Below are 72,089 nucleotides of genomic sequence, written 5' to 3' on the forward strand. Positions count from 1 at the left end.
TGGTTTCATCAAAGCTTCCAGGCCCTATTCTGTACTGCAATATAAGTTAAGATTTGCCCCCAAGGTCCTATATCACCATTGTTTAACATTTGTGTAGCTTAGTTTTGCTGTGGAGGTTCATAATAAGCTGTGATCTCCATGGGATACAATTAGGAAGCTGGTTCATTTTTAAAACAATTAAAAACCAGTTGAGACAGCCGATGAATACAAAAGATTTGCTTAACCAAGTAAAGCACTCACAGGGCAGCAATTGCTTTAAGATTTTTGTCCTTTCTGGTTAATATTCATGAGTGCTGATCCATAAAGTGTTTTCTTTGAAGGCTCAAAAAAATACTAATTAAATGCAAGTTGGGTATTGTATCTTCAGAAGCTGTTTTCTGACAGATTTCATTGTAAAGACGCTTACCCAGAGTGAATGTTCCAACGCCTACTCAATGTACTACTGAGCAATGCTTTCCCAGAAACTCAATTTCTGACTGCATTTCCCATGCTTACAAGCACAGCACCTTGGACAAATTCAACAAGGCCCATCTGGTTTCAGAAAAATGTTTGCTTGTTTTCAGCAGACATTTAATATCTATGAAGGGTTAGAATTTACAATCTTCCAGCTGACTATTTCCAATCTCCATCCAAATTAGATGTGAGATAATAAGCATATGATTGGTCTGTGTCCCCAGTTTCTAACTTAAACCTTCAAAAGTCATTGTGACTTCTGGGGTGAGCTGGGTCCTAGGATCATTCATTTGTTATAATAGTTGGTCTTAATCCTTTGTTCTTGACACAAAAGTTTTAAGATTCTTTGACTCTCTAGAGTGACAAGTACCTTGTCTGGATACTAGTGAATGACTGTTGTCTGAGAGCCCACAAAATATTCTCAGCTTGTTAGGTCATCACTGCAAAGACCAAGGAGTGATTATATGGTTGCCCCTTCTGCCCTATAGCAAGTTCCACAGGAAGTAGAGACAGCTGAAGATGAAAAAACTTATAGTCAATGATTTAACTACAAATGCCTCTATAAAAGACATTATAAATGAGACATCTAACACATGCCCTAAGATGGATTCAGGGAGCCACAAGGGATAAGCTGGGAGTGGCAGACTTTAATTGCATAGGGACAAAAGCTTCTGTTTAAGATCATTCTAGATCTCACCCTGTAAAACTGTCTTTTGTTCAGTCATTTGATTGATTTATAATATCCTTCATAACATGCCATTCAATATAAGTAAAGCCCTCCCTGAGTTCTGTGAGCTATTATAGCAAATTATTAAACAGAAATAGAGTCATATGAATCCTTACTTTGGAACCAAGTCAGACATATGTATCAATAACTCTGAAACTAGGTACTAGCAACTGGGTCTGGAGTGGGCACCAGGTATATGAAGCTAATCCTATAATGTCTGAAGTTTACACAAACTTTAAGAGGTTGGTGTCAGAATTCAATTACGTTATAGGACACTGAATTGGTGGGACAGAATGTTAGAGAACTGGTTGTTGGACAAAAGACCCACACATTCCATGCCATAAGTATTGTGAATAAACATTTTTTTTCATTGGTTAGATATGTAGAAACAAATGAAGAAAGGAAGGAAGGAAAAGAAAAAAGCTTAAATAAAAGCAAATGAAAACCATGAAGACTGGAAAGATCCAGAATGTTTAATACAGGTTGCCTGGTATCAAAAATAATTCTTCTTCCAGGGCAAAAGTGATTTTTCATTTGTGACTAAACACCAATATGGGGTTAGATGTTACAGCAGACGGTGTGGAATTTCTTAGATGAAGCGGGTGGCATGTAACAGAATTCTGATCAGAGTTCTGGGTGAGTAAGAAATTTATTTTAGGAAAATAAAATTGTTGGGCCCAAGCAAGATTTGAGGCAGCAATTCAGTAATTTCAAGGGTGTGTTGTAAAAAGAAATAGACTCCTCAGGTTTAAAATTTGGGGTCCTGGATGTCATTTAATCACCAGCCTAAGTTGGCAATATGATAATGTGCTGAGTAGGGACATTTTAAGAAAATGGGGAAGACAATAGAGATTACAAGGCAACAGAAAGAAGATGACAGATGGAGACCAAAGAAGCTAGGGTGTGGGAAATGTGATGAAAACTTAGACGAAATCTCAGCAAGGATTTTAGGGGGTTTTGGAGACACTCAAACTTTCACACAGAAAAAATTCTGCTTGAAGTGAGGAGAGGTGGGTATCAGCTACCACCTCCAAAATGCAACAGATTTACAGATGCTCTGATATCTGTAACTGCTTTTTTGATTCCATTAATTACTGTAGCATAGCAGGTAAAGTCTATATAAAAGGTGCTAGGAAGAGTGCCCACATTGCCATATTGGATGGACCTTCCTAACACATTTTGTGGTCTATATTTTCTAGTGTGCTGACAGCAGTCCCTTTCTAGCCTCCCAGCATATGTGGCACATGATCAATGCTATGGTTTCAGGTCTTGGAAACTTTGTGTTTGTCATACACTCAAGCCTGTTTGCCACCCATGTAGACCCTTATTTTTAGTCATCTAAAAGCTGAGACTGTGGGTAACTTTTGTTGGTACTTGTAGCTGACTTCAAGCATCTTGGGCAATTTTTTTTTGCAGTTTTCATCTGATAGCAGACTCTAACCATGAAAGCCTGCTTCCCAGAGACTAGAAGTTTGGGAGAACAGTCCAAATATGGCCCAAGGGAGTCAAGACGTTTATAGGCAAGAGGAAAGAACAAGAGTGGGGATCACATAGGGGGCAGGTACTGTCCTCTGAAGTCTGGGCCTCACAAATAAAATCACATGCAGCCTAGTCACAGAAGGCCACAGAGTTTTCTCTTGACTTCTCCACTTTATCTTGACTTTTCAATAGATATCTACTGTTTTTATTTTATTTTATTTTTAACAACCATCATGATTTGTCCTTTGGTATGAGGGTAAATAGGATTCCAGTGTAGTTTAAAGCTGGACTGCCCAAACTGTAGCTACTATTTACATGTAACTGCTAAGCACTTGAAATGCTGAGATGTGGAATTATATGAAACACAAATTACATTTAGAGGCCTCATACAAAATATAAATTTTTAAAAATTACATGAGTTATACTTTAAATTAAATATGCTAAAACAATAATGTCCTCATTTCTACCACAGACAGAATTCTGCCTAAAATAGGCAAGCTTGGATTCAGGCAGAGTATGGTCAAACTCTGCCAAGACAGGGTAAGCAAGTCCTCAATAGTTCCTGCCTCACAAATATGTCTGTCAGATATATTGGGCCAGAAAGCTGAAGATGATGCTCCAATATTATAGAGAACTTTGGGTTACTGTTCAGGCAGCAAACTGTCTCTGCCATCTCATTTGGGAAGCTGATAACCTGCACTCCCTGTATACTCAGGTAATCAATTTTATTCCTTCTCAAGTCTCTGATAAGGTTGAAGACCATATAGTTAATTTTATAATTAAGCTTAGTTGTTTAGGGATTAAGGTGTTTTTAGGTCTAGATAGATGTTTTAAGTTGATAATGACAAGATGTGATGGAGATTGATTTACATTCAGAATTTTAGACTCACCAAGATAGGAAAGATGTTTTCTTCAAGGCTGCCAAATACAAATAGCCAAAACACTATCTATCTATCTATCTATCTATCTATCTATCTATCTATCTATATATATATATATATATTCCCTATTTTTTTTTTCGAGACAGGGTTTCTCTGTGTAGCCTTAACAGTCCTGGATTCACTTTGTAGACCAGGCTGGCCTTGAACTCACAGGGATTCAATTGGCTCTGCCTCCCCTGATTGTTTCGTGGTTCTTCTTGCTATGGGTAGTTTATTGTGTATATTTGTAATAATATAAATCTATATATAAAAATATTAATAAAAACAATATACAGATAGGTTGTGTTAAATAAAATGCACAATTCAAACAAATATCTGTTCTTACATGAACACTGCACCTGACACTTGAGAATTACCCATTTATCTTGCTTGATCTTTCTTTTGGATAATACTGATCTAAAGTTTGAAAACCACTGTTATCACTATCAATTTTCTGAAACAGAATATTTTTCACAATAGTTTAACAAGATCTATCCTATTTCATTTCTAATAGCTTAAATTCTTTAACTCAATCTAAGATGACCTTGTCCCCTAATCAACTAAGCTTGGTTGTAAAACTATACTATCTTGTCTTCAATGCCCCTCAGAGACTTAAGAAGGAATAAAACTTAAATTCCTGAGTGAACCAGCAGTGTGGGTTAGCAGATTCCAAAATGTACAAATTGACTTAAGACGATTACCTGCCTGACCAGTCACCCCATACACTTTATAACGTTGGAGCCTCTTCTTCAAACGGGACGAATGCAGATGGCCAAGTCACTATGAGTGTAACATGTATAGAACTCATTATTCTCATGATTGTCACATGGTTCTCCCTGCTGTATGTAGTTTGTTTTATACACGTGTAATAAAATAAAAGTATAAAAAAAAACAATTTAAAAAGAACACGTTCTGGGTTTTTTGATGTACACCTCTTCCTTTCTTAATCTAATTAGCAAGTGGTCCTCCCTTCTCTTGCGAATATGTCATATTTGCTGTTTCTATGGTGCTGATCCTTGGATGTCAGAAGTATTTTCTAAATGTTCCAATCTCTTCTGACAACTCACTGGTGTTTCCAAATTCCAGAAAGCAATTGTACTTGTAGAAGTTGGAAGAAGGGGGTGCTGGTGTTTAATCTCCAATGATTATAGACTAAGAAGATGGAAGAGGAGAGAACAGGTCTTTCACTAAGATCTTAGCTTCTAAGTGCCATAGCCCACGTTCTCTCTTTTGTATTATCTATAAAACAGGATAGGGCATGTCATATCATGGCTATACCAGTAAATATGTGTGGCCAATGTCCTAATGGACCCTTGCAGTCTAGACAGAGGGAAGAACAGCTTTCGTCAAAGTGACGTAGATATAGCTATGAGGCTTAGACACGAGGTTTCCTTTAGGAAGGTGCTTGTGTCAGTGTCTTTCAGTGATATAGGAAACCACCACACGGACTTGTCTCTGTGACCTGAAGATAAGAGACCATACACTTTGAGCTGTAGAACCATAAGGTTATAAGCATGAAGTTCCACCAGGCTACTGAAGTGTTAAACATTTTAATGTCCTTTATATCATGACTTAAGCAACTTTGTTTTGCGTGACCTTCGTTTTATCTTACATATGATATGATTTTCTCTTACAGGACTGAAGAAGGATAAATGACCTCTGAATGAATCCTACTCTGTGTCCCACTGTCTACATCCTTTAAGGCAGATAGGCAACAACTCATTTTCTAGCCATTCTGAGAGATCACACTCTCTCCCCTTCTCCACTCTTACACTTTTCAGTTTCTTCTCTTATTTCCTATTCCCAACCCCCTTCAGGCAACACTAGGACAGAAAGAAGAATAACGATGTCCATATATAAAAGTAAATTTATAAAGTGTAAATAAATAAATAAATAAATAAATAAATAAATAAATAAATAAATAAGCAGCAAGTCGTTTTTCTCTCTCCAGGCAGCTTGCTGTCCTTCAGGACATTCCAGTACATAAATTCATTTCACTCCTCAAATAGTGCATTTTTAGCAACTTAACATTTAAGATTTCCCAGAATGGGCCGCTCAGCCACCAAATGCCCAGATGCTGTCACAGTTGCTTCAAGCACTTCAACAAGTTCTTGCATGAAAACACCATTTGATCTTTGAAGGCTCCTCATGGGGACAAGCAGTGCCTTCTGAAGGATCAGGAGTCCCTGCTTCTAGAACACTTAATCCTCCTTAGCAGGAAGAGGAGTGTCTACTTATAAATCCTTGTGGAGCCTCATACAGCAATGTGCTAAATTCAGCTGAGATGCATGAATGCTAGGATCATAAGGGGCTTGAGAATGGCTTATAGGGCTACAATTTCTATCCACGAAATATAAATTTAAAAAGTGAAGTTTTCTGCAAATTAATCAGTGAAATAATACAAGGCAAATGGGAGATTGGTTCCAGTCATACTTCTCAGAATCCCTGCAGATAACTTTGTACCTCCTTATGCATTGTCTGCATTCTGATGACTACACTGAAGAGAAATGTCACAGCAGTACATACTGTAATATATCCTGTAGTATTCATGTATACATATGTTTGTCTTGTGTGGGAAGTGTCAGTGTAATTGATATAAATCAATATAAGTTAGTAGATTTAAAATATAGAAATCAATTTGAAATAAGAAACAAAATAAAAAGGCAATTTCTTTCACCCCCTCCAAAAAAACCTATGTATTTTCCCCAAATATCTTGGTTTACCATTTCCCATGCATTTGTACTATTGGCAAAGGTGTCTTCTCTATGTCACAGTGCAAGACAAATTGCACTGTTAAGCACTTTTTCTCCACATATGACTGAATATTATGAGTTCTGGTTTCTACGACTATATTTTAGAATGAAAAGGTATGTAGTTATAAGATGCAGCTATGTCTCATGAGAAACCAATTGGGCATTAACAAAGAGAATTACACTTTATTTTAAGTTGTAAATGAAATCAACTCCTTCATATGTAGTAACATTTGGGCATGCAACCTAGCTACACAGCTCTGGATTTGGGCTGTTTGGGGTTGAAAACACGGCACCCTAGCCACCTGACTGTTCTCATGTTCTGGAATTCACTGAATACCCACAGTCCAAATTTCTGAACTGTGATCTCAGGGAGTTAATCCCCCATGGGGACACTCAGTTAACTTTCTGTTAGCTATGTTACAGGAAGCTGTCTCCCGGCCTGTTGCAAGTTGGTGGTGATTTTCTTCCTCATTCTCTTCAATTTTTTGTGCATTTCCTGCAACATTTCCCCCCCCCCACCCCACAGGTCAAACCCCTGTCCGTGTGGTTGAACAGCATCTGGTCAGCACATGTCTGACACAGGTGCTGTGAGGTAATCTGCCTTGTTGACCTCTACTAGGACTACTTTACTTGCTAGGTGTGCTAGGTAATTCCTGATGTTGAAAATTGTCTGGCCCTGTCATCACTTATGTTCTGCTCTTCCTTTAGTTAGTACAGAATAATAGAGGTTAGCTCCTGTTCAGACCCTCTGACAGGGCAGATTTACTTAATTATGGCCTGACAAGGCCTCAGAAGTGGCCACCACATCCAATATTTGCCTCCCAGCGTCGTACAGAACAGTCATTGGCAATGATTTTGTGCAGCTTTACAAAGCCAGGTGTCTTGAGTCAGGCATGGGGCAGTTTTCTGAAGGATATTATTTTCCCAATAATTTTTCCTTGGGATTAAGCAAAATATTGGGCTTCACGTGAGCCACATTCTTGCTTTGTTCTTTTTGTCCGCTCTGTTTTGCTTCTCTCTAAGAAGCTCAGCCCAAGATGTCCACAAATCCTTGCCTCCAGCTGTCATTTCTAAGTGGGATGTGTAACCAAATCCAAGGTTTACACAAAGTAGTCATTTTGGATCCTGCGTGAAAGAGACTTTTAGCATCTTGCTTCCTGGAAAAAACAAAGCAAACAACTGCCCAACCACCACCCTAACAACACAAGCACAGTATCTGGTCTATTTCAGAAGGCATTGTGGTTCCAATATTAGTTTATTTTCCTAACCTTTTTGATTATGTTAAACCCTCTCTGAGCTTCTCCCATTTTATCTATCCAACTCCAGTACTTACTTTTTCAAGCCTGTTAGCATAGTATATTCCTTTCTAACTCCGCTTAGCTTCCAAATATCTTCCTGGATCGAGGGTAAAAGACATTAGATGCCTTGCTTCACAACTACTAATTTAGTCAATAAAAGCTTTGAGGCTCAGAAGAGTGAGCTTTCTATTATCCAAAATGCTTTTCATTATGTAGCAGTCAGACAGAATGTTATTTTAAAGAATCAACACCATAGCGTAAAAATTTCTTCCATGTTGCACTGTTGAAGCAGTCTTATATTGAGAGGTAAGTGACCTCTTCCTGATTGATATTGAGAGACTTTCAGTCTCTCTGGAAGGGTCAGCATGAAATTAGGCCTTTTAATGGTAAATGCACGCTCAGTGTTGCATTCTGTCTGTACCACTGGAGAAATACCCTCCAGTGTAATACTGAGGTGGTCCTGAGCATGAAGTCCTGGGTGATGGCCTTCCTTCTGCTGAAAGTAGCTAGTTTTGTCTTCCTCTGTATTTCAAACAACATCTCCATTCTCTCTACCTTCAACTACAAAAGGGTAGCCTCAGATTTCCTCCTCATAGTCTATGGTTAGTCTAGCTTTCTTGTTTTTCACATTTCAGACTCTTCTTTTGAAATATGAAGTCTTAATAACGCTCCCTTAAGCCACAGTGTCTTATCATTCCAGAGTTTACCCCATGGACTCACTATAAGCACCATCCCCATGAGAAGTTACATTTGGTGGCTGCTTCGCTTCTTTTAGTTCATCAGCTGTTTGTCATTTTACTGCCTTCCTTACCTTGCCTGGCCTTATGAGACATGGTGTTCAAGTATAGCGATCATCACAGGCTAGGAACTGGGTGGCTCTTTTATTGATAATCTCATTGCAATACTGTTCTTTGTTTCTTTCCTCCCATTGAGCTATCCTAATCTTCAAATCCCTAAATCCTCTTCTCAGCTCCTTTTTGCAGGAGACTGACTATTGTTCAAGACAGTCAGCATCCACCAGTCCACTGTGAGTACCTAGGATTTCTTATTTCTCTTAGGTACATGAAGCCATTAAATATGTACCCTCACCCACTGTTCTCTTGATAGTAAAATGAGTTGTTCTTCTGAGTTTACAGAAAAAAACAACACATGTGACAACCAGAGGATCTCCTGTGATCCTCTGAGAACCTGGATCATGATTAGTATTCATGACATGGTATATAATTAATCTGCCTACTTCATGTCTAACTCTGTTTTTATATAATTCTGTATGTTGCATTATATATACGTAGACACCGACTTATACTGCTAGATTGTGAGTTACTTCAGGACAGAAATATTTTCTTAGCTGTTTTGTGTTCCTTATACCCGCAATTTTTGAAAGACAGTAAGTGTGAGTGTGGAAAATAAGGTAAAATGTATACCTTGGTGACTTGGGTTCGTTTTTAAGCATTCAAAATATTATTAGATAATTGGGTATCTAAGTAAGAAAACCAGCAACATGACAAGTCCAAGTGTACATCATGGCAAATGAATGAATTATGAGCTAGTTTTTCACTAACTATTTCAGATAAGTATTTTAGGTCAAAGTTAACTCAGATCGTTTGTAAATAACTTATTTCACAATTTCCACCCTAGAGAATGAATAATCTGAAACCCCGCATTTATTCCCATATTGCTTTTTATGTCAGTTGATGAAATTGTATATATCTAATTGTATACAGACTCAATTTCTTATCCTCAAATCTGCTTTATTGTCCCTCTGTTCCTTAGTTGAGTAGGTGGTTTCTCTTCTGGATTATGTGTCTTGTCTAGTCTTTTGTTTTTTTCCCCATGTGACTGTAAATCAAACAAGAGTATCATAACTATTTTGTTTGTTTGTATTTTGGATAAGTTCTCACTATGCAGACCAGGCTACCCTGGAACTTACAGGTATCTTCTCCTGAGTGCTAAAAGCTTGTGACCAAATGCCAAGCAAAACAGCTCTTACTTTCCTAATTTTTTTTTTTTTAATTTTCTTTCATTAGCATCTCCTAACAATGAATAGTGGTTTGAATAACAATGGCTCCAATAGGCTCATACATTTGAATGTTTGGTCATCCAGGAATGGTGCTTCTTCAGAGAATTAGAAGGTGTGGCTTTGTCAGAGAAAGTGTATCACTGGACCTGGGCATTGAGGCTCAAAAGCCCAAACCACGCTTAGTGTCTTTCTCTTCCTAATACTGTGGATCCCGATATAGAACTCTCTGCTGCTTCTCCACCAGCATGCCTGCCTTTGTGCTGCCATGCTTCCTGCCATGATAGCAATGGACCAAACCTGTAAAATAGTACACAAGCCCTGATTACATGCCTTATTTTGTGAGAGTTGCCAGGGTCATGGTGTCTCTTCACAGCAACAGAACACCAACTAAGACACCTTGGTAAAACATACAAACATTTGCGTGAGGGGATGTGACCTCCCCACAAATACAAAACCAGAATGTCAAGAAATAGAAGTACTTTACATGAAAATATAACAGACTCTTTCTAGATTTAATGAAATCTTTCTGGATTTCAATGAAATCTCAATTCAATCCAATGAAATCTGATTTTAAGATCTCACAAATCTCTTTAATAGTTGTTCTTCAAACATATGACTATTCTTATTAATGTTGAAGAATCCCATGGCAAAGTCCTACTTTACCTCAAGCTTTTAAACAATTCTTCAGAAGAAAATGTAGTGAGAATTTTTGGTTTCCTTAAAAACACAGAAATGTGTAGGTATTTTGATAGAGATTGCATTAAATCTGTAGATTGCTTTTGGTAAGATGGCACAGGAGAGCTTTCTATCTTCCGTGGATTAACAACCACAACATAAAATCAAGCACACTAAATTTGTTAGAAAAATGGGGAGCCTGAACCAATTGGCCGGGAGACAGCTTCCTTAACAGAACATGAATTATCAGGCTAGGCTCTAAGATTAACAATTAATAAATGGGACCTCGTGAAACTTAAAAGCTTCCGTAAGGCAAAGGACACTGTCAACAGAACAAAATGTCAGCCTACAGACTGGGAAAAGATCCTCACGCAACAAAGGGCTAATATCCAAAATATATAAAGAGCTCAAGAAATTACACACCACCAAGCCGAATAATCCAATTTAAAAATGGGGTACATTTTGATAGGGATTGCATTGAATCTGTAGATTGCTTTTGGTATGATGGCCATTTTTACTATGTTAATTCTCCCAATCCATGAGCAAGGAAGATCATTCCATCTTCTCAGGTCATCTTCAATCTCTTTCTTCAGAGTTTTGAAATTTTTTTCAAACAAGTCCTTCACTTGCTTAGTTAGAGTGACTCCTAGATATTTTATATTGCTTGTGGCTAATGTGAAGGGTGTGGCTTTTCTAATTTCTTCCTCTGCAAGCTTGTTATTTGTGTATAGGAAGGCTACAGACTTTTTGAGTTAATTTTGTATCCAGCTAATTTGCTGAAGGTGTTTATCAGCTGTAGGAGTTCTCTGGTGGAGTTTTCCAGATCTAGCCAATGGTCAGAACAGTCTCCACATTTGAGTGGAGAGTGGGATATGACTTTCTCACGTACTCTGGTGCCTCATATTTGACCATGTCCCCTGGAGGAGGAGACCTGGTGGCACTCAGAGGAAGGACAGCAGGTTACCGAGAAGAGACTTGATACCCTATGAGCATATACAGGGGGAGGTAATCCCCCTCAGGAACAGTCATAGGGGAGGGGAATAAGGAGAAAAGAGGAGGGAGGGAAGAATGGGAGGACACAAGGGATGGGATAACCATTGAGATGTAACAAGAATAAATTTAATAATAAAAAAAATTTTTTAAAAAATGGGATACAGAGTTAAACAGAGAATTCTCAGCAGAGGTATACTGAATGCCTGAAAAATACTTTTAAAAAATGCTCAGTGTTCTTAGGCATTAGGCAAGTACAAATCAAAACAACTCTGAGATTCCATGTTACACTTATCAGAATGGCTAAGATAAAAACTTCAAGTGACAGCACATGCTGACAAGAATTTGGAGAAAGGGGAAACTCCTCCATTGTTGGTTGGATTGAAAACTTACACAACCACTTTGTAAATCAATCTGTCGTTTTCTCAGAAAATTGGGAATAGAGCTACAAAAGACCCAGTTACATCATTCCTGCACACATACCTGAAAGATGCTCCACCATAAAACAAGGACATTTGCTCAATTGTGTTCACAGCAGCCTTATTTGTAATAGCCAGAATCTGGAAACAACCTAGATGTCTCTCAACTGAAGAATGGATAAAGAAACTGGTACATTTACACAATGGAATACTATTTAACTTTTAAAAACAAGGAAACCTGAACTTTTCAGGCAAAAGGATGGAACTAGAAAAGATCACCTAAGTGAGGTAAGACAGTCTCAGAAAGATACACATGGTATATACTCACAAGAGGACACTTACATAGGTGCTCTCTGAGAGACTCCACCCACTGGGGGATTGGGATAGATACTAATGAAACAAGACTCTGGGAAGAGCAATGAGAGTTGTATGAAGAGTGGGGCGATGGGAGGACCCAGAGGGGTCAGGAGCTCCACGTGAAGATCCTCAAGGCCTGTGAATTTGGACACAGGAAGTCTGGCACAAACTGATGCATCAACCAAGGAAAACACATGTAGAGAACTTAGGCCCCCTGTTCAGATGTAGCCAATGAACAGATAATTCTCCACTTGGGCAAGAGTGGGGGTGGAGACGGCTGCTGAACCTCTAACATGCTCTCCGGTGGTCAGGATTTGATCACCGCCCCTTGTCAGGATGGCCTTGCAGGCACACAAAGGAAGGAGATGTAGTCTATTCTGATGAGACCTGATATGTTGTGGCCAGACAGTGGGGGAAGAGCCCTGCCCCTCAGAGGTCTAGAGGAGGAGAATATATAGTCTCAAGAGATAAAGTGTACAGAGCACTGGAAGGAAAAATATCTTAGTTATTTGCTTCTATTATACAAACAAGAGAGAAAGATTAGTTTTTTAACTATATGATATCAGGCAATGTTCTTTGCACAAGTAACATGAAAAACGGAATTTATATTTTATTCTCTACACAAACATTCAGTGAAATGAATTATTTAGGCATGAATAATGAATTTATAAAATCACCTAGAAAAAAATCTATAAAATTATCCAGAAAAAAAATAAAGACTATTCTTTGAGATATTGACCTTTGTAATTTTTCCTTGGATTTGGTACACACACACAAAAAAAGAGAGAAATAATAAAACAAAGCAAGTGGTATTGCATTAGTCTAAAAGGAATATGTAGATCACAAGAAATAATAATAAAGAGCTTGCAGAATAAATTACATGCAAACCATAGCTCCAATAAAAGTTTGCATCCCCAAACACCCTCCCCCTAAAAAACCCAAAAATATCTTCTAGCAGAGAGAAGCAAGAATTAAAAGCAAATAAGGTGAATTTGGATAGGAAGGGGATTGGAAAGGATCATGTAGGAGCTATGGGAAAGGAAATTGTAATCAGAATATATTGTATGAAAGAGTCTAGAAGTAAAGGACAAAATCAATAAATAGACAATACTAAAAAACATAAGCAAGCATAGGACTGGGCAGTAGCAATACTAAAAGGAATCTAAGATTACTGTGAAAGTAATCATGGGAAAAAAATTAGAGCCACAGTAAGATAGCATGTACAAACCCTCCACTAAAATATCTGTTAATAATCATAATAATAACAGTTACAGTATTGCTGTGCTGGTTTTGGAGGTAAGAATGTTTGTATATTGAAAGAGCCTAAAATATGATAGTCACCAAGGACACCAGTCAGCAATTCATAAAGACAAAATTAAAGTAGGAAGATTACTTTATGTATCTTGGGCTGTATATTCAATAGAATTGAAATTGGGTTCTCAAAGAGACTGCTGCCATCTTATGTTGCTTACAGCATTCTTTTTTTTAATTTTTATTTATTTTTATTTTTTTATCTTTTTTTTATTAATTTATTCTTGTTACATCTCAATGTTTAACCCATCCCTTGTATCCTCCCATTCCTCCACCCCCCCCCCCATTTTCCCATTATTCCCCTCCCCTATGACTGTTCCTAAGGGGGATTACCTCCCCATATATATTCTTATAGGGTATCAAGTCTCTTCTTGGTTACCTGCTGTCCTTCCTCTGAGTGCCACCAGGTCTCCCCCTCCAGGGGACATGGTCAAATGTGAGGCACCATAGTACGTGAGAAAGTCATATCACACTCTCCACTCAACTGTGGAGAATATTCTGACCATTGGCTAGATCTGGGAAGGGGTTTAAAGTTTACCTCCTGTATTGTCCTTGGCTGGTGCCTTAGTTTGAGCGGGACCCCTGGGCCCAAATCAGCATTCTTAATGATATAAAAGAGACATAGAGGCAAATTAAATGTCTGATAGTGGATGAATGGAAAAGAAAACACAACATATGCACAGAGTAGAAATTGTTCATCTTTTGAAGAAGAAGCTTTGACATTCAAGAATTCTGTTTGAATATGAAGTGCATTGTGTTAAGAAGCTAGATATAGTAGTAGACCTACAAAGTAGCTCAGTGGTAGACCACTTCCCCAGCATGTGTGAAAATTGGAGTTCAATCTTCATCACTGTCAAGTAGTCATTGGCTCCTTGAATCTGAACAAATAATCATTGGCTTCTTGAAACAAAACAAACAAACAAACAAACAAACAAAAAAAACCAAAAAACAAAACAAAAAAAAGATTATCATTACTGAATTAGGAATTCTATGGTTTCTAGTAATATAGTGGCTTAGCAAGGTGAATGTTAAAGAGGACATTGCATACCATATAAGGTCTGATAGCTACTGAATGTGTTCTTTGGGAAAGTTTGTATGAAAAAAGTGGCTTAGCAAGGCAGGTGTGGAAGAGGACATACTACACTATATAAGGTCTGGCTAGCCACTGTGTTCTTTGAGAAGTCAGAGGGAACATAGTACTAACATTATAATAAGAAACATATTGGAGATGAAAACTTCAGAATCACTAAGAATCTCAGCAGTGTCTTTCAATGTAAGACCATATTAATGGCAGGTGCCTTATAGCAGCAGGGATGACTCCATCTGGACATGAGTAAAGGCACATGGTAACACAGATCACACAAAGGTGGTTACAACATTTACTGTGGGTGAAAGCCAGAGGCCTGACTAGTGAATAGTTACAGAGCTTGTAAATGGAACATGCATCTCTAGGGACATGATGGAGAGACAGTAAACAAAACAAAACTTGATGCCTGCACTCCAAACCTCAAAGTTTTGGTGTTGGTGACTTAGTTTACCTGGTAAAGTGCTTGTTTCATAAGGATGAAGACATGAGTGAAACTCCCAGAGCCCACCTTAGAATGCTAGGCATGGATGTATACATTTTCAATCCCGTAAATAGTGAGATGGGGATGGGGGATCTTTCCAGCTCACTAGACAGATGACTCTCCTCAGTGAGCCTCAGACCAATGAGAGACCCTGTCTCTAAAACCAAGGATGCTGTAGGATACACCTGAGGTTGACTTCTGACCATTGACCTCTGACCTCCACATGAATGTGCACATACATGCATGTACACTGGCGCATGGGCACACGCGCGCGCGCGCGCACACACACACACACACACACACACACACACACACACACACCATAGAGCTTCAATCTTAAAGCTGTCCCAATAAGAAGTTGTTTTTGCTGTTGTTCTTTGTTTGTGTTGTCATATTATCAAAGCAGAGCCAGTTTTCTTCATAAAGAAGAGCCCTACAAATTGTGGTAAGTGATTGCCTCAGTTTTTCTTCAAAGTTAACTTAGGCAAGCTTACATTCACAGAATGGAAAAGGGGGCATTTTGATGATGCTAGAACTTGGAAGCTGAGATAACATTAACATCTAAGGATGTAAATACCAAAGTGGCCTTGATGTTAGAATAGGGACGTCAAGGTGTTCAAACATTCAATGCTATCACAGGCTATACCTTCTTCTATACTATTTGCAAAACACTTCTCAACCCGCTGCGTGACCTTTCTCTCTGCCATATCAGAAAGAGAAATTATGATTCACTGTATTATTATATGAGGAACCTGAAAAAAGATTCATGCTCTAGTGTAAGAAAAGCTTTCCTATCATCAATGCAGGAGCACTAAGTCTAATGAAGGCATGATTATGTACAACTGGTGCTTAACTGTCTAACTGTCCTACTGTCTATAAACTAGACAGGGAAATGAGAGCCTCTACCTTGCTTGATTATCTATAATAGGCTAATAAAGGTGCCAACATTCTAATCAACATATGTAATCTATTAATGTATTATCAGAGAGGAATTAATGTTATATAAGCATTTGCTATTATCCTCAACATAAATATAACAGTTTGAATTCTTCGAAAAATAATATAGAGAAAAATTATCACATTAAATTTTGATGCTCTTAAATTCTGCTTCTTGTTACTATATTTTTATATGCTATATATTATGATGTTTTTTTTTTGTATTCTATAATAAGATGTACTATATTTTTGTGTGTTGTTTGACAGAAATTTCTACTAAGACCTTGTTCCTACATCCTCAATTATTTAAATTAATTAAAAGAACACCATATAGGTTAAAAAAAAAAAAAAAAAAAAAAAAACCTCCAAATTAACCAAAAATTTACCCCATAGATCACCTTTAGGAAAAGAGAAAAGAAAGTCTTGGTGTTTCTGCAGTAGGAAAAATTGAAGTAGTGGGGAACAGTTAGTTAAAGGAACCAACTATTGGTGAACAACAGTTCGTTAAAGGAACTAATTGTATGGAGGAGAAAAGAAATATTGATGCCCAGGCATAATTGTGGTGCAAAACTGAAAGGTCTTCTAGCTTAGGAGAACTTTATTTTCCTTCTGTTCTGCTCCTCCTCAGTCAACTGCAGTACTTTATCTAAAGTGAAGTTCAAGTTTTTCATTACAGATGACACCATGGTTTTTCATCTTTTTCAATCGATAGAGCATTTAAAAGTCAATAGATAAAGAAAAAAATCTAACCAAGAAATACAAACAGTTCTGTATTACCTAAAATAGCAAAATCAATCAATATCCAAGCAATGGTAAGTATGAACTGATTATTATCCTTAAATAATACTCGGGAATGCTTAATCATAAAGTTCCTTGAGCTTTAAGCAATGGCGTTTACATGATTGTCATGACAACATAGCTTAAAACTAAATATGCTTGACACAGAAAAAAACTTGGCCCAAGTTAACATGTGTGCTGTCCAATTATCTAAGCCTAGGCTAACTGCCAAGTGATTATCTATTGTATAATATTTGTAAAGCCTGACCTTCCATGGCCACCTTCCATTGCTCTCAAAGCAGATTCTAAAGAAACTTTTGATTTATTATAAGAACAAGTTTTACTTTTCTATAGCTAACAATATCTAACTACGTACTGTTATGTCAAAGTCCTAACTTTCTTTTCAAACAGTTTCTGCCTGGCTGCTAACAATAGTCAAAGCCAAAACTATCTCATTGTCTCAACCCTTAGTCCAGATGGCTTCTTTCAATATCTTCCGTGGGAAAAGTTTTCCAGTGTGTATTTCATTAGGGCTGGACTGAAAGTGAGAAATGGAGAAAAAGGCAGTTTTAGGAGAAAGAGCAGATTTAAAAGTAGATTTTAGGCAAAATTAGACCTGGACCGTAGACAATATTTAAGGATGGTGGTGATCAGCCAGAGATGTTCATAACTTTGTCAATAGCCCCAACAGCTCTTCTGGATGTCCAAAGATCTTGCTTAGCAGCCAGAGGTCTTTGGAACTTTGTTAAACAAAGCCTCTATGATGTGTCCTTATGTCTCTGACAAATCTAGACTGATTTCATACTGTATGATCTGCTAGAAGTTTATTAGTGTTTTCAATGGAGTAAAATCTAAAGTAATTTTAATGACGGTCCTTTCTTTAAGCCACTCTATTACTGACCCTCCTTCCTCACTTGCTGCTGTTGAAAATATTTTTGATATATATTCTGATCACCATTTCCTATTCCCCACCTTCTCTCAAATCCTCATTTCCCCACTCACACAACCCCACACCCTATTTTCTTGCTTGCTTTAGGAAAAAAAAAACAGGTAAATTAAAACAGACAAGAATTATAAAAGACAAAGGAAAATTACAATAATTATATACACATGGACACTCGGACACACAGAGAAACATCATTAGTGAGCCTCTTAAAACCTGACACATGGGTCTGGATGTTTTTCATGCCCTACACAATATTGAAACAGTGTCAGAAGAGGCCTCAAAAACCTCTTGCAGAATAGACTATATTTGTAGAATAGATCAAGAAATCCCTTCCCAAACTGTAATGACCCTTTACAAATGCAAGGCATAACAAATTTATGGCTTTTTTTTTTCTTTTCTTTAACTCACATACATCAAAAGGGTTAAATGACTGTTCAGAATCAGACTAACTCAGTAGTATCTATAATAACAAGTGGCAATCTTAGTTGTTCTTTAATTAAGACTCTTGTAGTGTAAGGAGTGTTGGGGAATTAATTTGGCAGCCTAAATTAATGTGCATTACTTTAACAATTACCTCCAATTTATTTTAGAGACGCTAAGCAAGTATTGATTCATTTCTCCAGTCTCCTATGAGTAATCTCATTCAAAGTAAACAGCATAAATTATTCATCTCATTTTGCATGGAAACTAACTTCATGCTGAATGGCAGATGTCAAAGTGCATTAAAGGTGATGATCTGAATCAATTCTCTGTGTTAGTTATCGTCAGAGAACTATTACATCCTAGTGTTATAAAGAAACTGCAGAATCATCCAACCCAATCTAGACAGAAACATAAGGAGAAAAGGACAGTTCGGTAATCATGAAAGCTTGGCTTTTAGCACTTTTCAAAATTTTTATATTAACTAGTGTTTTTAAACATTCAACAATTATATCTATTGATATGTAGGAATCACCCAGTATAATCTTGGAAAAGCTGTGGATAAGGTCTAAACCTCACTATACCCCTTGAAGAGAGAATGTGGAACTGTTTCCTCCATTGGTAATGTCCTGAAATCTGATGTGAATGTGATGATCCTTTATTATAATCCTCCATAAAAACTCCTAAGTAGTCCTAATGTTTAAGGAACAGCTTATTGGGTAGAAAATCTTCCTTTGGCCCTGCTCTTTTTTTCCCTGACTTTTGGAAAAAGCATTGAACTGGCTTCTTGCTTTGTCTGCTGCTGACAAGAAGTCAGATGCCAGCCTAATTTCTTTCCTTTGAAAACAACATTTTGATTCTGCCTAGAAACCCAGAGGGATTTTTGTTTTTTACTTTTAAAGTTCAATAATTTTTCTGAAAAACATCTCACAGTTGAGTGTTCTGGGTTGATTTAAAAAGAAAATAAAGGACAGACAACTCAATATATAGATCTAAATTAAAAAATAACTTTTGTGGAACTTTTTCTTGAATTGAAGTATTAAGTATTAGATTCCTTTCACTGGCATGTTTTTATTAGAGGACAGAGTCGGGGGTACCTCCACATTTTGCATGTTGTACTGTAGCGTCAGTTCAAAAATGAGTAAAATATTTAGCTGAAAACAGTTCTTACTTAGAAGCATTCTATTGTATATTATGCAATATTTGTTATTTAAACATAGCATTATTTTAAAATAGTAAAGACATCTGGATATTGAATATGTCTTATAGACTGTAGTTTGGTGAATGTGTACACTTTATCTCCAATAAGACTAACAGATAAATACTATCCTTATAAAGAGCTTAAAGATTGATTGCCTTACTTTCAAGTAACCTCATGCACCTAATAATTTTATTTCCTTTCAACTCACTTGTATGAAACTGTGCCCTTATCATTATGTATCACTCCTCTTTGCCAACAATTGTAATATAAAACCCCATTATGAACCATTAAAGCATAATTAAAATCAGTACAAAATATTTTTGTATGTTATGTACTTAAAGACTATTTAAAGAAAGAATAGCTAATGAAAATTTAAAATAACATGAGTCAAATTGTTAATCTTCCCAAACTAGATAAACTAATCTTTATAACATATATTTTAGAATAATTACGCATACTTTTTATATTTTTGACGCCATATGATATAGAATAATTGAGTGATACGTTGAAAAACTGAGATTCTAGGAACCTTGGGTTGGGTGGTGAATTACATTACCCTGCACATGAGGGCTGAAGCAGAACAAACCAACTGAGAAAGACACTGGAGCTTGGTAGCCTTGATCTGTGACCAGAAGGTTCAGCAAGCTGTATTGCGTTTTAGAAAAATATCTCACTGGAAAGGGTACCCATATTTAAAGATTGAAAGGGAAGAAAGATTTATCAGGTAAATGAAGACAAAAACCTAATGGGCATAGCTTTTAGAATTTCTGATTAAGCAGACTTCCAATTAAAATTAGTCAGAAGACATAAATAAGGCCATTCATATTCATAAATGATATGTTTTACTAATTAGTATTAAATATTAAGACAATAAATGGGGGCTGGAGAGGTATCTCAGTAATTAAGAGTACTTGATACTCACCGAAAGGACTTGGGTTAAGTTCTTAGCACCCATGTCAGATGGCTTTCAACCATCCATAACTGTAAATCTAAGAATCCTATGTCCCTTCCTTACTTCCACAGGCATTAGGAAGGAATGTGTGTGAATGTGCATATATACACTGAAAAATGAAAAGAAATCAATCTTAGAGAAGAACATAAACAACTATAAATGTCAAATGCTGTGGCTCACAATTTCACAAAACAGATATTAATATACAAAAAGTCACATAGGTACTGACACAAATACAAATATAAATTACTTTTAATGTTTTTTCTTATCATATGACAATGGAATAAGACTAGAATGAGTAGAAAGATAAATTACAGCTAAATCTTAAGTTCAGGGATGGAGAAATGGCTCCGCAGTTCAGAACACTTGCTGTTCCTAGAGGGAATCAGGCTTTGGTTTCCAGCACTGGCACAGTGGCTCACAACCATCTGTAAGCCTATTTCCAGGGGATCTAACACCACGGCTGTCCCCTGTGGGCACTTCACACACACAGTGTGTGAAAAGACAAGCAAGAAAAATATTCATAGACATAAAAAATAAATAAATAAATCTTTTAAAAAAGGAAGACCCAGAATGGCATGGACTTTCCTGCTAAATTCTATGGCCAGTAAAAGGAACAGCTATCATGAAGAATGGTGTGTGTGTGTGTGTGTGTGTGTGTGTGTGTGTGTGTGTGAGAGAGAGAGAGAGAGAGAGAGAGAGAGAGAGAGAGAGAGAGAGAGAGAGAGAGAGAGAGAGACAGACAGACAGACAGACAGAGACAGAGACAGAGACAGAGACAGAGACAGACAGAGACAGAAACAGACACAGAAACAGAAACAGAGACAGAAACATAGAAGGTGCTACAGGTCAGTTTTCCCAAGGAACAAAAGTTTTCAACAAATATTTGCTGATCAAATTGAAACATACATTGTAATAAATAGGAAAAAAACAAGAATATTTCCACTGAAATATTGAGCAAGCATGACCACTCTACTCCCTTATTCAAGTATTGTTTGATATCTTAGTAAAAATGGTAAAACACTAAATAAATAAATAAATAAGACACAAAGAAGAAAAAAGAGTAAAATTATTCCTACTTGCAGAGAGTGTCATCATTTTCTTAAAATACCTGTGCTCTCTGCTAGAAAACTATTAGATCTGATAAAGTAGTTTTAGCAAAGTAACAGGACAGAAATATCAACATCTAAAAATCAATATTTATATGTATCAGAAATTACCTTGCCAAGAAAGAAATCAGGGAAACGGTCCATTCCCAGTTAGAATAAAAAACCTCTAGAGATAGTTATCCAAAGTGATGAAACATGTCTTCAATGAAAACTCTGGTGCTTAGGAAAGACTCTAGACATGGAAGATAATGAAAAGACCTGTCATGCTCGTGGGTGAACAGAACCAGCATTACAATCAGTGCTATATTACAAAAAGTGATTTACAGATTCCATATAATTCCTCCCAAAATAATTTATTGAGATATGATTGATGCCTCTCAAAATATCTTATTGATAGATCCCTGATCAATTGGTTTGTGTGCACATTTGTGACCCTGGCACACCATGGATTATACATGGGGAGATCAGATTGTCTTCTACCACACATCCAGATGATAATCTCAGGTCACCAGTGTTGGCAGAGAGCACTGATTCCTACTGAGAAATGCCACTAGTCCACAATCACACAGTGCGAAAGAAAATCCCTAAAATGATGGAAAAACTGCAAATATCTTAAAGTAACGAGGAATAGAAAATGTAATGCTAGAAGTGTGGCACTACCTGATCTCAAATTATACCAGAGTCCTAGTAAGAAAAATAATATAATACTATCACTAATGTTAACATAAAAACCAATGAAATGGAGTAGACAACCCAGACATAAACCTACAGCTCCAGCCCTAAAACTTTTTTCCAAAAAAGAAAAAAAAAAAATCTCTACACTAGAGAAAAGGAGTTCCATGAACACATGATGCTGGGAAACTGAGTATCCCCATGTAGAAGGGTTAAGCTGGATTCATATGTCCCAACTTACAAGTTCATCCCAGGCTAAGACAGTGGCTCAATGAGTAAAGTATTTTTTTTTTATAACAGTATAAGGACCTGAATTTGGACTGACAACCATGACATCAAAGCAGAGTGTAGAGGCCTAGGGCATAATTACAGCATGGGGACAGGAGAGAAAGGCAAAGTCCCAGGACTTGTTGGACAGTTAGTCTAGCTAAAGCAATCCACTTTAGGTTCAGTGGAGGACTCTGTTTTAAATATAAGATAGAATGTTAAAGAGGAAGGGGCCTGACATAGACTTCCGGATTCCACATGTAAAGTCACAGGAAAGTTCATCTACACATACACACACACACACACACACACACATGCGCACATGCGTGCGTGCGCACGTGCACACGCACACACACATGCGCACACATACAACACAAACCCACAAACATATTCATAGAAAATAGCAGATCACAAACAGTCCGCTCGGTTACGACTCCTGACAAGTCGACCTATATGTCATTTGTCTACCTAGCTTGCACAGTGTCCAGGCAAGTGCTTCAAGTCCTGGCCACTTGACCCACATTCCTCCCTTCCACCCAGACCCCATGCTCACACTTCTGCAGTTCCCAGAGCTCCTAGCACCGATAGGAAAACAGTTACTATACCATCAACCCCAGGCCTTACACTCTTACTCATCCACCTCTAAATGGAAAAAGCCTACTGCAAAAACAGAAAGAACATGAAGATCCAAACAATATGTCTCCCCCCAAAAGTACCCATTTCATAACAGTAGATCCCTATGGGAATGACCTCAAAGTACCTTCAAGTCAGGAGTTCTAAAGAATGACACGTTTATACTCAAACAACTCAAAGAAGACAAAACAAACAGATAAATGAAGAAGGGAGTCACTATAAGATATGAAAATGGAATTCAGCAAACACTAGAATAATTGAAGAAAAGCCAAACTAAACATTTCTGAAAATATAAAACTCAACAAACCACATTTTTTAAAAAGGTGCCAAATATCGCTAACAGAATGGATTGTATAGAAAATAGAGACTCAAGGTTGGATGACGAAATAGACGAAGTGGATCATTCAACAAAAGTTGATGAGAAACTCAACATATATACATCAACGTGAAGTGATAGAGCTCTGGGACACTATGAAAATACCTAAACTTTGGATTATGGGCCTAAGAACTAGGAGAAGAATTCAAACCACTGAGTGTGTTTTCAATAAATTAGAGAAGAAAATTTGCCATACCAAGGAAAAGAGATGTCTATCCTGGCTATAAGAAGCCTACAGATCACCAAATACACAGAGCTATAGCAGAAACTCCCAAGAGCGTACTACAGTTAAAAATTAAAAACAGAATAAACAAAGGGTTTTGAAAATTGCAGTAGAAAAATATAAAGCCACTTATAAAGGGAGTTTTTGATGTATGTGGTTTGAGAGACATGTTTAAAGCCAGAAGACTCTACAGAGACAGATTCTATGCTCTGAAAGACTGCAAACACCTACTCAGAAAACGTGTCTACTAAACTTGAAGAGAAATAAGGACACTCATGATAAAAAGAGATTAAAGGGATTTATAACAATTAAGCCAACTTTACGAAGGATATTGGAAGGAATATAAGAATCTGAAAAAAATGAACCCAGACACCCTGGAGTCACAATAGCAGAACAGTTATCAAAATGGTCTAGCAAAATAATACAGAAAACTCCCAACAAAATGTCAGGAATTAATACACATGTTTAGATAAAATCTCTGAATATTAGTGGTCTCAATTCCCCAATTAGGAAAAACAGACTAATAGATTAGATCAGAAAGCAGGACCCACCTTTTTTCTGCTTCCAAGGAACACATTGTACTATTAATGAGAAACAGAGTCTTAGTTTAAGAAGAAAGAAAAGATATTACAAACAAATTTATCCAGAAAATAAGCAGATGTAGCTTTTCTAATATTTGACAAAATACACTGTAAACCGAAACTAATTGGGAAGGACAATTTATGTTCATTTAAAAAAGGAGAATATTACAACTCTAAACACTTATTCACTATTCACATAGGCAAACAACTTCAGAAAATAAATACTATTTGATCCCCAGCACAGTGATAGTGGGTGACTTCAGTGTTCTGCCTTTGTCCGTAACTGGTTATACAAACAATAACTGAATACAGGAAATCTGGAGTTAAACACCATCACAAATGAAATAGAAACACTGAAGATTATACGTTCTTCCTAGAATCCCACAGGAATTTTTATAAACTTAACTACATATTAAGACATAAAATAAGTCTCAGTAAGAAAATATTAAAATAACCATCTGTATTCTATATGATCATAACACAATATAACTAGATATCAACAAACATAAAAGATATAAAGTATAATTAAACCCATAGAGATTAATTTGCACATTATTAAATGATACTTGGGTCTCAGAAGAAAATATCAAGAAAATATTAAAAATTCTATAAATTGAAGGAAAATAAAAAATATAACACATCCAAGTGTACAGGAAACACAGAAGGCAGCACTACTACTTGGCACTGATATCAAAGGTTCTGAGAGATCTCAAATTAATACCTAATGATACACTTGAAAGCTTTGGAAAAATAAGAAGACACAGCAATTGAAAACTGTAGATAGGAAGAGATTTTAAAAATAACTAAAATGAAGGCTGAAGTTAATTAAATAACAAAGCAACAATATAAGTAATCAATAAATTAAGAGACTGCCTGACCAATGGAATCGATCTGAAGACCCAGAATTAAGCCCAAAAACCTATGGGCACCTGATTTTTGACAAAGAACCTAAAATCATACAATGGAAATAAAAAGGTACTGTCAACAAATATTGCTGATAGGACAGGATGTCTACCTGTAGGAAATACAAAAATATCCATATTAATTACCCTGCATAAAACTCAAGTCCTGCTGGGTGTGGTGGCACACGCTTTTAATCCCAGCACTCGGGAGGCAGAGGCAAGTGGATTGCTGTGAGTTCAAGACCAGCTTGGTCTACAAAGCGAGTTCAGGATAGCCAAAGCTACACAGGCAGACCATGTCTCAAAAAAAAAAAAAAAAAAAGAAAAAGAAAAAAAAAAAAGAAATCAAGTCCTGTGGGTCAAAGACCTCAAGATAATAGCAGATACACTAAATCTATTACAAGAAAAATGGGGAAGAGCCTTGATATCATTAGCCCAAGAGACAATTTACTAAATAGAATACCAGCAGCTCAGATTCTAAGATCAGCAACTAATAAGTGTGGCCTCTTGAAACTGAAAAGCTTCTATAAGGCAAAGGATATTGTCAATAGAAGGAAGTGGCAGTCCACAGACTGGGAAGAGATCTTCACAAACCCTATATACTACAAAGGGCTAATATCCAAAATATATAAAGAACTCAAAAAATTAAACACCACCAATTCAAAAAATCCAATTTAAAAATGGTATACGTAGTCAAACAGAGAATTCTCAACAGAGGAAGCTCCAATGGCCAAGAACCACTTAAAAATGCTCAATGTCATTATCCATCAGGGAAATGCAAATCAAAACAAAGCTAAGAGTCTATGCTAAACCTGTCAGAATGGCTAAGATCAAAACTTAAATGGCAGCATATGCTGCCAATGATACGTGGAAAAAGAAACACTCCTCCATTGCTGATGAAAGTGCAAACTTGTACAACAACTATGGAAATCAATCTGGAGGTTTCTCAGAAAACTGGGAATAGCTCTATTTCAAGACCAAGCTATGCCACTCCTGGGCATATGTTTGAAAGATGCTTCACCATACAACAAGGACATTTGCTCAACTATGTTCATAGCAGCCTTGTTTGTAATAACCAAAATCTAGAAATAACCCAGATGTCCCTCAACCAAAGAATGAATAAAGAAACTGGGGTACATTTACACAATGGATTACTACTCATCTATTAAAGCCAAAGAAATCATGGAATTTGCAGTCAAATGGATGAAACTAGAAAAGATCATCCTGAGTGAAGTAACCCAGACTCAGAAAGACATACATGATATGTAGACACTTATAGGCAGCATTTAGTTATTTAGTTCAAGATAAACATATTACAATGCACAAACCCAAAGAAGATAACTAACAAGGAGGACCCAGGGGAGGGTGCTTAAATCTCACACAGAAGGGGGAATAGAATAGATATCAGTAGTGGTTGAAGAGAGGGAAGGAGGTAGGAGGAGAAAAGAGAGAAATGAAGGTGGAGATCAGACATGGGGACCGTAGGTTCAGGAGGACAGAAGACCCGTAGAGTAAAGAGAAACTGTAGTTGGGGCCACTTCTGTGACAAGCTGAAGACCTAAGTCAGGGTAGGCTTCTGGAATAGTATGAGGGAGACTCTAGCTAAGAATTATAGCACCAGAGTCCACGGAGACTGAAGTGGACACCTTCTAACCAGACAAGACTTCTAAAGTGGAGAGGGGCACACCAGCCCACCCACGAAATCTTTGATCCAACATTTCCCCTGCCTACAAGATATGTAGATTAAAAAAAAGCAGATAGAGCAGAGATTGCATGAATGTCTAACAATGCATGGCCCAACTCAAGACCCACCCATATGGAAGATAGCCAACCCCTGACACTATTAATGATATTCTTTACTTGCAGACAAAAGCTTCACCCAGCAGCAATTCAAAACAGATGCTGAGACTCACAGTCAAACATTGGGCCATATATAAGGAGTCTGGTGGGAAAGTGAGGGGAAGTAGAAAAGGACCTGAAGGTGACAGGAGCTCTACGAGAAGACCAACAGAGCCAACTAACCAGGGCCCAGAGGGGCTTGTGGAGACTCAAGGACCATTCATGGACTTGACCTAGGCCTCCTGCTCAGATGTAGCCAATGGGCATCTCAGGCTTCATGTAGGTCCTCTAGTAAGGAGAGTGGGGGCTATCTCTGCCACTGACCCTGCTGGCTGCATTTTAATCACTTCCCCTTGACTGGACCACATTGCCAGGTCACAGGGGAAGAGGATGTGCTCAGTCCTGATGTGACTTGATGAAGTAGGGTAGGTGTGTAGGGGCCCTCCCATTTTCTGAAAAATAGGGGAGCAGAGAAGGGGAAGAGAGACTAAGAGGACAGGAGGGAAGGGACTACAACCAGGATGTAAAGTGAATAAGTAAATATATTAATAATTTTTACAATGGGGTACAGAGAATTCTCAACATAGGAATATAAAATGGCTGAGAAGTAACTAAAGATATGTTCAGAATCTTTAGTCATCAGGGAAATACAAATCAAAATGACTCTGAGATTCCATCTTACACCTCTCAGAATGGCTATGATCAAAAACTCAAATGACAGCACATGCCGGCAAGGAATTGTACAAAGTGTAACACTGCTCCATTGTTCGTAGAAGTTCAAACTTTGTACAACCACTGTGGAAGTCAAACTTGTGGTTTCTCTGACAATTGGGAATAGCTCTACCTGAAGACCAAGCTATACTAATTCTGAGTATGTACACAAAAGATGCTCTACCATACAGCGAGGACCTATGCTCAGCTATGTTTATAATAGCTTTATTCATAATACCCAGAATCTGGAAACAACTTAGATGTCCCTCAGCTGAAGAATGGATGAAGAATTGTGGTACATTTACATAATGGAATACTACTCAGCTATGAAATTTGCAGGCAAATAGATGAAATAAAAAACATTCTGAATGAGGTATCCAGAGCTAGAAAGACACACATGGTATGCACTGACTAATAAACAGATTGCAGCTATATTGTACATGATAATAATACTATAAGAAAGAAAGAAAGAAAGAAAGAAAGAAAGAAAGAAAGAAAGAAAGAAAGAAAGAAAGAAAAGTAACAAGGACGATTACCAAAGGGTAATCTTACTCAGAAAGGAAAATAAAATAGGCCAGGGAACTGGTTGAAAAGAGGAAATGTGGTAGGAGAGGGAGTTCAGAGAGAAATGAGGGTGGAGATCAGACCTGGGGAGAGCAGGGGAGGGGGCATGGGGAAAGATGGAGGGAGGGCGGGACCATGAAGAGAAGAAGGGTCTACAATTTGCATATAAAGTGAATAAATAAATTTTAAAAATTAGTTCTATGAAAAGATAAAGGAAATTGGCAAAACCTCAGTTCAATTACCAAGAATAAATTTAGAGAAGATCCAAATTAATAAAACCAGAAGCAAAAACGCAAACACTAAAATAGGTAACAAAGTTCAGAAAGTCATAAGAACATCCTTTAAAACATATATTACACAAAAATCAAACATCTAAGAAAATGAAGGGAGTCCTAAATGCACACAAAACACCACTTTTTAATCAAATTAAATAAATAATTTAAACAGATCTGTAACCAGCAATGATACTGAAGGAATAATATAAAAAAATTTCTCAACTACAAAAAGTCCAAGACTAGATAGATTATTGAGGAAATCAACCAAAGAAAAGTTAGCACCAGTATTATCCAAATCATTTCATGAACTAGGGAAAGAAGCCTCTTAAACTCACTTTCTGAAGCCAATATTACCTTGTCAAAACCAGAGAAAGATAATTTTTTTTAAGTTACAGAATGATTTCCCTCATAGGCATTAATGTATAAGTTCTCAATAAAATACTGGCAAACAGAACTAAAGTTCATATAAAAAGTAATCATTTATGCTGATCAAGTTGGTTTCATTCAGAGATTCAGAGATGGTTTGACCTAGTTACATTAGTATATGCCATCTATCATAAATGTAAACTGAAAGACGGCAGTCACATGATTTAATCATTAGAGGCAGAAAAAACACTTTTACAAAAATCAACTTCCCTTCATAATAAAAGTCGTGGAGATAATAGGAATCAAGGGCACATACTTCAACATAATAAAGCTCCACATTATAAACCTGTAGCCAAAACAATGCTAAATGGAGAAAAACTCAGAGCTACCACTAAGAGTAAGAACAAGGCAAAGATGTTGACTCTTTCCATTCCTATTCAATATGATGCTTGATGTCTTAGCAAGTGTAATAAAATATGACAAGGAAATAAGAGTTGGGAAGATGGCTCAGAGGCTGAGTGCTTGCCTCTCTCTTGATGAGGGCTCATGTTTGGTTCCTAGCACACTCATGGTTGCTTGAAACTGCCTGTAACTTCAGTTCTTGAGGTCCAACACCCTATTCTAGCTTGACTTGGCATCCTACAGACCTATGGAAACTGCTACATCTAAGGCTCATGAAACTTCATGAGAAATTGGCCATAAAAATTCGAAAAGCCTGAGGACCAGGGCTCTGCTGATAGATGGTGTCCTTGAGTTGAATCTTAACAAAATGGTCACCTAAATAATGACAATCAAGCTGATGTCCCAGTGTGTATGGGAAAATCTTTTTTTTTTAATTTTTAAATATTAATTGATTATAATTTATTCAAATTACATCCTGATTGTTATTACCTCACTTGTGTCTTTCTTTTCCCATCTTTCCTCCATCTTCTGCCCTATTCCCTTACCCTAGACCACTGACAGAAGGAACCTTTTCCCCATCGTATGACCACAGCCTATGAGACTTCATCTGGATAGCCTGCTTCCCCTTTTGTGTGCCACTGGGCCTCCCTACCAAGGGGAAGTGATTAAATTGGGGGCAACAGAGTTCATGTCAGAGGCAGTCACTGCTCTCCCCACAACCATGAAGAATGAGCTGTCCATTGGCTAGATCTGAACAGGGCATCTAGGTTTACTGCGACGGTTTGTGCAGAACACTGCCCACCCCCCGCCTTGCCCTAGTCCAGGTCCACCAGCCTTGATGGTCCTCTTGTAGGGCTCCTGAACCTTCTGCAATTCTTCCGTTCTCTCATTCTTCCATATCATCTTCAGTGTTCCATCCAGAGTCCAGCAGTGAGTCTCAGCATGTGTTCTGATCCCCTGCTGTGTGGAGTCTCTAAGAGGACATCAATGTTGGGCTAATCTCCATGTCTTGCATACATGTCTTTCTGGGTCTGAGTTACTTCACACAGGATGATCATTTCTAGTTCCATCCATTTGCCTGCAAATTTCAAGATTTCCTTGTTTTTAATAGCTGAGTAGTATTCCACTGTGTAAATGTACCAGACTTTCATTATCCATTCTTTGGTTGAGGGGCATCTTATCTCATCTCCAGATGAAGACTTGTAGGCTGAAAGAAGAAGAATCATAGGGTATCAAGTCTCTTCTTGATACAGGGGGAGGTAATCCTCCTCAGGAACAGTCAGAGGGGAGGGGAATAAGGGGAAAATGGGAGGGAGGGAAGAATGGGAGGATACAAGGGATGGGATAACCATTGAGATGTAACAAGAATAAATTAATAAAAAATTTTAAAAAAAGAAGGAGAATCATTATTTCCCAGGAATGAGATCGCTGATAGGATATCCAATACCAAGTAGTCAATTCCAAATAAAAATACATTTAAGCAACATTAAAATCACTAGAAATTATACATACATATATATAGTAACACATATCTACATATATATATGTATATGTACATATACATATATATATGTAACAATAATAAAAAAGGAGAGGGGGAAACATGCATGAGTTGGAGGGAGAAAAACCATAGAGTATAAATTATATAAATACCACACTCAAATGTGATAATCTTAATAATAAAAATAAATATTTTTTTTTCTTTTTTTTTTTTTATTAATTTATTCTTGTTACATCTCAATGTTTATCCCATCCCTTGTATCCTCCCATTCCCCCCCCCCCATTTACCCATTATTCCCCTCCCCTATGACTGTTCCTGAGGGGGATTATGTCCCCCTATATATTCTCATAGGGTATCAAGTCTCTTCTTGGCTACTTGCTGTCCTTCCTCTGAGTGCCACCAGGTCTCCCCCTCCAGGGGACATGGTCAAATGTGAGGCACCAGAGTACGTGAGAAAGTCGTATCACACTCTCCACTCAACTGTGGAGAATATTCTGACCATTGGCTAGATCTGGGAAGGGGTTTAAAGTTTACCTCCTGTATTGTCCTTGGCTGGTGCCTTAGTTTGAGCGGGACCCCTGGGCCCAAATCTGCCTATCATATTGTTCTACTTGTAGATTTCTAGGACCCTCTGGATCCTTTTATTTTGCTGTTCTCCCATGCGTCTCTCATTTAGAGTCCCAATAGGATGCCTTCCCCTCTGTCCCAGTTTCCTGGTAAGTGAATGCTTTCGTGGGACATGCCCCTTGGGCTAGTATGCAGATATAAGTGAGTATATACTATTTGATTCTTTCTGCTTCTGGGTTAACTCACTCATTATGATCATTTCTAGCTCAATCCATTTATCCACAAATTTCGGGAATTCCTTGTTTTTAATAGCTGAGTAATATTCCATAGTGTATATGTACCACAGTTTCTTTATAAAAATAAATATTAAAAATAAAATTATATAAAAATTTAAATAAAATTATAGTAAAATGTAAATAACTACTGAATATTTCACTCTTTTTGCAAATATGTCTCAAAAATTGTTTATTGATACCTATTAGATCCTTATTGCATTCAATTTGCACATTAAAATTTTACTTTCACATATATGGTCATAAGAATATTTCTTTTGGTTGTCTTGGAGATTAATAATGTATGCAGAGTGATGCATCATTTAAATATATGTATGCTTACTTACCTTTTATGCTCCTGTACTTCAGTTGGGATGAATTTCAAAAGTAAGCTGCTATAGCAAACATGAGTCTCTGTGTCAAAACTCTCAGAAGTAATGGGATATTACTTCAAAGCTGTGAAATGCAGAAGCAGCCTAGTGAGAAGGCCCCAGTCTCGAGGGTTGTTTGCATTAATGTTTCTTTTTACAAAGTTAAAACGAAACCTTGCAGAGGAGACTGTGAACACCAAGAAATGGCACTTATATTATGCATCAAGTCAGGATGAATCAACCAAGCCGTGCTGAAGTCATGCTGTGAAAGTCACCTGACCTTTCACAGACCTTCTCTGAGCTCCACTGAGTAAAGCCACTTCAGGGGCTGACAGCATACTGCTTCCAACATTAACGCTATGTGCTTATTTGTTTTAACTACAGCTATTTAAGAAGAGCACCACTATTTCTTTGTCCCTACAGTCAACATATCTCTTCTCTAACAAAGGTATAATATAATAGCAGTTGTAGGTGGCTACCGTTACTCTTCCTTTCTTAAGAAAACAATGTATTGGCCCTGGTTTTGTTTAAAAGAAGTTTGGGTGGTTGTTTCAAACTATGACATCTTCATATCTGTTTTGATGAAATTCTGCAAAACCTTAAACATTTTCAAGCATTTACGAAACAGTGGTTTGGGATTATAGAGTTTACTATGACAGTAAGAGCAGTCTCCTGTCCTTTCTGCCTCTGGTTTCTGGTTCAGCAATGAGGCTTTGCCTGGTAAATAACACCTAAACTTCACTTTGAAAAATGTATGGTGCTAAAGTAACTTAGATCCTGATTATGACACAGCATCTGCAAACACTCAGCCACGAGGAAGTGTGGGGTTTACTTGGCGAGCAAAAGGGAGTTTCTAATGGAGGATAAATAGAGCTATGACATTAATAAACCAGGAGAGGTTGTGATGGAGCTGATCTGGCACAATCTTCCCTAAATGCAGTCCTTATTGGAAAGGGACACCACTGAGTGACAGTTCTTCATAACTGACTCATACAAATCCCAATGCGCTTAATGAATGCCTACACTAAGGACATAGAAAACAGAATGATAGCCAGGACAGAGAGTGTATGAATAATGGCGTTATTATGTAAGAATTTCTAGAAGTAACTACAAGTGTTAGATAAGAGGTTTATACCAGGAATTGGACACACAGTTCAAGATAATTGGAGATATATTCAGCTAGTTGTTGCTACGTAGGGATGGTAAGCATTATGAGGCAATAAGCAGTTGCCAAGATAAGATGAAGCACACAAGATATTTACTATGGAAATTATTCATGAGAAAAGCAAGCTTATGACAGGTCTGTCACTATCATATTTGAAGAGGAAGATGGAATGTGTGAGAAATGTCTCACTGTAGCACAGTCCAAAGAATGATTCTTGAAGATGAAAGCCACTCATCAGAGGAGTCATGTGCTCCAAAGAATCAGTTTGCAGTAGAATTCCCACTACCCTCAGTCACCAGCTTCAGTGATCCTTGGGGAGTGAAGGTTTTGCTTGAGATGTGGTGGTGTCTTAAGGAAAACTTTAGACAAGCATATTAGATGCCACAGAGATGATCAATTGGGTAAAACATAAAATAGATTAGTACATTTAAGATGCTATAGCATACTGATGATTTCTGAAATAATAAGTTAAGCAGAGAAATGTAGCTATGGTATGTCATGAACTTCCTTAAAGGAATATATGTGAAATAACAATGACAAGAATACTAACTGTAACCACAGACAGAATGCTGCTTTAAAAAGGGCAAGCTTGGATGCAGGCAGAGTTGAAGGCCAAACTCTGCCAAGACAGGGTAAGCAAGCCCTCAATAGTTCCTGCCTCACAAATATGTCAGTCAGATATATTGGCCCAGAAGGCTGAAGAAGATGCTTCAACATAATAGAGAGCTTTGAGTGACTATTCAGATAGAAAAGTGTCTCTGTCATCTCAATTGGAAACCTACTAACCTGCACTCCCAGCATACTCAGGAAATCAAGTTTATTCCTTTTCAAGTCTTTGATGGAATTGAAGGCCAGGTAGCTTAGTTATACAATGAAGCTTAGTTGTTTAGGAGATAAGATGTTTTTAGGTCTAGATAGATGTTTTAAGTTTATAATGACAAGATGTGATGGAGACTGGTTTACATTCAGAATTTTAGACAAACCAAGATAGGAAAGATGTTTTCTTCAAGGCTGTCAAATACAAATAGCCAAAAAGCTAAGAATGTAACATTTATACAATTCCTAATTGTGTCATTGTTCTTGTTGCTATACGTAGTTTATTGTATATACATGAATTAATATAAATATGTATGTAAAAAATAAAATGTTTAATTAAAAAAAAGAATACTAACTTTAAAGGCACCAGAGAAAATTATAAAGTCATTATTAGGACACAAGGAGTCTTCTGAATACATGTTGAGAAAGAAAAAGAAATCAGTAAAGGAGATATTAATAATGGAGAAAGTTCTAGAAGAGACATTTGGACCTAAAACAAGAGTGGTTGAGTGTAGTGGGTGCAGATCAGTGTTAATATGCATAATGATGAAGTATGGAGGAGGACATTTGAATAAATTAATCACCTACAGCATTAATGTTTGGATATAAAAGCAAGAGCTGAGTGGGAGTGTTAAAACATAAATTTGTTACCTCGGCAAAGGGAAAATATCTAAGCAGAGATTAAAGGAGTGCCAACAGTACTAGGGACTGAATCAAGGTTGGAGATGAGCTGTGTGTAATACATCCAAGCATTACAGTTATGTAACTTTTTCTCCAGCAGTGTTTGGCAGCTTAGTGGTTTCTGCTGAGCAGGCAGATGGTTGGATTATTTGTAAAGTAGGAACTGGAACTTGGATTAGCTGGAAGTAGAGGAGTTAAGGTATTGAAGGGTCCAGGCAGGAATTCATTGAATTGGTCATCTAAGCAAAGTGGACAGAAAAGAAGTGGGGCTACTAATTAGGGAGATGAAAGTAAAATCAATGAATGAAACAAGGATTGATACATTTTGTGCTTGAAGTTAAGGTGTGTGAATGTGTTTTTGAGGATAAATCATGAAGAAACATTAACTATAGCCTAATGGCAGTATCTATACACTAGGCTGAATGAAACCATGGACTCTGTTATTAGTTTACTTTAGGTCAAGGTTTATGTCAATGATTTATATAAATATACATTTATTAAAATGAAATATATTGAAAGAACAAATATTAATAATAAAATTTTAGATTGGAAATGAAACAAAACCAAAACAAAAGAAAGAAAGAAAGAAACAAACAAAAAACCCTGTTCTTCCCTGATCTCCTTTCTCAGAGTAAATGACACTGTCTTTCCTTGATGTCCAATCCAATATTGGTAATAGAGATAAGTGTCATAAACAATAACCTACCATCAGGTTGTGGAGAGAAGCCAGTATCCTCAGTAATAATCTGTGGTGTTTGAGGATGTTCGTTCAGTGAGTCAACAAGATGTAATCATTCACAGAATAGGAGACTTTATTTGGTAACATAAGATAAATATCTTGTTGGGGCATTGTTTCCCCATTATATGAGCGCTCTATTTAAATTCCTTTTTTAAATGTATGTATTTTAAGAAGCTTCTACAATAGTTGGATTCAATATAGGTTTTCTTCTCTTCTCCCCATTTATTTATTTATTTATTTACTCATTAATTCATTCACATTATAGCCTGATTCCAGTCCTCTTCCCTGCCCCCTGTCCCCTTCTCCTCTTTATCAGAGTAGGAGAGGCCCCAAGGGGTATCACCCCCTTCTGGCACCTCAAGTTGCAGCAGGGCTAATGGCATCCCCTCTTGCTGAGGCTAGACAAGGTAGTCCAGCTAGGGAAAAGGAATCCAAAGGCAGGCAACAGGGTCAGGGACAGCTTCAACTCCCATTGTTAGGAGACCCATATGATGACCAAGCTGTACATCGGCTATATATGTGTAGGGATCTGTGTCCATCCCATGCATGCTTTTTGGTTTGTGGTTCGGTTTCTGTGAGCCCCAGGGACCCAGATTGGTTTACTCTGCAGGGCTTCTTGCGGTGCCTTTGACCCCTCCAGCTCAATCAGTCTTTCTTCCAATCTCCCACAAAACATCCAGAGCTTAACCTATTGTTTGGCTGTGCGTCTTTCTATCACTTTCCATCAACTGCTGGATGAAGTGGCTTAGAAGATAGCTATGCTAGGCTCCTGTCTCCAAGCTTAGCAGAGTATCATTAAGAGTGTCTGGGTTTGGCTCTCTCCAATAGGGTGGATCTCAAGTTGGACCAGTCATGGGTTTGCCATTTCCTCAATATCTGCTTCATCTTTATCGCTAAACTTCTTGTAGGCAAAACACATTTTGCCTCAAGGGTTTTGTGAGTGGGTTGGTGTTTGTCTCACTCCACTGAAAGTCCCACCTGGCTTCAGTCACCATATTCCTTACTGCTAGAAGTCTCAGCTAGAGTCACCCGCCATGGACTCTCTGGAGAGTCCCAGAGATGACCTCCCCCCCCCACTGACTTAAGTTCTCTTTCCAGCTCTTACCCCCACACATGATCCCCTCTCCCACCCAGTTTCCTCCCTCCATCTGCTTCAGATGTCTATTCTATTTTCCCTTCTGGGTGAGATTCACACGTCTTCCCTTAGGCCCTCATTGTTACTTAGCTTCTTTGGGTCTGTGAATTCTAGCTTGGTTTTCCTATTCCTTATGGCTAATATCCATTTATAAGTGAATACATACCACATGTGTCTTTTTAGGTCTCGGCTACATCACTCAGGATGATCTAGTTCCATCCACGTGCTTGCAGATTTCAAGATTTCTTTGCTTTTAGTAGCTGAGTAGTATTTCATTGTGTAAACGTATCACAGTCTCTTTATTCATGGGTTGAGGGACATCTAGGTTGTTTCTAGTTTCTGGTTGTTAGAATAAATGTGCTATGAACATAGCTGAGCAAATTTCCATGTGGTTTGGTGAACCATATTTTGGATATGTGACCAAGAGTGGTATAGCTTGGTCTTGAGGTAGAACTAGTCCCAATTTTCAGAGAAAGCCCCAGATTGATTTCCAAACTGGTTGTACAAATTTGTGCTCCCACAAGCAACAGAGAGGTGTTCCCGTGCTCCATATGGTCTTTCCAATGGCTTTTGGGGTTAGTTATACCTCCTCATATTCCCTCTTTTACTTTACTTTCCCAATCCCATGCCCATTAGCTTCCCCTTTCTCTTTTAGTACTATATTCTGTTTCCCATTCCTTGGAAGGCCCACTCTTCTCTCCTGCTCTCTTAGTTGGCATGTAACCTCCACGGTTTTTCTGATTGAACCATACATACCAAAACCTTATTAGAAGCCATGTAATATTTGTCTTTTCATGTCCATGTTACATCGCAGAGGATGATTGCTTCTATTTCTAAGAACGAATAAATTGTTAAAGGAGACTATAAGAGCAAGAAAGTTATTGATCCATTAGTTACTTTTAAAACATCAACATTCAGTTATATGGTAGAGGAAGAAAATACAGATATGGATTTTCTGTGTACCCAATTAAATCCTTATCAAATGCAGGTTTATGATATCCTAGGCTAGGAGTTCACATAAATATAGAGTACAGGAATGACATTGCTGTAATCTCTGTGTAGTCTTAATCACATCTTCAAAACATATAATGAAATACTAATTATTTAAAGTAGTTTCTGACCCAAAAAGCCTCTTTCTGACAATATCACAATTGGTTTCATTTCAAGCAATTATTTCCCCAAAGGTATAATCCTGGTAATTACTGCCACACCGTCAGGGCCAACACAACTATGGCTATGCATACCTACCACTCTTTTTTTCCTTCTCACATTGCTTATTTTTGACAGCCATTTACTCTATAATCATTCAAAGTAACAAAATAGTATTGTGCTCCATGGAAAAATCAGTCCATTAATTATTTATATATGAATAATAGAATGTTGGCTATAAAAATATTATTTGACTAATTCAAAGGGTTGGCATTTTGATTTATTTAAAAATCTATGTGCATTGTGCATGTATATGTGTGTACATGTGGAGGTAGCATCAGGTTGTAATATCTTTCCTTGATTTTTCTAAACGTTAAAATATTTTTTGAGTCTCAGCATCTGTTCAAACCATTGCTGAGTGGAGCCTCTCATACAACTCTGATAAGCTCCTTTCTGCAAGCATAACAAAATATCATTAATAGTGTCAGGGATTAGTTCTTTTCCATGGGGTGGGTCTTGGGTTGGGCAAGCCTTTGGTAGGATATTCCCTCAATCTCTGCTCTATCTGTTTTATTTTTATCACTGTACATGTTGTGGTCAGGATAAGTTTTGCATCAAAGTTTTTGTGCATGGGTTCATGCTCTCCTCCCTCCACTGTGAGGGTTGTCTAGTTAGAGGGTGTCCTTTTCAGTCATCACGGCCCCTGCTATTAGGAGTCTCAGCTTTAGTCTCCCTCATATTCTCCCAGAGGCCTATTCAGACTTAGGTCTCTAGCTTGTCACAAAGATGCCCCAACCAACATATTCTCTTTTCTCTGCAGGCCTTCTGTCCTCCAGCCCTTGACTCTCCCCAGGTCTGATCTCCACCCTTATTTCTCTCTGTGTTTCCTCTCCTACCTTGCTCCCTCTCTTCAACCACTACTGCTGCCTATTCTATTTCCCCTTCTGAGTGAGATTTGAGCAACTTCCCTTTATTCCTTTTTGTTACTTATCTTCTTTGAGTCTGTGTATTGTATTATGTTTATCCTGTGCGAAATGGCTAAAATCTGCTTATAATTGAGTACATACCATGTGTGTCTTTCTGGGTCTGGGTTACCTCACTCAGAATGATCTTTTCTACTTCCTTCCATTTGCCTGCAAATTTCATAATTTCTTGTTTTTAAGAGTTGAGTAGTATTTCATCATATAAATGTACCACAATTACTTTATCCATTCTTTAGTTGAGGGACATATAGGTTGTTTCCAGATCCTGGCTATTACAAATAAAGCTGCTATGAACACAGTTGAGCAAATGCCCTTGCTGTATGGTAGAGCATCTTTTGGGCATATGCCCAGGAGTGGTATAGCTGGGTCTTGAGGTAGAACTATTCCCAGTTTCTGAGAAAGTGCCAGAATGATTTCCAAAGTGGTTGTACAAGTTGGACAAAGCATAGCATCTAGGGAGCAGTGGGGGGGGCGGGGGAGATAAAAGGACCTAGAGATGAAAACAGCTCCATAAGAAGACCAACAGAGCAAAGTAACCAGGTTCCAGAGGGGACTGTGTGGTCTGAAGCACCAACCAAGGACTAAGCATGAACTGGACTCAGTTCCTCTACATAGATGTAACCAACAGGAAGCTCAAGCTTTATGTGGGTTCACTAGGAATGAGGGCAGGAGCTGTATCTGACATAGACTCTGTTGCCTGCTCTTTTGTCACTTCCCCCTGATGGGACTGCCTTGCCAGGCCACAGGGGAAGGAGATGAACTCAGTACTGACGTGACTTGATGAGCTAAGGTGGGTGGGTAAGGGAGCTCCTTTCTTCTGAGGAAGAGGGGAGGGGAGATAGGAAAAGGAGGATGGGAGTGGGAAGAGAGCAGGAAGGATGCTGTGATTGGGATGTAAATTGAATAAATACATTAATCAATAAAAAGTTTTTGAGAAAAAGTCTTTTTACTGAATCTTTGTTGGTTTGTCTAGGCTAGGTGTCAGTGAGCTTCAATGACCTTGTCATTCTCTTCCTTCATAACTCTGTGTATGAGGTGCTACAGAGGTATGGAAGACATGCCTGACTTTCTATGTAAGTCCTAAGGATTTGAACTTGGGTTTTTGACTAGTATAATGCTCGATTTACTGACTGAACTGTGTCTCCAGTCTCTAAATATCACCATGTTTATGATTTCCACTTTAATACTAACAAGAAAAAGTAATATGAGAGTTTAATAATTATCTTAAGTCAGAATTAAACCAATTTACTTTTCAGATTATTTGTCACATTCATGTTTACAACTGGTTAGTTTCTTGTCAATGTAAAGCAAAACTATATTAAAAATATAGCATTTAAATAAATTCAATCCCCCAAAATGTCAGAACCTTTTTAGTCTCCTCATAAGCCACATTGTTTAAAATTTTGCCATGGTTTGAAATCTTACATTTTTTCACATTCCTCAAAAAGATAATAAAACATGTATAATTTGATTTTGGTGGCTGTTAGGAAATAACAGTCAATCAAAGACACTTTGATACATTATCAAGTCAAGATACAATCAAACCTAGAACTACTTCAAATGCTATTTTAAGCAGTAAGTAAACCTGTATACTAGTATCAGTAAATGATTAGGTTTAATTTCTTAAATTATATCTAGAGGAAAAGAAAATGATCAATATTTTAAGCTCATTAAAACTTGCTCATACATCCCTTTAAAATTTAATGAAATATCAACATTAGTAAGATAAGTCAGATGGCTAAAAAGGTTGTTTAGAAAAACTACATCATCATTTACAACATAAATATACAGGGATATGTATTATTTTTCTTCTCTAAGAAAGTCAAGATATGATTGGCAGTTCTTTTTTTTTTTAATCAGAACAAAATCTTTCAGAACTAGAAATGAATGCTGCTTTCCACACGCAAACTCTCCTCAGCATAAAAGTATCCATGGAAACCCTTTCGGGTCTGAAGTCTAATATGCATATACAAGGTTATTTTCTTTTACATTTCATTCCAACAAAAACGTGAAGAGAATGAAAAGCATTAAACTGGTAAAGGCATCGGAGACATTTGAAGCTTTACATAAGAGCTTTAGACACAAAGCCATTATATTTTAGCAGTTTTTATTTGGTGCAAGACCAAATGATTGCATTGAATATGTTCATTAATTGTCATAACAAGAATTATTAAATGTTCTATTGTATCCATGTGAATAATTATATTATCTTGTTTAGATGTCATAGAGGTGCACATGTAGGATAATTAATATTATATATATATATATATATATATATATATATATATTCCAACAAAATAGCTATTATTTAAAAAATCAAGTTTTCTTTTAAAGTTTCCTAAAAAGTGAATTATCTCTGGATAAAGAATGAAACAAAAGTCAAAAGTTACAATACTTAAGAACTCTAGTCAAGTCACAGGCACCATGACAGTTAATATTCACTGTAAACTTAACTACACCTCAAGTCACCATGAAAATCCAATTTTCCATTTCCAGAAAGGTTTAACTGAGGTAGACCCATTGCAAATGGGGTTCATCATCCCGTAGGTTGAGGTTGAGTTTCAGTGCTATACGCAAAGTTGAAAACCAGTTAAACATGGGCATAGAGCCCTCGGTCTCTCTCTGTCTGTCTCTGTCTCTTTTCTCTCCTTCCTGACTTCCTGAGCACTGTGGTCAGTTGATTTTCTTTCCTGCTGTCATGTCTCTTTTAAAAGAAGGGACTGTAGCCTCTTGATCTGCACACTAAAATAAGCCAAAAACTGGCTTCCTGTTTGATGTTGATCATAACAACAAGAGTGACTGATATAGACAATTGGTACCAATGAGTTAAGCTGTTGTTGCAGTACACCTGACTTTGTGCCTCATCGTTTGGAGTAGGTTTTCAGTAGGAACATGGAAATATTTGAAGTTGTAGGCTTTTAACAGGATATATATATATACACACATATATACACACATACATATATATATGCTTGGAAAGTCATCTGAAGAAGTTTCAGAGAAGATCAAGTACTCTTCTGGGAACAGGGTTAGAGGATATTCAATGCATATTCTTGCAAAGAATATGTCTTCATTTGCCATGTCCTAAGGACATCTGTGGAGCTGAATTCAAAACATAGGGGTCAGTTTTAATTGGTAGATGAAAGCTGATGACAGTACAGCTTTCAGGCTATGCTGTGGTTACTGCTGGTTGTACTTATCCAGGTTTGTATTGAGATGAAACAGCAAGTAGAGCAGAAATACATTTAAAATATGGCATTTAGTGGAAAGGGAAATCTGTTTAAAGTTATTGACAAGGTGCTTGAAGGGATCAAACCTAATCAAACCTATTAAATAGAAACATAGTGTTCTGAACTGGAGAACAGAAAGCATTCCTCAATGGAAGGGCAAGGACCTATCCACAGGAGGTTCCTATCTGCAGGAGTCTCTAACTTGTGAAAACACAAGTGCATATGTAAAGAGAGCCACAACTTAGAATGCTGCTGAAGGCACACAGAAGCAAGTGTGTCTGTAATCAAAAAGGATCAGACATCATGAAGTAGAAGCATAACTTGGCAGTACCATCCATAGCCTGATACTGGCTATAAAGGCATAAAAGATACAAGATCAAAAGGGTCAAAGAAGGTAGTACCAAAGTTTAAGTGACCTTTAGGGACAGTCGATGTGTGTCAGGGTCAGAGTTCCTGCAAGGAGGCCCGAGGACCTTGCAAAAAATTAAGTGAGCTGATTTTGTAATAGGGACCTCAAAATATTGTAGATGCCAGGACTGTGAAGTGACAGTCAAGAAAAGATGGATGGATGGTTTGGAACCACCCCATAAGAGAGACTGTATGTCCTACAGGCAACAGAGCTATGAGAATGAGAGTATTCAATCCTTTTAGAGTTCAGATTATTCCATGAGTCTGGACTCCTGTCTTCCCCTCCCACTCATTGCAGGAGTGTGAGTATTATAGAATTCATGAAAGCATCTGGAGTTTTACATAGGTTCCAAGAACTGTATTCAGGGTGTCAACTTTGCACAGGAAACACATCTATCCACTGAGTCAAGTCTTGATCCATATAATTTTTTTGCTTATTATTTTTTGCAGGATTGGGGACTTATAGTTAAAAGGTGCTTGAATCACAGAAGAGATTTTAAATTTTAGACTTTTAAAAAATTCTGGAACTCTCTCTCTCTCTCTCTCTCTCTCTCTCTCTCTCTCTCTCTGTGTGTGTGTGTGTGTGTGTGTGTGTGTGTGTGTGTGTGTGTTTGTAGTGGTCTAAATGCATTCTGCATTAGGATGTGAAAATGCATCTTTAGGGACTTGGGATGCATAGTTATGATTTAAAGCAACGTTTTGGTTGTCAAGTTGAAAACAGGTAGATATATGGTATTTTTTAAAAGTCAAATTGACTGGATTTAGAATCACCATGGTAACACAATTTTCAGAAAGGTTTAACTAAGGACAGAAGACTCACTGTTCTTCCTTTAAATTGCTTGTAACTCAGTCATATCTGAAAGAAAAATAACTAAAACACCCATGGAATATATCAAAATTTTTCTGTTGATTGTAAATTTATAGAACAGGAAAACTGATATGCAATAAAAAGACACTCAAATAGAAACGATCCAATGGTATGTGCTTAGTCTGCATTAGTTGCTTTTGTTCTTGACTCAAAGGCAAGAAAAAAAAAAACCTGGGAAAGCTTTAGAAAGAAGAGGCCAAGGCTTTAGGTGTGCACTGGCTGGGGCTGAGGGTAGGCAAAGCCAGAGGCTGACTAACTACAAATGTGGTTTCCTATGAGAATGGTTAGTGAAGCAAACTTAGCTTTTCTCAGAAGCTCCCAGTTTGGAAGCAGGGCAGGGGTGGAGGCAGAAATCAAAGAAGCTATAATTATTCAGGTCCTGACCACTAGGGCCTGACTGATGCAGTGCCTGTGGCTTGGCTTCCTTGACTCTGCCCATGATTGTCATGGGACATCTAATTTTATACATGGTCTTAAGCTATCTATTTGCATATCTGGCCTCTCAGAATTAAAGGGTAGTGAGTGACTTTACATGTCATCTATACAAGTTGAGCCCTACAGCAGATTCAAAAGAAAAAACTCAAATAAATAGAATGAGACCTGGAAAATGAATAATAACAAGAAAAATAGCAACAGACAATATTAAAGAAATGCATGGAGTATAGTTTTCAAGTGAGGATAGAGGTGAGGTGGACAAAAGAAGATCGCATTTAGGTATTTCTTTTCTCTGTCTTTCTTTGTAATGGATGAGTTTCCCTCTGAATCCATTGATTTATCACAGCTCTTCACTGTGTTGAGAAATAGTCAACTAGGTACTAACTGGATGACTTTATAGATAAAAACATCTTTATTCAATGGCATGTGGGCAAGGGAAGAAATCTATTCAACATGGAGCATCCAGTCATCCTTTGCTATCCAGTGCATAGGAGCTGCCCCCAGTCCCAAGGATAATGGCACAGGCCCTGCGCTCTGGCTCATTCTCTGTTCCTGGGACCATCTGTACTGTGCTGACAGCTGAGAATTTGTATACTGTAATATATCTCTTGCATATTTTTTTTAAAACAAAACAGTGTCATGAAGATTTATTGATTTTCCTCTTGCATATCAAGAATCCCAAAACTATAAGTGACTGGTGGGATAGAAAACTGAATGTCCAAAAAGAGGGTTCCTGAGCTAAATTTCACAGTGTTGTCCTGGAGCTCCGGCTCCTCTCTGAATCTATCAACTCCAAAAGAGATGAAGAAGTAACCGCGTGTGCTCACTCAGTCTCATCTCTCATGGGGAAATAGTCTGTTCATTTTACTTTATATTCAAAGCAGCCTTCACCATTTCATTGGTGAAATTCTGTTCTGTTTCATAACTACTAAGATTAGATATGCTGTTAAAAATTAAGGGACCCCCATTAGTAATAAAATAGAGCAATGCATTAACAATTCACAGTGCGATGTTTTCCACCATAACTTACTAAGCATTGGCTAAAGAATTTCTTACCTTATAAAATATGAATAGTATCACAGTTCTTGGTGCAAGAGACTGTTTTAACTTATAACCTTACAATGTACAGAGGAAAAGGATTTAAATGCATAAGTCTGTCATGTATCACAACCGGCTTGCATTATAAATCTTAATGAAGCTCTGTGTGTGCATATAACCTTGTGTGCGTGCATGAATATTTATTCTAACTAGTAGAAAGTTTGCAACTGGCCTGATACACAGAAAGCACTGAGTATTGCTTGTTCATCAGTCTTCATTCCAAACCTTACCTTATGACTGAGTTTGTATTAGCTTTTCTGGGTTATATGTTGTAAACTCTATTATACTAAGTTCTGTATTTCATTGAACTTTAAAAAAGAGAAGGCTGTTTCAAACACTCATTTATTAGATTACATCACAGTAAGATGAAACTCCTTCAAGTTATATTCATCTCCTTGCTGGGAGGTGGCTACCCGCCTACCACTGATCCTTTAGCTAAGAGAGCCAATAGAATGTGAAAAGATTTTCACGCAAGTTATGCATATGACATAACAACTCCTTATGCACAAGGGGATGGGGTGGTTCCTCCAGCATAGATTTTTCTAGTCAACCTGATTCCAAGTATTCTTTGCTTTTACCCATTCTCCTGTTATGCTTACTAAAAAGAACTTTGCAATATAGTACTTATGGGCAGAAGATACAAGATCATGATAGAAAAATTGATGAAGCAGTGTGTGCTCTATACTTATTATAGATACATAACCCATAGATATAAGCATTTAATGCTAGATCCGTCAGTGACTGGTTGCATGTTATTATTGAGATTTTGAAGCTTGTTCTTCAGCTGTAAAGTAGGCAAAACAATTCTTGCATCTTGGTTGTTTTCTAAGAAGTCAGTAGCTTGGTAAAAGCAATGAGTAAAGACTGATATAAATATATAAGACAGAATATGTAAGAGATGCTGTTATTCATTTACTCCTTATTATAGAAAAGCACACTTCCTCAAGGGTCTCATGTGTGTGTACAACATACCACTCTACAGATGACTGTAGGGTGTCATGTATGCATGGATTTTGGGCTGTGAATAAACTTCAGTGAGTAGGTGAGTTCATGTTGGCAGAACTTCACAAATAATGAGAATTGATTTACTGTATTTATAAATACATTGATACTATTATGACAAACAAAGCTCCCTTTTACTTTTGAATATCCATGAAAATTGTCACCAACCAGAGACTGTTATACGAAATGTTTAGGCATGCACAGCAGCATGCTGCTTTATGCCGGGCTGCTGGTTAGGGTATGAGTCTCAGCTGAGTTGTGAAAGCTTCCAGCTTCATGGAACACAATCAATAAAATTTCCCTGGGCTCATGTTTAAAATGGCTCCACGGTGTTTTAAACGCTCAGTTGACTCTTTCTTGAAATTCTAAACAGTTTTTGAAGATTGTGACCTATATATACTCATTTTGAAGTGAGTCTTGCAAAACAGCTAGCCATTTCTGCCAATGACTGGTCCCTTTTTATTCTCAATAGAGATTAGGAAGACCTTGAAGATCAGAGTATCAGGAAAAGATGGTTCTGAGGCTTGAAAAAAGTGATAGAATGCCCAAGCAAGAGGGAGTGGAGGCCGCTGCTAATTTGCATATGCACACAGCTGATTGGAATGTGCAGAGCCAATGTTTTGAGAACTAAATTACAGGTCTCTGCCTAGGTCTGAAATTGGCTGCTCGGCAATACTCTTGAGATGTCAACAGGAATAACCATGGGAAGAGTTTGAACACTAAACTGGTTTCAGAATTACAATCAACAAATAGCAGGTCAGACCTTGAAGCTTGAACCTAACCAAGTCCATCACTTGTGAAGACAAAACAGTTTAGTGTTATATAGAACAGTTTCAGACAGTCTCTCACTCCCGTACGTTCAAAGTGCTCTTAGGCAAATTATGTAAACACTGAAAAACTTTTCATCAACATTCAATGAAATCCACAAGAACTACTATGTATTTTAGGACTTTGGTATTATAAAACACTAAGCCATTCAATGACACATTTCAAATGTCATCAAGGACTATATACATTCTGGTCAGATGTATTATTTTCCTCAGTTAAGTTTTTTGCTTTTCAAATTGTTATTCTCTGGGAAGTTGGGTACAACTTTCTTAATATTTTTGTCTCAAAGTCTTCACTGTCCAGCCCAAGTCAAATAGGCATGTATGGCCATTTAATAAATACAGAGCTCCTTTATTGTCTTCCATCTGCCCAAGCTTCTTGCTGCAGATGCACACTTCGCTGACATCATCAGTGACGTCATCCTATAATGGCTGTGCTGTAACATCACTGGTGCCACTTCTCTTTTGGCAAACATACTTGTTCCTCTCTCCTGATGTGGTTTTTGTTTTTTTTTTTTTTTTAGCTTTTTCTCCTTTGTTGTCCACTGTTTCACTATTTCCAGCTTATATTTAGTGGCCCAGCTTTTATTGCTATAATTAGGTATGAAACATATATTTTTCTGCTGGGCTTGAAATGCCCATTTGGTTTCAGTATCCATTGAGAGTCACTTCTGGGGGCCGGGGAGGTTTGCATACTTCAGTGTGTGAAACAAAAATCCTTGTTCTCCTGTAGAACACATCTACTTTTATTGGCCTCATCCTGAACATGAGGGTTTTTAATGTGTCATACTTTAATTCATAAGTTGTGTTTTTAAGCTGAGGCAGCAGTGTGACACTGATATAAGAGAAGATGTCATAAACTACAGAGTTTTGTTGATAATGAAAAAAATAATAGTTCTTATAAAAAATCTAGCCTTGTTGAAAGATGTTATTAAACTCAAACTGTCCTTATGATTAAATATTTTTTTAAATCTTTTACCTTCTTCATGTGGGTAAATAGAATACAGAGATAAAATACAGAAGTAACAACTCCCTGATACCGATTTGATTCTCCAGTTTTCCTTTGCAGATAATTACAATAACCACTAGAAACACGTTATCTCACTTACACAGGAATTCTTTCTGCTCTGTTAACTAATATTATTTCTATTATAGGGATTACATCTTGACAAACATGTGAATAAAATATGTATTTATAAGGATTTGCTTTGTAAAATATATATATATATATATTTTTAGGAAATAGTTATAAAAAGATGTTTCTGTCATAGAAATGTGACAGCTAGAAAAAGTGTGACATTTATAAAACACTTATCACCTGTAAGACTTTTGAATGTTGCTGGTGGCAGTATATATTGTTTGGCTAAACATAAAGACTTCAACTATTATCCACATAATGAATTAGAGTTATTGCAATTAATATGGACAAGTATTTAAACTGTTCTTACATACTTTAACATTCCATGCCATGAACAGGTAAATTTTTACCAAAAATAGAAATCTGCTCAGTTTTAGAGACATTATTTAAAGAGAGATTTTTGTTAAACCAAGTTATATGAAGGAGTTAAATGTAAAATTTCAAATGAAGAGAAAAGAGTAGTAGTGATTGATGCAAAATTCAATGTTATTCTTTTTAAGTGTTAATATTTTAAAGATAGTCCTAGAGTCCCAGATTTCTCAGTTCAAAGAGCTTGTTGTGATGACAACAGCATTTGTTTGTACACAAAAAGCATGTGAGGTTTTCTTTTACCCAAGACTACAGAGAAGAAAGAGAAATAAGGGATATTAAAGGGGATCAGAATGAAACAGATAAACTTTAAACTTCTGACTCAAAATTGAAGTGGCCAAGTTTTCAACCAGGAACAAACTAGGACCTAACAGGGAAAAGAGTTAAGTTAATTGAGGGAGAGCTGGATTTGTACACAAGAGCAAGCAGGGCATTTGTATACTTCTCTGTGAAGTTCTCAAATAGCCTGCATGTGCAATGAGTCATAAGGCGGATGAGTAATGACTGAAAAAGAACAATCAGCTCTGGTTCTCAAAACTCCTGCAGTGAAGCCCAAGGTGGGAAGGGATTTGCTTATGCTTACTTAATTAGTAGTGTTTCAATTTGGCTTAAGTTGGCTTGTGGTCACAGTACTGCTAGAAATTCAGTTTAATTTTAATGTAATCGTAGACTTAGCACATGCCTGCCAATAGCCAAGAAAGGAGCTAAAGCACTATTTGTAAATTGCTTCGTAAAACTTGCCCTACCCCCCACCCCCACTTACTGGGAACAGACAGAGCACATCAGCATGAAGATTGTGGTCTAGTAGAGATTTGATACCGCAAAGCTTTTTTTAAAATGCATTTATGCATAAGCTTTATGAACTTGATAATCTGCAACATACCCAGGGTTTGATTCTCAGTGCTCTAAGCAAATAGAAAAATTAAATAAGACTAATAAAAAGGAAAGAACAGAACAAAAATCAGCAGTAAGAGCCTGACCAGGACAAGGCTAGAAAGGAAGTAGAGAGCTGGGACTCTAAAGATAGTGATACAATGATTGACAGTTACTATTGTAACAGTTTATCACTGTCTTAGAAAGTTGAACGCCTGGGTCTAGAAACTTTCCTTCACTTTAGGTACTTGCATAAGAGAAAGAAAGCACAAGTCCAGTAAAAGGATACTACAAGAATATTGCTCAGCTTCACTTGGAAACCACTGCAGTTTCAACCAGCAAGTTTTAGGTTTTAAATTAAAGCCACTGATATGCTTTAAACTGAGTTTAGTACAGGGTGACAGATAGGTTCCTTTCTAGGTTTTTCTTTTTGAGTATTTTCGTGACAATTATAAATAGGATTGCTTTTCTGATTAATTTGATTTCTTTCTTGATTTTGTCACTTTTTTTCTTAACTAATTATTCTTCCTAGTGACACATTAAATAATAGCAGAGAGAATGTGTATACGTGTTTTAGATTTAGAGGAAAATTCTTTCCATCCCCGGCCCCCGCAACCCACTCCATTCAAAATAAAGTTGGCCATGGGTTTGCTACAGTGGTGTTAGAAAATTTTAAGGTCCAAAGTTGGATAACTACAACTCTCGTTTTTCTGAAGCTTAGATCTTTATACTCTGTGTCTAAGAACCTTAACATTTGTCACTACAGACTGGGGTTCTTGGCACCCATGGCCTAGGTAGGAGTCAATCCTAGAAGGTTCTAATTGCTTCAGCTGCCTGCTTCCACTACCTACTGTTGTTGGAAACTAAGATTTATTATTTTGCCTGCTAACTGCTGGCAATGCAGGTGACTTCAGTCCAAAGAATAGATAGGCTTGCACACCAAGAGCCTGGTGTGCTTCTAAAACCGGAAACAATAGGTATCAAGCATTGTGTTAGTGGAACAATAAGCTTCTCAACCCTTCCTACTCCAATCCCTCGGCTCCAGGTATTCAAGGGCCTGGGATGCCCAACACACTAGACTTGTTTCTCATCTGCCCACATTTCCAGTCTGGCTAGAGAAAAGAATTCCAACCAGTTTGTTGATTATTCTGCGTGTACTGGGCAAAAGTGAGAGAAATTATAATTAGTGACTTCATTTTAGCCTACTGTAGAACTCAAGTTCTAGAATAGCCACTTTGTCAGAGAAGACCATTGAACACAGATAATCTCAGAAAATCATGTGCACTTGAGGAGATATTTCCAAGGATAAAACTGGTAGTAACAGTAATGGGGATTTTCATGAAGCTTCTGAAACCATGATTGTTCTAGATTGAGAATATGAAACTTCTTGCTGTCAAAGCTGCAGGAGGGGAGTCTCATACTTTTTTGATGTTTTGCCTCCATAATTTCTGTAACGTTCTCACAGTTACAATCTCAACCAGATCCTACTAGAGGAGGAGCAAAGGGGAGGCGGTTAGCCACAGTGTTACCTATAACCGTGCTAGACTTCAGCAGAGCCCTATGCCAAGTGAGAGAATGGGCTGTTCAAACACCAGTTAGCCCCAGATTTCCAGTCTCTGCTGGTGTCAGAACATTTTGTTTCACAGAATTAGGACTTCAAAGAGATGCAGGAAACCTGGTTTTGGGGGGAAGTAATTAAAGGAAGAGGAGATACAAATTCTTTGTATTGTGGGGAAAAGAAATGTGAAGGCCAAAGCTTCAAGTTTCAAAGGAAAACACTGACATTCATTTTTTTTTATTTCAGGACCCTTCCTCTCCCTATACCTTACCTTCACAAGGCCTTACCACTGGTTTTCAGGTAAAAGGGCTTTAAGACAGAGTCACTAAAAACAAATAACTGGGGAAGTGCAATGGGAAAAGAAATTTGAAGTTATTGGCACCAAGGCCAAAAGTAAAGTTTAATTTACCTCAGTTTCTTTTTTCTGATTCATGTCTAGTTCTTGAAAATAATTACAAAGCATACTAAAAGGCAAACACTGAAGAGACAAACACAGATCAGAATCAGATTCATATGATTCACACGTTATCAGATGGGAATTGGAACAAACCGTACAAGTTAAGGAATCTTATGGGAAAAATAGATGACTTGCAAAGTTCTGTGTGCTTGATAAGTACAGAGTTGGTAACTATAAGAAAGAATCAAAAGAAAATTCAAACCAACAAAAAGAACCATGCCTTTTATGGGTCCATAAGTAGATGTTAGGGTCAAAGTAAAGTTAGATAAGTTTTAGACTAAATTCACAGAAACTTAGTGAAAATTGAAGTACACAGAGAAAGAATAATGAAAGAATACTAAGAATAGTCCCCTAATAATGTTATCTAAGTGTTTCTTACATAATACAATATATTATCAAAGAAATATGGGACAATAACAAAAATTGTGCAACACTGTCAAGTACATTGGAAAATTGTTTATACCAGTGCCTACTAGGAAACCAAAGAAATATGTGGAAAATTTCTGCTCCCTGCCCTCTCATGAGCCCACTGGCTATCTCTGTCTCTTTACATGTATGTAGGTTGTTGTTTTTGTTTTGTTTTGGGTACAATCAGATGAGATTTTTTTCTAAAAATAATAATAGGCATTTAGCAGTTCTTAGTGTCATGAATTTATTCTTTGTTTTCAATTAATCAATTTATGTTTTTCTGTCCTTCATTTTAAAACTATTTTTATGTTTTATTTTTAATTTTTAATGTTTTTTGCTTTAGAAGCTTTGTAGTTCTGTCACTTAATGATTTTTATTTTGTAAAAATTTGTTTGTTATTAGTTACATGTGTTGGTGTGTCTCTGTGTCTGTCCACATGTATGTGAGTATGCAGAGAATGTGGAAGAGGGTATATATAATGGAGTGTGAGTTATAGGCCTATGTGTGTGTGCCCGGAACCAAACTCCAATTCTTTTCAAGAGCAGGAAAGGCTACTAATCACTGATACAGCCCTACAGGCCCTGTTTTTCTTTGCAAGACATCAAAAACCTATAAATTTTCACATGAATGTTTCCTATGTGCAGAATTATTTGTATAATTTACTGAAGTTTTAGTGGCCATTGTTTTTTTCAATAATATTTTAATATCAGAATATTTCCATGCACATCCCCTCTTAATTCATTCTGTGCTGTGTTTTTTTTTTTAATTTTCATACATAAATACAATACACTATGTACAACAAGAAGAACCATGAAAAATCAGGAAATATATATATATATATATATATATATATATATATATATATATATATATATATATGTTACATTCGTAGAGTTTGGGTTATTTGTATTTGGCAACCTTGAGGAAAACATCTTTCCTATCTTTGGTGAGTCTGAAATTATGAATGTAAATCAATATCTATCATATCTCATCTCCGTCAACTTAAAGCATCTATCTAGACCTAAAATAACTTACCCTCTAGACAACTAAGCTTAATTGTAAAACTAAACTATATGGTCTTCAACTCCATTAGAGACTTGAGCAGGAATAAAACTGAATTACCTAAATAAACTTGAGGTGCAGATTAGCAGCTTCCAAAATGAAAAGAAAAATGACAAAGACAGTTTACTGCCTGATCAGTCACCCAACACTCCTATACCAATGTATCTAAATTAAGCTTATTTTGCATCAATATACAAAACTCTTTGCCAATGATTTAAAAATAACCTTATTTGTGAGTAACAATTAAGGCCCTAAGTTGAGGAGTAGATTCAATAATCTGTTTTTTGTCTTATCATTCCTGTATATTTCTGTACTCCCCCTTCTTTGCTTTCAACACCTATCTCCATACCTACGAAAGGAAGATAAAGGAAGTCCTTGATAGTTTCTGCCTCACAAATATGTCTGTCAGATATACTGGGCCAGAAGGCTGAAGATGATGCTCCAGAGTTTAGAGAATGTTGGGTGACTGATCAGGTCACCCTGATTATTACTCACAAATAAGGTTATTTTTAAAGCATTGGCATAGAGTTTTGCATATTGATGCAAAATAAGCTTAATTTAGATACATTGGTATAGAATTCAAATTTAAGATTAATCTTCACACACATTATAGATATTCCTACTCTAATATGAATTATTGTACCCATACAACTTAATTATAATACAAGATTTACTTCTAATACTTTGAAAGTGCTATTGCAGGCAGTTTAGGATAGTTAAATAATACAAGCTAATTGTCAGTTGATCAAATCATGGTCATGTCAATTACTAGTCTATTTTTATCACAAGAATATACATCCTAGGTTTAGCAGATAGATATAATTCTATAGATAGATAAAGTAAAATAGTTAGATAAGATATTCAAAAGCTTCAGAGATATGCAGAATATGGCACTTAAAGATCTTTCTATTGTTTTAAAGATTCCTTGACAATAAGACAGGTTAACTCATGGCAACACCCAGCCTACCTCAAAGAAGATGATGAGCATCAGCGAACCTTCTTATGGAGATGGCTGGAAATGTGGCAAACCAGCCACTGAGCAAAATATCCGTATTTCTGCAACAGACAGAATTCTGCCTAAAAATGGACAAGCTTGAATGCAGGCAGAGTTGATGGCCAATCTCTGCCTAGACCAGGTAAGCAAGTCCTCAATAGTTCCTGCCTTACAAATACACTATTCTCTGTTATATTAAGTGAACTGTTTGATTTCATTGCAACTTGACAATTGATGGCTTCATATTTTTCAAATCACAATTATTATTGCTTGATAGGTTACATTTTGAGCTTCACAGAAAAATTTTAGTAAACATAAATATAGAGGAAAAAGTCAAGATGTATTCCTTCAGTCTGAATTTTAAGGTTAGATTCATCAGCTTTTCTGAAAGGGAGAGATATTTTTATTTCCTTTCTTCATTAAGGTAAGAAAGTAGGATTAGTAGATGCTTAGATAATGAAAGTTACTTTTTCCCATATGTAACATAATATTTATGCCTGAATATTAGAATTAATTGAGAATGTATTTTGGACCTTTATATAATTTTGAAATATTAGTAATATGACTGAGTCACTTGGTCCAATTGATTTTTGAATTTATATAGGTAGTTATGAAAGACTTATTTAAAATTAGAACACAATTGTTATTTCTACATTATAAATAACAGATAGTATAATGTATTTGACTTAATAGGAAAACATTGAATTTGCTTCCCATTGACAGGGTGTTATCAAACTTGTTGAACTTCTAGTAATGTTCATTCTGTGCTTTTGCATTCATTTAAATGCTTTTATAAACTTTGTATTTTCATGCATGTGAGTGTAGGAAAAATCTCAGCATTGAAATGCATGCTCTCACTCTGCTTATTAAGCTGGGATTAAAGCACATTATATAAATATAATAACTCATGAATATGTAGAGATAAAAGACTAAAGAATTTATTTTTCTAAATAGCAAGAGCTCTGGACTTTAATTTGCACATCAAAATTCCATAACTTTATCTATAGAAAATAAGGAATGGAAAAGAGCTTGTAAGTGGTTAGAGAACTTAAGCCAGAGTTTGATGAATGTGAGGTTTTCTTTGTCTTTATTAGCTATGGGTGCTAACAGATGCTCAAAAATTTTGAGGTTGGTTGTATTTGATATCTCTGGTAGCTTTCTGAGATTCCTTGTCTTAGGATTTTTTGTGCATAGAAGCTTGATATTTTAGAGTAAGAAGAGTATTTGTTCACTGTCTTGAGAAGTAAAGAATGAAACTTCAGGTGCTTTAGTGATTTCATTAAGAAAAACATGAAATAAATATTTCTACATGTACTTCTCAGTTTTTAAGTTTAGATAGTTCATATACCTCATGACAGGACATTTTCATTGATTTCTTTTTTATTCTAGAAATAAGTTGAAAAAAGTAGTGTATTTCAAAGAATAATTTCAATACTGAATTTACATCTTACACTTTAGTACAACCAAAAGCTTGAGTTTTAGTAAATTTTACCATATCTCTGTAAAAGAAAAGAACATGATGACAAATCCTAGCACTAATTTAACTTGTTTATTATTACAAAATTAATGATGGATTTTTGTATTTTGTATTTTTTATCATGCTGGGACAAAGATTTACATAGTTTGATCAAGCTTTATGTTGTTTATGAAACATACATTAGTCCAGGTAATACCATAATTAGCCAGTTTATTGTCATCCTCCTTGATTTTTACAGTTCCTCTTTACAACGATGACAAGGTTTTCATTGTCATATCTTTGTCAAGCTCTGTCTCCTTCTTTGACTTGGAATATGTCTAAAAGCTCAACTTTGGATATAGGCATTCCCTTGAGATCACTTACCATTTGCTTGTCAACACAATTGTGATGGTAATGTTCTACACAACTTTTGGTCAGCTTTAAAAAAAAATCTTCATTCCATTAAACTAGGAGCTATTGTTGTTGCTGAAATGTGTTCATGGATCTTGATGAATTGTAAACATTTTACTTAATTCTTTCTTTTACCAAAAATATTAATATGCTTTGCAGAGTCTTTGGTTTATAAATCAACTGGTCCTAGGTTTTCATAGTATCTGATTCTTCATAGAACTCAGCACAACTTATATTAATAACTTACCATGTAATTGTTGAATCCACATGTTAATATTCTGGTAGACAAGCTCTTACACGAGGGAAGAGCTTAGCTATTACTACTCAGTTGAACCTCTTGTATGCATTTGATACCTGGCATCTAGTAGTCATTTGGCAAATATTTTGTTGATCAAAGAATGACTGCTTTGTGTTCAATTCATCATCCAAAGGAGTATTTATACATTAACATGAGCTATCCTTGGAAACCATAACATACTTTTCCTCAGGCTTTTTGGGGCTAGACTTTTATCATTATCATCTTCTTCTGACATATTGTTTTTATCTACTTATTATGCTGCAAATGAGAGTCACCTTAATTTTCTACTATTGATGTATAGAAAATGATTTCCACACAGAATATGAATATATGTATATATCAGAAAAACATAATCACATGCTTTCACTTCATGTTTTATTTAAGTGAAATTTGGGTTATTTCTTAGTTATACACTTTCTAAACAGTCTGTGTTTAATTCTTCTTGATAGGACATTTTCAACAAACAAACAGAAAACCATGCAACAAAACCTCTATTGCTCCTATAATATGTAATTAAGAGTTATTAAAGTAGATGCACTATTGTATTAACTAGGTTATAATTTAAAGGGCCAACACATATTTTTCTGAAATATGAATGCATATGTTATAATGGATAATATATTCCATTTTTCATAATATGGATAGAAAAAGTGAAGGGTAACTTGTATTTAAGGTAAAACATATTTATTTCTTCTAGTTTTATTCTTAGGTGATTAAAATTTTTATGGGCAAAAGTTTGTTCATGGACTTACTTTCTTAGATAGTGCGAGTTAAACTTATTGTAACTCTGCATTTTTAATAAAATTCATGATATTTGACTTTCTCATTTGACAATCTTTCCAAAGCACTTAATTTTTATGCCAAGTGTTAGCATATAAGGAGCTTTACAAGCCTGCCTCCAGGTTGTTTGGCAACCTCTGATGTCATTACCTGCAGACCCCACCAGGGGTCCAAGCCCTTCACCTGCCATCCACTGCTTGCTTACATTGTCTCTTTTATTCCTGCACTTTCCTAGGGTGCTCCCCCAGCCCCGCTCTCTCTGTCTCTCTGTCTTTCCCTCCCCTTGTGGCCCACTCAGGTCTTAACCTCTTTCCTTTACCTTTTCTCCAAATAAATCTCCCATATCATATCTGTGTTTGCCATCTCAGTTTTAATCATCACACCAAGTCCTCATCACAAGGATGGAAGAAGGATCAGAAAGAGTCTACGGAATCCTCTGAGACTTGCGCATGCTTTTTAGATTTACAGAAATGTTCACTTCAGCTGTTAGGTTCTATCTGCTTTACTAGTTTTCCGACTCCTTAGGGAAACTGTATTACAGCAGCCAAAAGCATGTTACCCATGGCTGCTACTGAAAACACTTCTCCTGAGCTCTAGTCAGAGCCACCTCAGCCAATCGGTACTCTACACAAGCCTCAGGGAACCTTAGAGGATGTTACCAGTCAGGAATTATTCTCAGTTTGTACAAGAGAAGGATTTCCTGACCAGTGACTGAGCAAAAACCTGTGATTTGGACCACAGTATATGGGAAGTTTATTACTGGTTCACCTAAGTCTTGAGAAGTGTATATATGTAGGATTTGGGATTAGTGGCAGTAGAGTCATGTGCATGTTAGGTTGTGACTAATAGAATTATGATTCATGCAAAATTATGTCATTCCCTCTTCTGGCTATATACACAGGCTGGTTGTCTTTAGTTTTGCATTAGCCTAGGAGGTTTGTCCATCATACTTGCTCCTGACACTTTAACGTTAGGCCTAATAGGTAATTTGTAGTCTTTGTCATGAATAGAACAGGGTGAAATTGTTTTTTAAAAACAGTCAAAGCTCAGAGATTTCATCAATGGCGACAGCAGGTGGGAAATGCTTGAAGAAGGTTAGAGAGATACAGAGGAGAGAGACTGCCAAAAGGGACATGACAAAGCATCTTAGTCATGTTGAGAAGGGAAGAAATGGCAGAGAATCTTAGCTTATAGAAGACAAAAAGCAAAGAAGAAACAGAAGCTGTGGACAGAGACTACCTGTCTGCAGATCCCAGTCACTAGGACTCTGAGGGAGCTGACAGAGTTAAAGAGTCTAGGAAGCTCAGAGTTTTACAGCTAGACACCTGGTATTGAACCCAAGTCATGAGCCAAATGTCTCTGCCTTTAGTAACTAGCATGAGTCTCTGGCTTTAAAAGCTTAGAGCCATAAGCGAGTAGTCATCAGTGACTAGACATTTAAGCCACTAGGTTTGGAAGTTCAGCTTGTGACAGCCTGAATCTCAGGTCAGTCACTCCTCATCTGCCTGCAGTCTCCATATGGACTGAGTAAAGAAACCCAAGTAATATCTGTGGTAATATGAGCACTTGAGAAACACTTACTTTCTCCACATCAAGTTTTCCCAACTCTACACAGAAATTTCAAGTAGAAACAACATATTCTTGGCTACCTGCTGTCCTTCCTCTGAGTGCCACCAGGTCCCCTCTGATACCCTATGAGAATATATAGGGGGAGGTAATCCCCCTCAGGAACAGTCATAGGGGAGGGGAATAATGGAAAAATGAGGGGGGGGGAGGAATGGGAGGATACAAGGGATGGGATAAACATTGAGATGTAACAAGAATAAATTAATAAAAAAATGAATACATTAAAAAAATATAAACAGAATTCTTTTGTATAAAAATTTCTATATGTAGTTTTAGTTTGAATATTTTGCTTGAGACTTATTATTTTGATTTCTCTAATGAGTACTGTTATAATAAATTACAAGTTTGAAATAAAAAAAAAAAAAGAAACAACATATTCTGATTTTTAAAGATGAAAACAATTATTCCCTCTTTCTATGTGGGGTGGGTAGATGAGGGTGAGAGTACACCTGTGCATGTGCAACAGCAGCCATGTGAAGGTCAGAGGACAATTTTTGGGAATTTGGTTTCCTCCTTTACCCACATGAGTACTGGAGAAAGAAGTCAGGTGCCAGACTTGGCATTGAGGTTATTTATCTTTCGACTCCTTTTGCTCAGGGCCTATGCAGCCTCAGTATCTTCTTTCAGTATTTTTAGAGACACTGTAATCTGAGTGTTGACTCCTCTGTTTAAGTAGTCATACATTTCCAGAACCATTTTCAAACTGATGCCACATTACAGTCACCCAGGGAGCTTTAAAGAGTACTGAGGTCTGGGTTCCATTCCAGACTAAATAAATCATCATCCTTTTGACTGAGTCTTAAGCATTAGTATTTTATAAGAAGACTCCAAAGTATCATCAACACTGAGAATAATGCTTAAAACAATAACTGGAGGATAGGAATTTCATGTAGTAGTAAACCAGATGGTATCTAAGCACATCGATCTTCTCTCCAAATCTTCTTGATAGAGTAAACGATGATGATGATGATGATAAATTATGTCAGTTCTGAAAAAAAATTAATATCACAGCTCCATATAATTTAAAGAGCTTAAAAATAAATGTAGATGTAATTAATTGACAATGGAAACATCCCAGGGAAAATTACAGTGTAAGATACAAGAAAGATACAAGCTCAAGTTAATTGAAACATGAAATGCCCCATTCCTAATGCTTGGAATGGGAAATTCATTCCTAGTTTCCATTTATTAAATAGTGACTGTGGGCAAATTCTCAAAGAAAAGAAGAGGGTTTGAGCTACACCAGAACTATATGAAATACACAGAGATAAGCAGAAGGGAAGGAGGTGATCCAGATTTGAGCTACACTAGACAATGAGTCTAGGGCAGCAGGCTCAGAGTGGGCGAGACCATTGACACAAAGAGCCAGAGGGAAGAGCATCGCACCAGTTTCGTGTTCATTCATTATGCACCACCAAGCCACTTGTCTCAATCCCGTTGCCAAATGATCATAGACAAAGTGCCAGGTCGTTTTTTAGCCCCATTCAAAATCTTCTCCTGGTGGATACAGTCAGTTCTTCTTTTCTGCTTTAAATTTCCTTGGGATTCAAGGAACACTTTGATTTAGGAAGCTTGGAACTAAAAAAAAAAAAATCACAATCAAACCTAAAATATATAACTGACAAAATTGAAAATACATTATACAAAATAACTAACTTTATAGAGAATAAATTAATCAGACAGAGAATCGAGTTGAACACCCAGACATAAATCCACACACCTATTGGCACCTGTAATTTGATAAAGAAGCCTGAAATATATTCTGGAAAAAGACAGCATAAACAAATGGCACTGGTCAAACTGGATGGCTACTTGTAGAAGAATCCAAATAGATCCATACTTATTACTCTGCACAAAACTCAAGTCCAAGTGGATCAAGAACTCAACATAAGAGACAATAGACTGAACATGATTGAAGAGGAAGTGAGGAATAGCCTTGAAATCATTGTCACAGGAATACTTACTGAAAAGAAATTCAGCACAGGCACTAAGACCAACAGTTAATAAATGCGAACTCATGAAACTTAAAAGTCTCTGTATAGCAAAGGAGACCATTTGGACAAAGTGGCAGGCTGCAGAATGAGAATTTTTTAATAACAAACAATATATCAGATAAAAGCCTAATATCCAAAATGTATAAAGAACTAAAAATAGGACAAAACAAAAAACCTATATCAAGAAAGCAAACGGTCCAATTAAAAATGATGTACACATCCATAGAATTCTCCAAGGGGAAATGAAAATGTCTGAGAAACACTTGAAGAAATATTCAACATCCTTAGTCATCAGGGAAATGCAAATCAAAACTACTTTGAAACTTCATTGTATACCAGTCAGAATGACGAAGATTAATAAAACAAATGTCATCTCATGCAGGTGAGAATGTGGAATAAGGGAACACTCATCCATTGCTCCTAGGAGAACAAACTTGTACAGTCACTATGGAAACTAGTGTGGCAATTCCTCAGGAAGTTGAGAATTGATATACCTGAAGATCCAGTTATACCACTCTTGGACATGTGTCCTAAGGACTACATCTTTCTAAAAAAAAAAATTTTTTTTTTTGCTCAGGCATGTTTACTGCTGCTCTATGCAGAATAGCTACAAATTGGAAATAGACTGGATGTCTATCAACGGATGCATGGCTGAAGAAAATGTGGTGCATTTCCACAATGTGATATTGTTCGGCTGTTAAAAATTAAAATCGTGAAATTCTCAGGCAAATAAATGGAGCTAAAAAGGAATCCTTCAAAGTGAGGTAACCCAGACCTCCTAAATAAATATGGTATATATTCATTTATACTTGGATGTTATTTTTCTCTGAGGTCCTTGTCCTATCTAGTGTTGGATTCTTGACCACCTGAACAATATTGGGCATGATTTCTATCGGATGGAGTGGGCCTTAATTTCAATCAGAGAGTGGTTGGTTACCCCCACAATTTTCTGCCACTGTTGATTTACCAGCATATCTTGCAGCTAGATCACCACTGAAGATCAAGGGGTCTGTAGCTGGGGCAAAGGGCATCAGGAGAGAATTAAGTGGGATTAAATGGGTAAATGGAGACAGAGAGGAAAAGGGGGTTTATGGGATGGAATATGGGGACGGACAACACAAAATGAGCTAAACTCAGTGGTGTTTTTAGACTTTTTTTTGTGTGTGTGTCTTTCTCATAATGCTTTGTCTGGGCTTCTTCCTCCTCTCTCCTCCCCCTCCTAACCTTACAGATATTTATTTATACACTACACTACCTAATTTTCCCCCTGTGAGTTTTCTGTGTATGCAGTGTCTTTTCTTGTGTTTTTTTTTTTCCTGTGGCTTTCTTTTCTTTCTTTTTTTCTTTTGGTATTATAATTGTTTAATTGTTTTATTATTTTTAGGTGACTATATTCTATAAGAGAGAAAAAGAAAGGTTATGTATTTGGGTGGGTGAGATGATGGCGAGGATCTGGCAGAGTTTGGCAAGGGCAAACCTCAACCAGAATATAGGATATAAAAATAAAATCTATTTTTAATTTTTAGAAAAGCAAAAATGTTCTCAAACCTTTCTTATTGATGAATCTTAAAGGACTCAATTGAACTTTCATCTATAATGAGAGAAAATACAACTATGAGTGAGGACAAATCTATAGAAGTAGATATCTATAGATTAGACTAGAAAAAACTCTTGAAATGTATAAAATGATTGCTAAATTGTTGAATGTAATCAGCCAAACAGTGAAGTGGATATGCTTTACGCAAACCTTGACACCTTGGAACTGAAACCTAGCAGACATACTACAAATAAAGAGTTATTGGACATTAACATGAGGCAATTCTGGAAAGAATCCCAAGGTTGATGTGGGCATATCAGAGATAGTCCATTAGAAAACAGTGCAGATAGGTTGGACAAAAGAAAATAATAAATAAAAAGATTAGTGAAATTATAGAAAATACCTTGTGTGCAAGAAATTAGTACTCATATTAAAAGTAAGATGATTTTTTGAGTTTGCAGTCAGAGCCACCTATACCTCATTATTTGGTAATAAGTTCAGCTTGCAAGAACACAGTATTCTAGTGTTCTTTGAAAACAGAACCTGCTGCTTTCTTGATCTTGAATTTCATGATCTCTATAAATATGATCAATAAATTACTGCTCTTTATAAAAGTGTCTGAATAAGCTAATGTGTTTTGAGCAAACCATATCAGGAATGGGCAAAGAAACTGTCTCAGTGTTTCAACATCAACATCATATTGAAACACTGCTCTGAGTCTCACTTTTGTCTTTCCTAAGTATTTTTTCTATTTTTCATATATATTGTTCTTTTTATTCATATGGATATCATTTTAACACATAACCCACTAAGTAGATAGGCTTTATGGATGAATATGAGCACATCTTTTATTTCTGCTAGATCAGTTGTATCAGTCTGGGATGAGTTTGTCTCTAGGGCATATGCAACAATCTCTGTAGCTGGTTTTGTTGTCACAAGTAGGGGGAAGGGTACTACTGACATCTAGTGGGTCCTGCCCTGGGATGCTATTAAGCATCCAAAGTTAATAGGACATTCCCAACAAAGAATTACACAACCCCAAATCTTCCAGAGCTGAGGTTGAGAAACCCTCATTTAGAGTAAAAATTACCACTGTTGTGAGATAGAAAAGTAATTTGTCAGTCCTTATTAGAGCAGAGAGTGGAAGAGCCCAGCAACTTGTTTTGTCCTGTCCTGATTCCTATGAATCAGTCACAAATTTAAATATTCTGAAAAAAGTTCAATCTAAACTGACTTTACTATGACTTATTTTCTAAATAAAATCTAAACACTTATACATTAGTAAAGAGGAATCTAAACACTGAAAATTTCCTCTGAGGCCAGTCCTATACCGCATATGACTATACTGGGCACGTGGAAACAGGTGAATCAAAAGTTCAAAGCCTGTCTTTACTTAATAGTAAGTTTGAGGCCAGCCTGAGCTGCAGGAGCTTCAGTATCTAACAAAACAAAACAAAACAAAACAAAACAAAACAAAACAAAACAAAACAAAACCCCACAATGCCAACCAACCAATCAAACCACAAAATGTTTGAATGCATTCACAATCTATTTCTCTGGTACTCAAATGAACTCCCTTAAAGAATGCCTCCATCCCTCTCAGGCACACCTTCCCCTCAACAAAACAAAGCCAAACCAGATAGAACTCTAGCTCAACTGGTTTTTAAAACCGAAATGCAGAACTGCCAGGCCTCACTGACTAGAAAAAAGCCTTATAGTCCATATTCCACGTTCCTTAGCCTCCTGGCCAGAGGGTCACATCATGTGGTAACCTTCCATCTGTGTGCTCCTTTTATCTCCTGCAACAGCCATGTTCAAGGTGAGTCTGGAGCTTGGTGGTTTGCCTTTCTTTCCCCAGTCTTATCCTGTCTTACCAGGGGGAAAAGTAAGCTCCTGATGATGGCTTCTCTTCTTCCTCGAGGAATTCTGGTGAGGGGCATTCTCCCTTGGACTACTCTGCCTTTATCTGTGGCCCCAGCTGTCCTAGTGGCCATATGGACGGGGAAGGAAGGAACGTTGGATCTTTTCTGTATCTGCTTCTGTCACAGGCACTCTACACAGGCTATGCCACTCAGTCCTGCCCATGATTAGAGAAAAAGAGAATGATCCTTCACTTTTAAACTTATAAAGTACATTAAGTATTAACTGCAAAATTCTTAGCAACCAGCAATTGCTTAGTAACTAAACATGTTTGGGCTTCTTATATAGGTTATTGCACTCAGCACTGCCTGCAGCTATATAAAATAGGAACTAATGTGCCAGATTTATTAGTCTGTAGAACTGATAATTTTAGGGGATTAAGTTTTCCCCCTCAATACTTGGCAACAAGCAAATGATCTCCAAAGTGGATGATCTGTGAAAAGGTCCTTTACTGCTGTGGGAGGAAATGATGAGAAACATGTCTAAGCTACAATTACATTTAGAATTTAGTCTTTGAGAAAAAGTGACATTCAAGGCCAGTGATGTAAATACTCAGGGACATAGAAAAGAGTTTTTTCTTTTCACAACTTTATTTTCATTTTATGTGCATGCGTACTTTTGTCCGCACTTTCCTCTACACACCATATGAGTACAGTTCTTGCAAAAAGCCAAAAGAATTGGTTGGTTTTCCTAGAGCTGGCGTTCCAGACTGTGGTGAACTGCCATGTGGTTGTTGGGAACCAAACCCAGGTCCTCTGTCATAACCACTTAGTGATCTCTTAACTCTTGACCACTGAGTGATCTCTCTAGTCCCCTAGTCAGAGGCTTTGTTCACTTGTTTTCCCAGGTCAAAAGAATAGCAGGGCTTAAGGGCCCCTCGCTCCAAGCAATATGGTTCAGAGCAGCACTTATTAGCTCAGAAGATTCTTTCAGTTGGAATGGAACCTGGCAGGACTGGTCACACATATCCCAGCATCACAAGAATTTAGACTGGACTGGCATGAGTATTCCTCTAGCATAGCTCTTCTTACTACAGAGAGATAAATGAAATCCAAAGAAATATTTTTTTTTTTTTAAAGTAAGGGAAGAATTGTTGAAGACTTGACAATGAGTGGCTCTGTAGGCACAAGCACTGAGAATCAAAGCTATATTTACTATCAGACTTTCCTGTCATTCTGACATATATCTTGACGAAGAATTACATGCTATTAGTACTAATTGCAATACCACCATATATGCGCACAAATCTATATATTTTCAAATTGTTTTAACATACTTCATTGGCTCTAAACCTCACATGCACAATGCATATCTGACAACAGATTTTTATATCTGTTTATTGGTGCAGAATAGTGAAAATCACAGTTCTTAAGTGACTTATGAAAAATCTTACATCTATCATGGCGGAGTGGGATGAAATCTTTGGTGCTTCACTTCCTATTTCAGTCTATTCTAAACAGCACTCTCAGCTTTATTTGACTTGGAGAAAATAGTGCACAAGGTGGAAAACAAATGCTGGCTGACCGCCCCCAGCACATGGTTTCCAGGCCAAGCTATGCCACTGTTATCTGAGTAATAGATACCGCCTCTCCTTTGATGTTCTTTTATCTACAAAAGGAGGGAATTGGATTAGGTGCTATCTCAACTCTACTCTAGCTTGAATGTCAGTCTTACTAACATTAAGTCATGTGACTTTAAGACTATGTTACAAGCAAGAGTCCAATAAAGTAAAACTATTTAGTTATCTTAAAGTTTTTATGTAATATTTGTAAATTAAGAACTTGCTTGTGTTCAGATTTCATACAGGAAGGGCAAACAAATTGACCCAAAGTTCTGGTCTGTGCTTTGGCATTTTGTGTGAGATTGTTCTTTTGTTCATGTCTGTTGGGGGATGGTTAGAGGCTGGAATGCAAGCTGTAGCAAGGGTAAAGTTGAGCTCTTTAACTCAATAAATGAACCTAAAAAGAAATAAATAATCTAGCTGAAAATAGGGCAAAATATGAATAGACATTTCTCTATATAGGGTATAGATATATTAACAACCAAATGAAAGGATGCTCACTATCAGAAACCATTGAGAAAATCTAAATCAAGTGTAAAAATAAGCTATGACCTCACACCAATCTGGACACAATTGTTTAAAAGTGACAACAAAGTAGAAAATAAGTGCTGGCACAATTATGAAGAAAAAGTAATGGAAGTAAATGGTTGTTGGGAATACACAACTGTATAGCCACAATGAAACATGCTATGATAATTCTCAAAAATTATAAAACGCAATTAATTCACCATCCAGCCATCCTACTTCTCACTATATCCCCAAAATAATTGGGAACAATGTTTTGAAGCGGTTACCTGTGCACCTGTGTTCATGTCAGCCTTTTTCTCCGCAGCCAAAGATAGGGCAAACCAAATGTCTGTTGACAAACCAAATACAATGATTACCAAATGTGATGTTACTCAATCTTAAAAAATAGGGAAAGGTTAAAGGTAAGTTTCAGTGATATGGCCCAGATTTGGATTAAAGTGTCATTCAAAGAAAAGAATAAGAAAGAAGACGTGTAAAAGCAGTAACTAAGAGAGGGGAGAAAAAGATGGAAGAGGAGGAGGAAGAGAAAGGAATTAAAAGAGGAAAGAAATTCAGGCATAAAATATACTATATATAAACCATGAGGATTTTATGCTAAGTGAAATATTCCAGTCACAAAGAATTGTGAATTGGCTCATTTATATCAGTCCTTTGTGTCTTGAGGGTTGTCTATCAGTCAAGTGATACATTGTACTTTATGTACTTATATTTTTTGAAAAGGAGTTTCTTTCTTTCACTGTCATGCTTTTACAAGGTTTTAGTTTTTGTTGATATTAATAACAGGATTTCAGGTCACGAATGTAGGAAATGTTGACAGAGTAGGACAAACAAGGTTTTGAAATCAGGCAGCCTGACTCAACCTTCTTTCAGTCCCTCTCTAGCTCTGAAAGAGAAGAACCATTTGATGAACCTTTCTCAGGTCTTCTCAGGTGTGAATGGAGGCGTTAACTCTGCCTGATGAAGCTGTTAGGGAGAAATAAAATGACATCTGCAAGGTGCTTTCCAGTACAGTCCTCAGAACACAGGATTTGTCTGACAAGATTCTGTTATTATTAATATTAGACATGGCAAGGTATTAGAACATAAGAACTAATCAATATACTTTTCATCACCGCATAATGATAAGAAAATATCCACTGTCTAAAATACTACCTTGTAGTCAGCTTATAGTTCTGAGGGTGTGAATGAGGAAAATAATCTAGATGAATAGTTTTGACAAACTCTGCCATGGTAGATGTAATGATAAATATATCATTATTAGTAAATATATTAAAACTTGCTAAACTTGGATCCGCACTGTGGCAAGAACAGATGAGAGCTAGCACATAAACTGTAACTCTTGACAGACCATTTTGGCTCCTCTGCCCCATATTATTGATGAGTTTTTATGGATCTTTAGCTCCTTAAAGTCCTTGATAGTAGACATTTTGGGACTTATAAAATGCCATAGTTGTTAGCATACTGTCCCCAGTCTGCCTAGCAACCTATAACATCATTACCTGTCCTCTACTAGGTGTGCCCTTGACCAGAATTATAAAAAGGGAAAACCTACCTCTCCCTCTGTTCCTCTCTCTCACTTTTCCTCTCTTGCTCTCCTCTTTCTTTCTTGCTGCCTCCATCTCTTTTCTCTCTCTGGGGTGTCCCTCACACTTCCTTGCTCTCCCAAGCTCATATAATAAACTCCATTTTATATCTGTTGCCTGGCAGCTTGTATTTCATATTTAACATTGGTGGCTCTGTAAGTGGAAGGCAATTTCATGGTCTTGTACCCTGGGAACCTTTCCACCCACATACACAACAGATCTGCTTTCTCTAAACTATTCACCAGCCACTGCTAGCTTTTGCTCTTCTCCTCTCCTCCCCTGCTGGCTGCCTGGGTACTACCAGCCATGCCATCCGCCTTGAACCGTTCACTATTGGTAAGCAAATGTTTACGGTAAAACATTCCACTATACAATCCTCCATCATACTTCCAAGCTCAAAAATGTAAATTTCCTTTGGTTTGTCTTTTATTATAGACTCAAAATGTTTCTTGTTGTGCTAGATTTACATACATCCAGTCTTCTGGACAGACATCTTCCGTGATGCTAAAGTGAGTTTTTCCCTTTCTGCTTTATAGCAGGTTTCTGTCCTCCCCATGTTGCTGTTCCACTGATGTCAGAAAGATCCATAAGGCTCCTGCCTTTCCTAAGCTCACCTCAAAGAATATTCATGCTTTTAAGACAAAGTTTTTTCCCAATCCTTGGCTATGCTGTATGTCTACTGCCTTTTTCTACAATATGTATTTCACTGCAGATTGCAAACATCGATGATGCCAACTTGTCTAAAATGTATCTCTTTTTGCAAACTTAAAGGATTCTTGTTAAGCTAAAGGGAATTCCACCTCTCGTGTCAAATTGAGCTCAGATAAGTATTGCCAAGCAACAGTGTAAAATTCCCATGTATTGCCTATTTTGGAGGGTGGGATTCCCTCTCCTTTTCACTAGTTTTTGGACTCCCCTCCCTAACTACCTGATCACCACCTTTCTGCATCAAACACCAACTGACTAGAGTTTCCCCTTCCTAGTTGGAGTAAACGCTTCCCTTTGTCCGAGAGACTGTCCACCTCTCTGGTTCACTGGGAGCAGAGGTACCCAGTCCCAGTCCGAATGGCTGCTGGCTGGTCCTTCTCGCTGACTTGCAACTAGGACTTTCCCATTGGGTCCGACCACTGCAGACATAATTCTTCTTCTGTCCTACTGCCCCAAATTCTAGTGCACTAGGTGACTGTGTCTCCAGGCTCAGCTTGTTGCTGTTCTAGCTATGTTCTCTTAGTCACTGTCCAGAACTGACAGGGGCAGTCTGTACCAGCTTTTGTTGTTGTTGTTGTTGTTGTAACAATCCATTTCTGGGGACACACTGCCTTACACAGATTACTGACTTTCCCTCCCCCATAGGAAATATTCAATTCACCATCTCTCGCCAGGCTCCTCTGGGATGCCTTCTGAAGAATTTCAAATCCCTATGCCCACATTAAGGGCTTCTAAGCTTCCATGCCTCTCCAACCAAACTTGGACTGATCTAAAGATCCAAATCAAACCTTTTAATTTCCACCAGCAAGGGGTCAAATGAAAGGAGGCTCCTTATTTTCAAGCCTTTTCTCTTGTTTGCTTTCCCAAAAGTTTCAAATATACACCTAAGGCAAAATAAAAGGAAGTTCCCTACATTCATGCTTTTCTCTTCTGTCCTCTAGAGAATTAAATGTACACCCTTTAAATTAAAGGGAATTTTCTACTAACTTTGTCTTCTGTCCACATATATGTTCCAGTATCCTGCCAGATTTCCCACATCCAGGACATCACCAAAGCAGCTACCCACAGGTGCTCTAGCCCAACCTCACAGATTATGTGACCTGGGATCTGTGTTGAACCTCCTTGCCAAAGATATTCTCAGAACCTGGACAGCAAACACAACAGCCCACTCTTCCAAGACCTGACCACCATTTCAGCATTTTAGCCCCCTGTCGCCACCCTACTCTCAGCAGGAAGCTATCAAAGACATTGATTTCTTCATCCCTTATCCATTTACAAAAGGCTGAAATGGTGTGCCTCAGATCCAAGACAAACAGCTCCAGGTCTTCCCAGCAGTCCTTAGTCCCTACCTGCTGTAGGGCATGGCTGACATACCCCTTCCACTAACCCGAACTTTCCAAGACAGAGCCTTTCCTTCCCATTCACCATATAACCCGGACATTTTGTTGTTCTTGTTTTTTTTTTTTTTTTTTTTTTTTTTTCTCTTTCTCTCTTCCCCCTTTGCGTGGCAAGATACTTTAACCTACATTACATGAAAAGCAAGCCAATGTCTTCATTTTTTTAATTATAGGAAAATGGATGAATGTTAGCATACTGCCCCCAGTCTGCCTAGCAACTTATGATCCTGTCACTAGGTGTACCCCTACCCAGGGTTATAAAATGAGTAACCGCCCCCCTCTCTTTCTCTCCCCCGCTCTTCCTCTCCTCTCTCTTGCTGTCTCTATCTCTCTGTCTCTCTTACTCTCTGGGGTGCCCCTCCCACTTCCCTGCCCTCCCATGCTCATATAATAAACGTCTCTTTATCATATCTGTTGCGTAGTACATGCTGAGGATATCAAATAAACAATAGAAAGTAGAATAAACCTTATGAAACATAACAAAGCATTAGGATGAAATACTATGTAGGTCCTGAATCTAAGTGAGAAATATTATATGGAAAAGTTGGGAGATGTATAGTAATGAGTAGCTAAAAATCAGAATTTTGAACTTGGAGGCAACTTACAACTCTCTTCATCTAGTGAGGAAAACAGCACCATTGAAACAAAAGGCTCTGCTCCACACGAATTAAGTCTCTTTACTGAAATATCTATCCACAATGAGGAGTGGTGACATTTTATTTTTTAGGAATAAGATAAATTATTTAATAGCTTTTTATATATATATATATAAGGCAAGTCTTGCCACAAGTAGAGAGGATAAGTGACCTTTTCCAGTTTCTCCCCATCCCATGTTTCTACAACTTGAAAAAAGTTATTGCTGACACTCTGCCAATAGTAATACTAAATTCATAAATCTTTTAAATATAGGTACGTTTTTAGGCAATAACACAGACATGGTCGAAAGCCTTAGGCTTTATGTACTCAAGAGAAAATTGTGTTCCATGAATTTTTAATGAACTAAACAGTGCTATTTATTTGAAGAAATAAGGTATGCTAAATAAGCGTGACAGGAATTCCAAGGGGAAGAGCTGGAAAGAGACAGGATTTGGCATGTGTGTCTTTAAAAGGAGCTGGTGGAAAAAGTATGGTTGCTTATTTTTTAATCTTACAGAGGAGAGACTTTTATCACATGAGAACTAAAGCATCTTATCTTTTACCTATCTTGTATAAATTTACATAATAATTTGAATATATTTTAAAGGCTGAATTAACTAACAATTGTTTTGCTGCTGTTTCTCATTCTAATAGTCAAATACAGAAAATACAGATCACGCTTAAAAGTAATAGTTTGCCTTATATCAGATATGCTAAAGTGCAAAGTCACATTTTAAATGTGGTTCTCAACATGATTCTAAATGGAGAAATTGACATATATTCCAGATACTTATACAAAGACATTAGATGGGGAAAATGAGAGAGCTTCTGTCTTTTGTCATTCAGTCTTGTTTCTGTTTTTTCCTTCCCAGCCCTCCTTTTTTTCCTCTTCCTTCTTGTGTAACCCCTACCTGTATTTGTTAATTCTTTCAGACCCATCTCTACAGTGAATGTTTATTGCAGTTTAAATGGTAAAAAGTAAACTGTCCTCTTAAAGTAAATGTTTAATATATTTCAAAAAAGAAGATGGGAGGAGGAGCAACAGGAAGAGGAGGAACCTGTGGAGGAGGAAGTGGAAGAAGGGAGGGAGACAGACAAACTTCTGTGGGAAAGCTTCATAGTAACTTGCAGGTGCTTGGAAGAGGGTGGGGGAGGGGCAGAAGAAGCTGCAGAAAGGTGTCTATGGCACATATGCATAAGTAACTCCCGAGTGCTTTAAACTACACATTCTTGAGGGAGAAGTTGCTGTGCTAGAAGAATTTCCTTTAACCTGAAAAAAAAAAAAAAAATCTAAAAAATAAGGCATTAATTTGTTCTCTGTCCAAAAATGTAAGCTTAAGGACTGAGGGAGATTCTATGGGAAAAGAATCTGCTTGGAAAAATAACACCATGTTCTGGCATTGCGACACTATGGGGGCTGGGGGCTGAGAGCTGCGGGGTGGGGGGTGGGGCACGTTTACCAGAAGGAATAAGGAAGATGTCTGTTTGTTCATAGACAGCTATTAAAAGGCAGTTATAAGTAGGACTCCAGATACCTTTCTTCCCCCAGCTATCCTTTTTTGAACACTGAGCCATGTCCTCTTTTCAAGCTAAAATATTACTAGACCCAAAGAAATATAACCACCAGTTTTCAATAATGAGTACTCTTCAAAATTAAGTAGCACCCAGGCTCTGTGGTACAGCGCCTGTCTCAGCTCCTGTGAAAAGAAGGCGGAAGGATCAGAAGTTCAGGGTTGGGGCTAGAGAAATTGCCCAGTGGTTAAGGGTTGGATGATTAAACAATAAGAAATAAGATGACAAGATAATAAGATGCCAGGCAACAGATATGATTTTAGATTAGAAGTTGATTAAAGGAGCATGAGGAGAGAAGGAAAGGGGGTGGGGTACCCCGGGGAAAGAGACAGAGACGGTGACAGAGACTGATAAGAGAGTGAGAGAGGTAAAAGAGAGAGTGGTAGTAAGTTTTTCCTTTTATAATCTTGGGTAGGGCCATGCTCCATGGCAGGTAGGCAATGACATCACAGGTAGACAGACTGAGGCAGAATCCTAACAAAGGGCATAAATCCAGTTCTCAGCACTCCCATCTGGTGGCTCACAGAAACAAGAAGCTGTAGCCTCTGGCCTTCTGCAGAATCTGGAATGCATGAACATATAACCATGTATGTATGTATGTATGTATGTATGTATGTATGTATGTATCCCACCCGCCCCTCAGGTCATCTACAATGGCATAATGAGCTCAAAGCAACTTCCATTTAGAGAAGACCCTATCTCAAAACAAACAGATGAATAAAACAACAAAGATATGATACCTGGAGTATACTTATATTATTATTTATTATTTTATAAGTTTATTTATTGTTTTATAAGTTTCCTAAGAGAAGCATACTGATTTTACCAAAGTATTGCCATTAATTAAGTAGTTT

This window comes from Acomys russatus, chromosome 15 (genome assembly GCF_903995435.1).
Source record: "Acomys russatus chromosome 15, mAcoRus1.1, whole genome shotgun sequence".
NCBI classification, from domain to species: Eukaryota; Metazoa; Chordata; class Mammalia; order Rodentia; family Muridae; genus Acomys; species Acomys russatus.